The sequence below is a fragment of the Vitis vinifera genome, chromosome 11 (genome assembly GCF_030704535.1).
Source record: "Vitis vinifera cultivar Pinot Noir 40024 chromosome 11, ASM3070453v1".
Lineage (NCBI taxonomy): Eukaryota > Viridiplantae > Streptophyta > Magnoliopsida > Vitales > Vitaceae > Vitis > Vitis vinifera.
In genome coordinates, this window is record NC_081815.1 from 8,102,961 (window position 1) to 8,174,537 (window position 71,577).

At 35.1% G+C, this 71,577-nt stretch overlaps 2 protein-coding genes and 1 long non-coding RNA gene across 6 annotated transcripts; 2 read left to right on the forward strand and 1 right to left on the reverse strand.

Moving 5' to 3' along the window:
- Positions 1 to 1,774: 1,774 nt before the first annotated feature.
- Positions 1,775 to 6,509, forward strand: LOC100241540 (transmembrane 9 superfamily member 10). Its single transcript, XM_002278664.4, has 7 exons — positions 1,775 to 2,157; positions 3,864 to 4,028; positions 4,122 to 4,231; positions 4,347 to 4,455; positions 4,546 to 4,658; positions 4,778 to 4,928; positions 5,030 to 6,509. Exons 1-7 carry the CDS (start codon positions 2,023 to 2,025, stop codon positions 6,185 to 6,187), a joined length of 1,941 nt encoding a protein of 646 aa, XP_002278700.1. The 5' UTR covers positions 1,775 to 2,022; the 3' UTR covers positions 6,188 to 6,509.
- A 424-nt stretch (positions 6,510 to 6,933) lies between these two features.
- Positions 6,934 to 51,697, reverse strand: LOC100246671 (cyclic nucleotide gated channel-like). Of its 4 annotated transcripts, XM_010658309.3 has the most exons (9): positions 51,523 to 51,697; positions 39,674 to 39,725; positions 31,690 to 31,776; positions 29,071 to 29,653; positions 24,281 to 24,493; positions 23,596 to 23,900; positions 23,037 to 23,148; positions 8,583 to 8,819; positions 6,934 to 7,860 (listed from the first exon to the last, which is right to left on the reverse strand). In XM_010658309.3, exons 3-9 carry the CDS (start codon positions 31,746 to 31,748, stop codon positions 7,138 to 7,140), a joined length of 2,232 nt encoding a protein of 743 aa, XP_010656611.1. In that variant the 5' UTR covers positions 31,749 to 31,776; positions 39,674 to 39,725; positions 51,523 to 51,697; the 3' UTR covers positions 6,934 to 7,137. The 4 variants fall into 4 exon arrangements, with proteins under 4 accessions (XP_010656611.1, XP_002278464.1, XP_059596621.1 ...); XM_002278428.5 differs by lacking the exon at positions 39,674 to 39,725; XM_059740638.1 differs by lacking the exons at positions 39,674 to 39,725; positions 51,523 to 51,697 and adding an exon at positions 50,832 to 51,084.
- An 8,108-nt stretch (positions 51,698 to 59,805) lies between these two features.
- LOC104880707 (uncharacterized) lies at positions 59,806 to 60,479 on the forward strand. The gene is made up of 3 exons (XR_786892.3): positions 59,806 to 60,083; positions 60,186 to 60,278; positions 60,397 to 60,479. It is a non-coding gene; the product is annotated as an uncharacterized LOC104880707 (long non-coding RNA).
- Positions 60,480 to 71,577: the final 11,098 nt, after the last annotated feature.

The window sequence follows — 71,577 nt, forward strand, 5'->3', positions numbered from 1 at the left end:
CACATTTTTAAAACTACCTCACATTTGCTATGAGATGCTTGTTTATGGGGAAAAAAATTCTCAACTTTTAATACCAGGTGTTTGTTTCTAGAGAAAAAAAATCCAAATAATAATAATAATAAAACATATCTAAAAGGAATAATAAAGAACATATCTAAAAAGAATAATAAAGAAAATATTTAAAAAGAATAATAAAGAACATATCTAAAAAGAAAAATATTTATATGATGAGTCTAGTTTTGCAATACTAGGAATAAAGTAAATTCTCTTATCATGCTCATCTCTGATTCAGTATTTATCTCTTTGACAAAACTAAGGGCAATATGGTTTGAACTTAGGTTGTTCATGACATGACAAATCAAAGAGACATTTTAGGGAATAATTATATGACTCATTAAAAAGTGTATGTATTTAATTTTTTTTTTTAAATAGATGAAGATAATACTAATTAAAAAAATTGAGGTTCTTTTTTCTATATATTTTCATATTAATAAGTCAAAACCAACTTTTCCCATTTTTTTTAATATAGAAGTTATTTTAATCTATTGTCTAAATTTTTTAAAGTTTGTGACATACTTAATTTCTATACAAAGCACAAACTTACTTATAAAGTATTTATAAAGAAATAATTTAAATCATTCTCCATATTTTTTTTAAAAATGATTTTTTTAAAAGTTTATCAAATACTTAAGGCCTGTTTGATAACTGTTTTCGAGAATAATTTTCTGTTCTCTATAATAAAAAAACAAGAAAACATGTTTGATAATAAAAAATTGTTTTCTGTTTTTAAAAAACTTCTTTTAGTTGTTTTTATTTTTATTTTTTGAGAGATGTTTTAAAAATAATTATACAAACATGCAAAATGATTAAAAATAAAACACTAGATATAGAAAATATTTTTAAAACATATTTAAAATTGTTAAAAAATAGTTTAAAAACATTTTATGTTTCTAAACAAAGTTTTACAAAACATCATAAAACAATTTTCAAAAACTATTTTTTGGAACTATTTTCGAAAACAATTACCAAACAAACCCTTACTTTTTATAAGAAATTGCTCTAAGTCTTATGAAGTATTTTTAGTCTCTTTTAAACTTTTTTTTTATTAGTAATGCTTCAATTAGAAACACTTTTAAGGAGATCATTAAAAAAAGAAAAAAGTTTTGATACTGTTATTAATAATCTATAATTATTCACCTACATTTTTAAAATTAATTCTAAAAAATTTGACAAACCCTAAGAGCCTGTTTGGTAGTGATTATAGGAAGTATTTATAACATTTTTAATACTTGAAATTTTTTATTATTCAAGTGTTAATAATGGTAGAAGTGTTTTCTAGAATCATTATCAAACACACACTTTGAGTAAAAACGCATTCTTAGAATGCGTTTTTACTCAAAGTGTTTTCTCTAAAAATATTTTTAAAAGAATTACATATCTAGTGTTTCTTTAAAAAACACTACTTGAAATGTTTCCTAAATTTTGCCAAACACCTTATTTTAAATAATGCTAAATCAACTTTTATTTTATTTTTTTTAAAGAAAACATTTTCAATTATTAAAAAATAATTTTAACGTTTTTAAAATGACATATTTTTCAAAAACTTATTTTGTTTTTCTCTTAAACAATGATTATGAAATAGATTTTATCATTTTGGATGAATTTATTTATTTAGAGAAATAATTTATGAAGAAATAATTTTTAAAATCATAGCATGGCACATGTTTTCTTTATTTTAAAAACAAGAGTCCTACTTCCCCTGGAGTCTTGACTGCCAAGAGCCAATGAGAAATCATCAAGACGGAGGAGGGATGACCGTTGATTTAATTGGCGTGGTGGAATGTCCGCCGTAGATGAGACGAAAGTGGGTAATTGCAATTAACAGTAATCTCCAATCAGCGTTTTTGACTATCTCGGTCTCCTCGTCCCATTAAAAGAGAGGGGAATTGAAAAAATTGAGAGAAAAATCGGAAGGGTTTTGAGGAATCCAGAATTTGAGAGAGAGAGAGAGGGGTCAATTCCATGGCGGTTCAAGGTGGTGGTGGGAGAAGGTTAGGGCCGTTCGCCCTTCATCTATGGATCTTTCTCTCTCTCCTCCTCTTCCCCCACGTTCGTTCCTTCTATCTCCCTGGTGTCGCTCCTCAAGATTTCAATAAGGTATGTCTCTTTCTTTTTAGATCAAATTAGGGTTACATAGATCTCGGTATTTTTGGCTCGTTTTTCCACTGCTGGGTCGTGTTTCTTTCTGGTTTTTGCTGCTTTAGCGTTTGTTTCTATCCGATCTGTGTTTGTTTTGTTCTTTGAGCCTCATCTTGTTATTCACTTCATTGAGATCTAGCGTGTGGCTTTTGGATATTGGAATTGGCTTGGGAAATGATTTCTTCTCCGAGCAGACTCGGTCGCAGGACATGTAGTTTTGGGCAAACACAAGGGATTGATTTTCTTTGTTTACTGCTTCTGTTCCCATAAGCTAATCTGGCTGCGTACTATTGCTGGGATTGAATAGTTTTCTTTTTCTATTTTTGGGTGATTTCTGAATGTTCGATTTCATCGTTGCACGGTTTCTTTCTTTTGTGGTTCTAATTTCCCAAAGCTTGATTTTTTGGAGAGTTATGAGATAGATGTTATGTAGCGGGATTTTATTTCATATTTTTCTAGGTAAGGCTGCAAGTTTATATTTCCCAGTGAGAATAATTCTGTTTCAAAATGAGTCAGTTCATTTTGAATTTGTTACAAGGTGGAAGCTAATTTTGTTGATGTATGCCCTGCATAGCTGCTCTGGCTGAGAACTCTTGTATTAAGGGGTATTTGTTGGATCCAAAACATTTTCTGAGCTAACTAGGCTATTTGAATTTTTGGAGAGGGGATTCAACTTAGCGGGGGCCCAGATCCTAAGATTGTTTTCCAGATGATCTTTTGAACTTTAGTTACTTTTGTATTGTTTTGTGGTTCTCTCTCAGGTTGGGGCCTGGTAAGTGAGATACAGTTGAGTTTCATTCAAACTGGAAATAATATTGTAATTTTGAAAAATAGTTAAGAGGAAGAATGTCAGTGGTTGTTAGTTGGTCGGTGACTTGTCATCCTCTTCATCATCCAGGTTTGATTTATCTTTGTTGCATTGAAGATAATAATTGCATAATTTGTTTTAGCACATCTGCGCAAATTCAAAATTGTAGGAAGGATGGCATTGAGTGGGTGCTAAAAGTTAATATTGAGCAAAAACAATGAATAATAAATGAACAAATAAACATAGATAAAAAAAAAATGTTTGCCCTTTTTGCTTATTCTCCTTGTGTGGGTCAATATCTCCTCTCTCTCGCAATTTCTTCTTTTTCTTGAGCTTCATTCGATTATATCCAGGTTCCAGCCATTTTGAATTATGCTATTGATTTAAAGTATTTAATCTGTTGTTTGTTTAATACACTTCAGATTTGAAAAAACAAAAAAAGAAACTTCTCATGATTTTGATGGCTAAAAACTTGAAGAACATGCAATTAATTGAATCACAAATGTTTATTAAATCTAATAAATCAACTTTGAATACCGTTGTTTGGGATTGATCTCAATTGTTAAGGTCAGGAGATATGTAACACCATTGTTTTTCTTGGAGGTATATTTGGGAGTTATACTATTTTAGAGTAAATTGCACTTTTTGTTGTTTCTGCACCCTTGCTGATACAGTTTAGTTTACTCACTTCAGTGGTGCATGCCGAGGATGCATGAATGAAATCTTTAAATATTGATTTCATGATTCATATATATATATATATGTTATGATATTACTTGAGATACTAAAACCTTATTCTTATGTTTGTGATGGATCACGGTATTTGATTGCTAAATTTCACATCTCATTTTTGCAGGGGGATCCATTGAAGGTGAAGGTGAACAAACTAACCTCTACAAAGACACAACTTCCTTACTCCTACTATTCTCTTCCTTATTGCCGTCCAGAAACCATAGTTGACAGTGCAGAGAATCTTGGTGAAGTTCTTCGGGGTGATCGTATTGAAAACTCTCCTTATGTGGTCTGTTAGAGTTCTTAATACTTTAGTGATCCTCCTTTATATCCTTTTCCTGTATGCAGTTTATTAGTTTCTAACAGAAGCTGTTTGTTGCAGTTTAAAATGCGAGAACCACAGATGTGCAATGTTGTATGTCGTATGGAGCTGAATGCCAAAACTGCAAAGGAGTTCAAGGAAAAGATAGATGATGAGTATCGGGTTAACATGTGAGGAATCACTTGGAGAATTCTGAATATGAATTTCTATTCCCTCACAATTGCAAATACAATTTAACTCCAAAGTAGTGGAATTTATTAAGCATCTTTTTGCTGCATTTGGCAGGATTTTGGATAATCTTCCACTTATTGTTCCTGTACGAAGGCCAGATCAGGAACTTTCCACAGTGTATCAACATGGTTTCTATGTTGGTCTCAGGGGACAGTATGCTGGAGTAAGTAGCAGAGCTATTACCATATGCACAACTTTAGGTTTGTTTTATGAAAAGTGTAGTGATCATTTCTTCTTATCTAATCATTTGCAGAGCAAGGATGAAAAACATTTCATCAACAATCACTTAACATTCACAGTCAAGTTTCACAAAGATCCAGAAACTGACTCATCGAGGATAGTTGGATTTGAGGTTAAACCATTCAGGTCATATTTATGATTCCCTCGTCATTTGATTTACACACTTATTGGTGCTAATTTTTAGTGCTTTATGCCCTTGTAATAGCGTTTGATTTTTTCCCCCCTTAAATTACACATGAATTCAGTGTTAAACATGAGTACGAAGGAAAATGGAAGGAGAACAACCGTTTATTAACATGTGATCCCCATGCAAAACGTGCCGTTACCAACTCTGATTCTCCTCAAGAGGTTGAAGATAAGAAGGAAATTATATTCACATACGATGTTGAGTTCCAAGTAAGACCACATACTTTATAATAAATAATGATTTTGCCATTAACCTGTGTGTACTACAGGCAATGATATTCCTGTATTGCTGTCATGTGCTTGGTATGCAGGAGAGTGATGTGAAATGGGCCTCTCGATGGGATACCTACCTTCTGATGGCCGATGATCAAATTCACTGGTTTTCAATTGTCAATTCTTTGATGATTGTTCTTTTCCTCTCTGGCATGGTGGCCATGATCATGTTGCGGACACTGTACCGGGATATCTCTAAATATAACCAGTTAGAGACCCAAGAGGAAGCCCAAGAAGAGACAGGGTGGAAACTGGTTCATGGGGATGTTTTTAGACCTCCTACAAATTCAGATCTTCTGTGTGTTTATGCTGGAACGGGTGTTCAATTTTTTGGGATGATTCTTGTCACCATGATCTTTGCTGCCCTTGGATTCCTTTCACCCTCGAACCGAGGTGGGTTGATGACAGCCATGCTTCTGCTCTGGGTTGTCATGGGCCTGTTTGCTGGATACTCTGCAACCCGTCTGTACAAGATGTTCAAAGGAACAGACTGGAAGAAAATTGCTCTCAAGACAGCTTTCATGTTCCCTGGCACTGTTTTTGCCATTTTCTTTGTCTTGAATGCTCTAATTTGGGGTGAAAAATCCTCAGGGGCAGTGCCATTTGGAACCATGTTTGCGCTGGTGTTGTTATGGTTTGGCATCTCGGTCCCACTTGTTTTTGTGGGTGGTTATGTTGGGTTTAAGAAGCCAGCAATTGAGGATCCCGTAAAAACTAATAAGATTCCAAGGCAGATCCCAGAGCAGGCCTGGTATATGAATCCTGTCTTCTCCATCCTAATTGGAGGCATATTACCCTTTGGAGCTGTCTTTATCGAGCTCTTTTTCATCCTCACATCAATCTGGTTGCATCAATTCTATTACATATTTGGCTTCCTCTTCATTGTCTTCCTTATCCTACTTGTAACTTGTGCGGAGATTACAATCGTGCTGTGCTACTTCCAACTGTGCAGTGAGGACTACCTTTGGTGGTGGAGGTCATATCTGACTTCGGGTTCTTCAGCATTTTACCTCTTTCTCTATGCTGCTTTCTACTTCTTTACAAAGCTTGAGATCACAAAGCCAGTGTCAGGGGTATTATACTTCGGATACATGCTCATTGGCTCCTATGCATTCTTTGTGCTAACTGGTGCAGTTGGTTTCTATGCTTGCCTCTTGTTCACAAGGCTCATCTACTCATCAGTGAAGATCGATTAATTGATGAACAGGAAAGAAATGGCTGCTATATTTCTACTCAAGGAAGTAAACATCATCTCATGTGGGGTCCGTCCTTGCTACTTCCAGGGTTGCCATTTGGGTTCAGTTTTGAGTCTTAAATCACAGAAATTGTTATTTTAACCCTCCCAATTTAGTTTTGGGAGTTTTTATCCTTGTGTTTTGTCTTTTTATATTTACCCACACTTCATGGGGATTTGCCTCTTTTAGAAACGATAAAAGAAATTCTTGTATCAATGCTACTGCTTGTATGACTTCTGAAGGACGAACAATTCATTTTGTTATATGCTAAACTCTTTCCTCATGAATTGCTTTGATTAGGTTTTAGGAGGCTTGGCTGCTATCACCATAATGTGTCTCTTGTTTTAAATGAAGTGGGAGGAGCGCTCATGGATCTTCATTTGAACCCAGGAAAGTGAAAGTAGTTCCAGGGAGCTAATAAAAAAGCTTGGCAGTTTGTATGCAAGATATCCAAATTTCTCCATGTGGTTTCCCCAGGGAACTTCCGTACAGTATGATAATGCCTGGGAGATTGAGAGAAATTGGAGATAAAAAGGATGAGTGGAGGCTAATCATTGAACTTTGTGGGACCTTCTGGTTTTTGTTTGATGGGTCGGTGCCACAAGGAAATGGTACTTTTTCTGGGAATTCCGTACAATCAAATAATAACCCCAATTTTGACATGACAAAAGTGGTAAAAGTATAACGAAGAGGTTACGAGATACGACTGAAGTAAGAGACAATACATAAGATTCAACCATATAATTTTGCTAGTGCAAAGCCTTACAGTGACGCAATTAAAAAAAAAAAAGGCTGTACTGGGGTGTGTATTTATAATACATTTGTTCTTAGCCCTTCTGAAAGCAAAATGAAATCTAGAAACAGTCTCAATAAACAACCAGCTATTTCAGATGAGCATATTTATCATATTATTAATCTGCATCATCAGCAGAGAAATCTGGCTCTGGAGGCTTCTGTAGCTTCACCAGTTCCCTAGCACTCTTAGTGATACGGTTCCTATGAACCCCCCTTAGAGCATTTGCTGCAAACCTGGAAGCTAAGATAGTGGCTCCCAGACTATATGAGCCTCCTCGAACATTATTGTTGGTCCCGCTCAGCCCTTCTGCTGCCGCAGCTGCTGCTGCTTCTTCCTCTTCTTCTTCCTTCCGCCGAAGCTCCAGAATCTTCCTCTTGGAGTACCGGCGCCATGCTGCTTGGATAAAGCACGCAGCCCAAGTTCTCCATTGCTGTGAGTAAAAACGGAAGGTGTGTTGAACCTGTCTACTGTGCAGGCGCCTGAACTGGCTGGCCACAAATTTCAATTCCTCAGCTATTAGAGCAAAAGCCTCCACCTCTGTAAGGGCCTTCACTGTCCGTGTAGAAGATGGAAGGTTAGAACCCGATTTTGGATCCAGCGCCCAAGTTAGAAGTTCCTCCCCACAGAAATCCCCTTCTTTCAGCAAACTGCGGTTGAAAAATCCACTCCTCCCACCACCAGTGGTTACGCTCTCAAGGCGACCCCGTATAATAAACAGCATCTCATCAACTGGATCTCCTTCTCGCACAATGAAGGTATTTTCTGTGAATAAACTTGGTTTCAGTCGCTCACAAATAGCATCCAGCAACCTCTCATCCATATTCTCAAATAGAGGAACCTGTAATTGCAAAAGGTAATTTGATGAACAACAAGTGTCACAGCAATTAAAAATAGCCCCAGCAGTGGAAGGCAAATAAGTTGTGATATCAAGATATTATTTTACAGCAAGAGGATTAGCTGCTAACAAAAAAGGGAAAAATGGAAAAAGGAGGGAGAACATAAATCATATTGATCATTTAACCCGGTTATTCTTCAAATATCACCATACGGATACCAGAAAGAGTATAAAACTTTTAAATAACACATGGTCCTGCTCCACCATATGATTAATTTTTGGTCAGGTGCATCACCTTCGAGTGGCAAGTTTGAGAATAATGTGTGTTTTTTAGAAATTAATCCAGAACACTACTGAATAACTCAACTGAGTAAAGCCTTCTTCCAAGGTCCAACTACCTGGTTCATGCATGAAAAATTAAGAATGAAGGGCTGGGAAAACCACCAAGTGGTAGGAAAAGGAATATTTGTTAATAATTGAGATATTGATGAATAATCTACATAATTTTAATTGATTAAAAGCTTTGGGCTACAAATAATTATACCACAGGGTTCATTTTTTCTTTTCCCTTTTTATTTATTTATTTGGTCAATCCAAAGTAGGATCTACCAACAAATTCTAGATCATTACACTCAAAAGTAGACATACACATGATAGCAGTTCACCCAAATATGATTTGCATGGATCTGAAGCAAACAAGGGAGCAAAGAGTTGAAAGAACTTACCCTCCTCACCAAAGCCAGACAGAGGTGGCGTTTGATATCCCTTCTGAGATCCTTTGGTAGACTTTGAACCAAGTTTTCTTCATCTACTCCACGTGTTTCCAACCATTTGTATTGATCATATCGTCTAACCCGTTCCCTGAGTTCTTGTGGGAGTAAGCGATGATGCATCCACTGCTCTGAGTCGCGCCTTTTGACCCTCATCTCTTCAAGCCGTATGGTAAGAGACTGAAGATAGGTCTGTCAAAGAGCACAAAACCCAATATCTCAGCACATTCTGCTTTACAAACTACAATTTCTTCCTTTTTCAAAGCAAGAGATCAACAATTACCACCAAAGACATTTATGGCCATAATAAAAAGACTTGAATAGTTTATTTTACAATTTTTTCCCCTTTCTCTTTTCAAGTAAGTTTGTTACTAAAACTAGAATGGCAGGCAGCAGGACTACGTTAGCTGAAAAAACTGTAAGAGATCATCAAACAATGAAGGAGCAAAAACCTTTTATTCATCTGTTTTTAACTATAATTCATCAAAAATGCACCTATTCCTCTCCCAAATTGATTACATTATGATGATTGGGAAGATTTTCCACACAGAGTTCCCCCCTCTTATTTAATGCTTATTTTTTGTGTCTTGCATCCAAGTTGGCTGGATGTAGGATTCTGCATCCATCTGGTTGCTTGGATTGAAGCTTCTGTCTCTATCCAGTTGACCTGTAGGGCCAGAAGCCCCTGGCCTTGTTTTTCTTTGAACTGGTTGCTTGATGGAGGCCAGTACCTCAGTCCAGTTGACAGGCATCAAGCTGGGGCCAATAGCCCCAACATCCGTTCCCTTTTAACTCTGGTGCTAGCAAGGTCTTTTACCATTGGGATTCCACTCAACCATCAATTTTTTAAGTTGACCAAATGCCTGTCTGATAGTGCTTTTAGTACACTCAAATATAGCCATTAGATTGTTTTTTCCTTATTTAAATCACTTTATTGGAGCTTTACAACACTAAGAAACTGTAAGAAAAAAATTGGGCCGTACTTTCATTATCTTTAACAGCTCTAAACCCATAGCTAACTCCTTAAGCTTTGATTTGAGTTGCATTTCGTGACAGAACCTTCAAGCATTCACTAAACATAAAAAAGGAAGTTGTGGAGCTCAAGTTGGTTGAGGATATCTCCAACAACAAAAAGATTAGGGCATGGAGAGCACCTTTTGAAAACTAATAAAATAAGGGAAAAATATTTAAAAAGAATAGTTTAGTAATTAAGCATTTTATAAGTTTAGTTGGATCCTTCATTAAGTTTCTATTTTAGAATGTGGTTTATTTTTTTCTGAGTTTCATTTCTTTTAGACTTCTCATTATATTAGGAAGGTTTCTATTTCTTTTAATTTCTAAATAATATTCCTTTTCTATCTTTACCTGTCCTTATAAGGAAAGATAGTGAGTGAGGAAGAGAATCATAAGAGTCTATACATACCTTTGTAGTAGGAAAGTTATTGTATCAAGAGAATCATAAGAGTCTACATATACCTTTGTAGTCCCTGAAGAATTCTTAATAGAAGTTTTTAAAACCTATTATGCTTCCTTTGAGGGTGTGATTGCCTAGGAGCTCGGTGTAATTTCAAAATATCTATCATTTCTTTTCTTTTGTTTCGTTTTTATCTTTTTAATTTTCATTTTGTCCTATAACTCAAGGAATTTCTTAGGAGCTGGAAATCTAAAGATCCTGCATCACTTTGTAAGTTTGATTTACTTAAGCTTGTAAAAGGAGTTATCCTAGAACTCTTGCATGCTGTTCCTTTTTTTTCTTGGTGAAGATTAAGCTATAAGCTCTAGAGTTGTAATTGTAGGCCCCTTGTAGATTGACTTCATAAAGTCAATTTTTTCCCTCTTAAGTTCAATAAGAGGTTTTGTACCTGTTTGGGTGATATACATATATATATATATAACCCGCCAGGGTTAGGGCAGGCGTTTTCTTAATAGAGCCCTCGACCTGACATGCCAAATTTAGGAGTGACACTAGTGGAAACTCTCACCCATGACTTAGAGGTCATTGGAGCAAAGTGGGCCTCTTCGCCTACTAGTGACGGTAATTCCTCTAACGAGGGTTGCCTAGGGCTCTAATAGGTACCTAGATATGCTCTTGACGCACGTTAGCTCCCCCTCGGTGGTTGTATGGGCAGTCGGGTTTAGAGCCCAACTGAGGATGTGTATGTGATAGTCGTGGGTGTCTATGGTATCAGAGCCACAGGAAAGGAATTCGGGTTTGTTTTGAGTTTTTAATCTATCCTAGGAAGGTAGCAGTCTGCCTGAGGCGATCCCTTACCAAGTTGTGCCCGTTGTCAGCCAGTGTCAGGCGTTGTTAGGGTAGGAAAAGGGTATTAGGTGATTACTCCTTTAGGTTTGTCAATCTGCTATTAGGCTCTAGATTAAGACCTTAAAATGAGTTCAATTTTTAGAACCATGTCTAGGAAACCCACAAATTTTCAAGTTGTAGTAAACAGTGAAGAGATCAATTATCCTAAGACCTAAAATGATTTAGATGATTGGAAGTTATCCAAGGTATCTAATCAAGAAATTTATAAGAAAGGAACCTTTAAGTTCTTTACATACTACACCATTAAGACACTTGAACAGACCATAAGCTTGGAGCAGGAAGATCAAGTGATAAGACTCTTGGATAGTAGATCCATAGAGAGACATAAGAAAGACTTCAACTTCATACACTTTGGTATGATTCAAGTTGCAGCTAAGCCTTTGACAAGAATAGGTTTAAAAATCTCAATTGTCATGTGTTAGGGATAATGGACATCTTGATTACCGAGATTCTATTATTGGAGTGGTCCAAGCAGGATTGAATGGTGGTCCTGTTTACTTCCAGTGTTACCCTAACTTCACAGTTAGATTAAGAGATGTAGACATATTAGATTCGATTATCCTCCATGTTAAGACCCATGGATTTAAGTTTAAGAAAGGAAGCAGTCCTATTTCCATCATCACAAGATTTGTCTATAAGAGTATGACCACAAGTGTTGGATCTAGAGCATTGTGCACCAGTCTTAAGGGTGAAACTATACTCTTCCACTCAGATGTCCTAAACAAGTCAAACTTCATAATTCCAAAAAGGATCATGTGGAATGAGGTTGAGTTTCCAGATTCATGGTATTTCGCCAATGTCGTTCCAGCCTTAGAACAAAGATCTGAGAGGATTGAATAGATTGTTCAATACCCAGATGGAGGTGGAGATTTGATCTTCTCCAACTCATTCAGACATTCTAATAACCCTAGAATTTGAGATTATGAGCCTTCTAGAGCATCTAGTTCATCTATCCCAGTAAGAACCACTAGGATAGAAGAAGGATCCACTTCTACGAATCCTAAGAATAAGCTAACAAGTGTTAGGAGTCACACCAACCTTGCCAGAACCTTTTACACGGAGGAAAAGGAGTCTACCCAAGAAGATGAATCATCGGATATGTCTCCCACATATTCGCAAATGATTAACACCGTAAGTCAAGAGTTTAAGATTAATAAGGATCTCATAAGACAAGACTCTATTTAGAAGCCAACAAGGAAAAAGGAGATTAGTTCTTTAGAAAAGTCCCAAAAGACCTTAAAACCCTCTATCAAGAAGAATTTTACACATACTTAAGAAAAAAACAGAAAAATGTTAAGTATTGGATTTGGTTTGCACTCTTTAAACAAGAAGAATATCCAGAGTACCCAGGTAAGCGTATTAACAACACATCCACAAAAACTAAGATATGGAAAACTAGTGACGAAACTGTCATATAATCCATTCACTCTCCAAAAGCTAAGATAGATAAGAATATTTATGGTACAATAATAAGAGCTTCACCTTTTAAGACTAAAACAGAGGATAAAGGAATTGCTAGTGCAATAGATGTTAAGAAAATAATGGAACAAAACAACTACACTAACATGTTTCTTAAGACGTTAGGTGATCAACTCAATAGGGTTGAAAAGATCATTGAAACCCAAGATCATATTAAGACATCTTTTGTTAAGAAAGATACTAAGCATTTATTTAAGCCATTCGAGTTCTCTAAACAATTCCACGAAAATCCTTATGTTAATCAAGAATTAATAGAAAGGATTAGTAAAAAAGTAAAAGATAGCTCAATTGTCCCAGAGACACCTCAGCCGTCTCATAGGAGAATTATTGTTATTGATGAAGAAATTAGTTCCGTAGTAGAGGCTGATGAACTAATCAAGATTTTTAAGGAATCACAAGACCAAGGAGTTTTAAGAATTATCCATAACCAAGAAACCCCTAAGACTAGGAATTTCTACCTTAGGCCAACCTTTCCTGATATGCAGTATAAGGAAAGAAACCAATACACGCAAGCTTCTTACACTAGTGGAACCATTTATGAATGGAATATAGATGGTATAATTGAGTATAACATACTAAGCTTCAAGAGATGACTATGGTTAGCAAAACCTATAAGTTAAACAATAGCCTGTCAGATCATGTTGTAGCTCAGACACTTGTTAGGTTTACAGGTCAACTAAAAGGATGGTAGGATAACTATCTCACACTTGATGATAGGAATGGTATCCTAAAAGCCTATAGGATAAATGAGGGCAATGAAGTTGTTAAGGACGAAAGGATAAGATATAGAGGATGTAGTAGCTACTCTAATCTTTTCCATATCAAAACACTTCATTGGAGATCTTGCAAAAATTAAGGACAAGACTGCAAATCTCTTAACCAACCTTAAGTGTCCCAAGCTTCATGACTTCAGGTGGTATAGAGACATATTCCTAACCAAAGTCATGCTAAGATTAGACTGTAATCAATCTTTTTAAAAAGAAAAATTCATCTTAGGATTACCTAGACTTTTCTTTAAAAAGATTAGGATTAAGATAAAAGAACAATTTAATGGTCAAATCCCTTATGATAAGCTAACATATGGAGAAATTATAAGCATTGTTACAATAGAAGGAATAAGCCTATGCAATGACTTTAAGCTTAAGCAACAAATGAAATATGAACAAAAGATCTACAAGAATGAGTTTGGCACATTTTGTAGCTAATTTGGGTTTAATCAAAAGGAAACCAAGCCCCCTTCTAAGCAACGTAAGAAAAGACAAGTAGCAAGAAAGCCCAGTAAGGAAAACTTTTATCATAACAAGAGAGGTACTCATGGGAAGTACAGAATGAATGAAACCAAGAGATCAAGACACATCCAAAGGAGGATAAACAAGGAAGCACAAAAAAAGTTAGAAACCCCTTTACAATCTAACCCATTTTGTTTTAAGTGTGGTAAGGTAGGCCACTATACGAAAGATTGTAAGGTTAAGAAGAAAATTAATAACTTAAAACATTTTAGAAGATTTAAAAGATATGCTTTGCAAAGTAATGTTAAACTCCTCAGAATTTGGATCAAGAACTGATTCAGATAATGAAGATGGTATTAATCAACTAGATACTGATGAAGAGATTTTGAGCCAAACATCTAGTGATCAAGAAGATTACATTAAGGGCAATTGTGATTGCCATCCTAAGACTATAAATGTCATAAGCCAAAAACAAGAGTTAGTTTTAGATGTTTTAAGAAAAATAGAAGATGAAACTGTTAAGCAAGAACTTTTTGAAGTCTTTAAGAAATTCGTCCATAAGCCATAAATTAAGAAGACAGTAAGTCCTTACAACCTAAATGAAATTTTAACAAGAATTAATCAGAATTCCCCCAAAGACAACCATTAAGGATCTTTAAGAAGAAATAAGACAGTATAAGAAAGAAATTTAGGATTTAAGACAATTCACAAGCTTAGGTTTTATAGACCTCCAAGACCAGATCAACAAGATTGTTGTTAACCAAGGAAACCTTGAAGAGGTTCTAAAATCTTCCCAAGTCAATGAAGAAGAGACAGATTCATACTTGAATACGGTTAGTAGGGTTGTTTTCCAAAAGTGGGAAGTCTCCTTAACTATAGTCATTATCTGTTCTTCCACCGTAAGAGGGGCTGCTTGGGATTGTTTGAGCAATTCACGTAATCGTTGACCTCTTGCTAATTGATTCTGAGTAGCTTTATCAAGATCAGAAGAGAATTGCGCAAAGGCTTCTAATTTTGCGAATTGCGCCAGTTCCAATTTTGATTTGCCAGCTACCTGTTTCATGGCTTTAATTTGAGCCGTGGCTCTGGAGTAATCAAGGATAAGTATGTCCTTAATACAGTTGCTTTGATTGATTCAGGAGCAGCTTTGAATTGCCTACAAGAAGGTTTAGTACCAACCCAATTTTATGAGAAAACTAAGCAAACACTTTCAAGAGCCAATGGTAAAAGACTTACCATTGATTACAAGTTGTCAAATGCGCACATTTGTAACCAAGACATTTATAGTAAGCAAACCTTTATTCTAGTTAGAGACTTGAAGAGAAAGGTTCTTCTAGGAGTACCCTTTTTAAACCCTATCTACCCTATTAGAGTAGATAACCAAGGTTTAAGAACAACACTCTTAGATAAGGAAATTCTCTTTGAATTCACTGATCTCCTTGATGAAAAGAGTATAAATACTTTAAGGGATCAGGTGATCAAGAAATTAATCTTGTAAGAATTGAAGAACAATTAAAAGGTAAGAAAACTCAAGATGTAGTAGAAAGATTTAAGAATAAGATTGTTGGAGAAGTTTACTCTAACATTCTTAATGCGTTTTGGCACAGGAAGCAGCATGAGGTAGAGTTACCTTATGAACCAGATTTTAGTGAGAAAAATATTCCCACTAAAGCCAGACCTATCCAGATGAATAAAGAATTATTAAGCTATTGTGAAAAGGAGATCCAAAATCTTCTTGATAAGTAGTTGATAAGAAAGTCTAAGTCCCCTTGGAGTTGTTCAACCTTCTATGCCCAGAAACAAGCTGAATTAGAAAGAGAAACACCTAAGCTAGTAATCAACTAGAGGCCTCATAATTTTTTTTTGATAGGTAAGGAAAAATCTCATATAAATAGAGGCGCCAAAAAAGCGACTCAAGGTATACAATACCTATACACCCACCGCCAAAACAACCAAAAAAGAAGAAAAACACCCAGCTGGCCCAACAAACAACCTTAGTTAGAACCCAACCAATCAATAAAACTAACAATAGTTAGAGGGCAATCAACTATAAACAACTTGGCCTCTGACCAAAGGGGAAGAACAAAAGAGTATTTAAGTCTTTGGATTGACAACACATCATCCTTGAAGGCCAATCTATTTCTCGCCTTCCAAACCGTCCAAAAAATGTAGAAAGGAGCTGCTCGCCACACCTTCTTGCGCTTTTTGCCCACAAAAGAACCATGCCAACTAAGGAGTCTCTCTTAACTGATGAAGGCAACACCCATGACACCCCAAACAAATTAAAGAGTAAATCCCATAAGACCCTTGTTTTTGAACAATGTAGAAGACGATGGTCTATGGTTTCCTCTTTCTTAAGACACATAAAACATCTATTTGCCAAGGCCCATCCTCTTTTTTGAACAAGATCCAGGGTTAAGGCTTTACCCCACGTAGCCTCCCAAGCAAAAAAGCTAATCTTGGGCTGTACCCACACATTCCAAATGCAGCTAGAAGGAAACAAAGAAGGACAACCCGTTTCTAGAGCAAGGTAGAGGGGCTTTGACCGAGAACTTTTCACTATTTGTTTCGGTCCAAAACACCATATCATCCACATCTCCATGCACTCTCTTCCCATGAAGCCGCTTCAAGAATCTTTCCGCTTCCTCCACCTCCCAATCATTGAAGGCTCTTGAAAAACAGGGATTCCAACCCCTCTTAGCCAAGGGGTCCCAAATATCCGCCACCCACACTTCCTTATCAACAAACAAAGCAAACAAGGAAGGAAATGACACACACAAAGGGGAATCCCCGTACCATCTATCCCTCCAAAATCTCACCCTCCGCCCATTACCTACAAGGAATAAAATCCTAGAGCCCATAAAATCCCAGTCCATCCTTATTCCTTTCCAAAGCCCCACACCATGCGCCTCTCTCACTTCTCGAGAGCACCATCCCCATCTATCTTACTTCCCTCTAATCACTTGATTCCACAAGGCCTCTCTCTCATTTGCTTAACGCCAATTCCATTTACAAAGAACAACCTTATTGAGATTGGATAGACATTTGACCCCAAACCCCCTTTCTCCTTACTTAAGCACACCAACTCCCATTTTACTAAATGTGGCTTTCGCTCCAAATTACCACCTCCTCAAAGGAAATCCCTTTGAATTTGCTCTAGTCTCCATCTAACTGAGTTTGGCAAGTGCAACAAGGACAAAATAAATGGGTAAATTCGACAAAATGCTTCGGATTAGAGTCGCCCTCCCTCCCTTAGGCAAGTATTGTCTCTTCCACATGGCCAACCTTCTACGAAACTGCTCTTCCACTTCATCTCACACTGTCATTGACTTAAACGGAGCACCCAAAGGAAGGCCCAAATAAGTGGACGGGAGACTACCCACTCTATGAACAAATTCCAAAGCAAGATCATCAATATTCTCTACCCTCCCTACTAGAATTAGTTCACTCTTTTCCAAGTTTATTCTCAACCCCAACACAGCCTCAAACCACATAAGTAACCAATTATGGTAGGTCAGATGATCTTGAGAAGCTTGGCAGAACACCAAAGTATCATCAACAAACAACAAGTGGGAAATTTGAACCCCTTCTTCACTCCTCCCCTTCACCTTACAACCCGACAGAAAACCTCCATCCACAACCCTTTTAAGAAAAGAGCTAAAAACCTCCATAGCAATCACAAGTAAATAAGGCGAAAGTGGACCGCCCTGCCTCAATCCCCTTGAGCTATGAAAGAAACCCGTATATGTGCCATTAACCAACACAGAGAAGCTTGCAGTGGATATGCACCACTTGATCCACCCAATCCATTTCTCCCTAAAACCCATTTTTTGCATAACTGTGAGAATAAAAACCAGTCCACATTGCCGTATGCCTTCTCTCTGTCAAGTTTGCACAAAATACCATTCTCATTATTCTTTAGGACCGAATCAATGGCTTCATTAGCTATCAACACTGCATCTAGGATTTGTCTACCCTCCACAAAATCCCCTTGTGCCTTAGAGACCACCTTTCCAACCACCTTTTTTAGCCTATTGGCTAAAACCTTGGCCAACCACTTGTACAGACTTCCCAACAAACTTATAGGCCTAAAATCCCTTAAATCTTCAGCCCCTGCTTTTTTTGGGATTAAAACTAGAAAAGTTGCATTTAGACTTTTAACAAATTTACCGTGTTCATAGAATTCCTTGAAGAAACTCATCACATCATCTTTCACAAAGTCCCAAACAAACTGCCAAAATGCCATAGAGAAGCCATCAGGCCTTGGAGCTTTATCCCCACTACATCCCAACAGTGCACCAAACACCTCATCTTCCGTGAACGACACCTCCAAAGCACAAGCATCCAGATTCTCTAAAGTCTCACACTACAGCCTGGATAAAGGAGGACTCCAATCCCCCGAGTTGGACAACAAAGACCAAAAAGCATTGACAATCCCTTCCATGATTTCATTCTCCTCCGAAAGCTAAACACCATTAATCCTAATTCTGTCCACATTATTCCTTCTTCTGTGAGCATTGGCCATCTTGTCAAAGAAGCCCGTATTTCTGTCACCCTTTTTCAGCCACACTTCCCTAGATTTTTGCCTCCAAGTAATCTCTTCTAGCAAAACCCATTTTTTATATTCTTCCCTCGTATCTTTTCTAGCTTCCAACTCTTCCAAAGACAATCTGCTAGTCTTCTCCTTAGCATCCCAAAATTCCACTTGATCCAAAGCCAGATCCTTCCTGTATTCAACCCTGCCAAAAATATCTTTGTTCCACTCCTTCGATTTAGACTTCAAGACCTTTATTTTTTCTGCCAAAATAAAACTTGAAGAGCCACTAAAGCTATCCCCCTCCCACCAAGACTTCAAAAGATCCTTAAAACCCTTCACTTTTAGCCACATATTCTCAAATCTAAAAGGTGAGGGGTCTCTTCTTAGACCCCCTCCATCTAAAAGAATTGGGAAATGGTTAGATACAGGTCTCGGGAGGACACACTGCCTCGATCCACTAAAACGGCAGTCCCATTCCTCATTAACCAAAAAACGATCTAGCCTTGACAATGACTGATTATTCACCCCTCCACTCCAAGTAAAAAGACCCCCAAGCAACGGTAGGTCCTTTAACTCTAGGTCTTCTATTACTTTTGAGAACCTTCTCATGTCTGAATTCAAACTCCCTCCCCTGCTACGCTCTTTAGGGCTTAAAATGGAATTAAATCCCCAGCAACACACCAAGGCCCATTCCAAAGACCCTTTATGGCCCCCAACTCACCCTAGAAACACTCCCTATCCCTTCTCAGGGTCAGGCCATAAACCCATGTAAAAGTCCAAATGAAGTCATCCTCACAATTCTTAAAATGGCAAGAGATTGAGAACACTCCCTTTTCTAGTTCAACCAACTCTAAAACCCTATTATCCCAGAACACCACTATACCTCCAGCAGCACCCCTTGAATCCACAGCTCCCCATTCTAAAAATCTCCCTACTCCTAAACTACGAACAAGACTTCTTGACATTTCCTAGATCTTGGTTTCCTGTTAACAAACCAAATCCACCTTATTCTTCTTTATCAAGGCTTTGATCACCTTCCTCTTATCACAGTTATTAGCTCCTCTTACATTCCATGAAAGCAAACGAATCTTCATCTAGACTTGCAACAACTACACCCCATCCCCCTTCTCCTCCTCCTCGAAAATAATTCACAGTACATTTCAGCTTTTTCAACTCCCTTTCAATTTGACGACTCCAATTTTTTCCTTTTCCTACCATCCAATTTCCCCTTTTGAAGTTTCCTCTCTCTCATTATTTTCAGCAAAATCAAAATCTCCCCTTCGAAACCCTCCATCAGCATTCCTAAGCAGCGGATAAACTTAACCAAGCAACTGGAATACCAGCTCGGATCACCCGCTCCGTCCCTCTCCTCCACAACCTCTTGTATAGCCCTTTCTGAAATATCCTCTTATCACTTCCTCGATAGCCCCATTAGCCTTACCTGATAAACCAGAAACCTCCGCCTCCCTCCTATCCGCCAAAATCACCCTTAAAGGGCCCAAAACTGCTACCCCAACTGCTTCTGAAACACAACCCCATTCGGATCCCCCATCAGTGATGACGATTACCCCATCCCGCCCTGAAAGAGTAGAAGAAGGAGAAATCCTGCTTTCCCAAAGAGAACAGAGAACAAAAATTATAACCTATGTACCTGGAGGCCTCTTCCATCAAAGCTTCGTCGATAATCTTTGCATGATTTGGTGCCGGTGGAGACGACCCCATCTGAAAGCCAAAATCATCCCCGTCTGGCTTCCCGCAGTCAATGTCTGGAAGGCCCCTATGAGCCCTAGCCCCATTTAATGCTTTAGCAGAGGATCGGCCCACCAACGCTGGACCTTCTAAAACAGACATGGTTCGGTCCACTTCCAATGGGTCTTTTAAAACGCCACTGATTTGGCCTTCCTTAGACCCGTTGGGCCTCCTTTCCACATCCAACTCCATTACTTGGCCCAAAAAACTACCTTAGGCTACATGCCCTTCATCTGAGACCTCCTCCCAAACAGAATACACCCTTCCTCTGATCTCTTCGTCCTCTGCCCCTCTTGCCGACACAAAGTCAAAAGTAGCAACCTCCCTGTCTTTTTTGCAGCAAGCTTCTCCAACTTTGCATGTCATAACCACCTTTGCAGATTGCCAATGAGTCTGTACCTACTCCATGTTACAATCAGTGCATGAACCACCCCCTCCATCATCCCTAACTTCTTGCTCCTTTCCCATCCCACTTCTGAACATCGGAGCAACTTCCGACACCCTTGGTTGTACCTCCCACCACAATTGAATAACAAAACAAGAAGAGCCAACTACCACCTGCAAAGAGCTTGGCCACTCTAACCCCTCAGATTTCACTAATATTCTATAGCCCATTGAAGCTCCTTAAAAGAGCAGTGTCTTCATCCACTGTAACAAGCCCCCCATAGCCTTCCGCAATCTTTCTAAACACCTCTTGAATCCAAAAGTGCAACGGTAAACCCACTACTCACCCAAGCTTCCTTGACTCGCTCACAATTTTGAGAACACTCCACTTTGTGGTTTCACATGCAGGGAACAAACTTACTTTCGGTGCTAAACTATCTTAAAGTTGTTGGTGGAGAATCCCAATGAAAATGGCATGCTTAAACGACTATGTCTTAATGAAAATCAAGGGAGAAGATAATCCCTTCAATGTTCATCAAGTAACTTGATATCCTCAGTAATGGATTTGATGGGGAGATGATCAATTTTCTTGTTGCAGAAGATCTGATGAAAGGAGTCTGCAGCGATCAAGTAACCCATACTTTTAGGAAATGCCTCAAAGTCGCTGCTGATAATTCTAGCTCTCCAGTACTTAATCTGATTTTTAATAGGCTCAGGACAAGGATCAGTATGATCAAAAGGGTAGGATAACAGAGTTGACCTTCTGTTCTGATAATGGAGAGAGATATTATGTTGTGCGGGTAACAGGCTTCCATAAAAAATCCATTCTAGAGTTTTACTGATGATGATTGCATTGACAAACTTCTTATTCATCTTAAATCCTTATAGCAAACTTAAAGCCAACTTTCTTCCAAAATTTGTTGTCTGAATAGGATCTAAACAGACAATTTGATGAACCAATCCATAATCCAAGAGTAACTTTGGAGTTAGGATCAATTCATCATGTTTGAATGGAAAACAAATTGACTTGTAATAATGCAAATCTAGGTAGACACGACTAATCATAAAATTTTTGTTGCACTTGCAGAATAGGTGTTTAATACCTTGTTGGTAAAGGACGGGGTCTTCAACAATTCTACAAAACTTAGAATCGTCAAAATCAATGTCCTTGACCAATTTTAAACTTGGGATATGCAGGCCAGGGATGGCTAAGAGATAAAGATGAAGGTTTTGAAGATAAAAAGAAATAAAAACTTGTTTATCTTCCGCCATGACTTTAGCTTTTTCTTGGATCAATAGGCAGACATCCTGCTTAAGAGAATACAACATCTCTTTCTTATGAAAATACATTCACCCGACTTCCCTTCCTGTGGCTCTAATACCATAGACACCCACGACTATTACACACGATCCCTCAGTTGGGTTTTGAACTTAGCTACCCATACAACCACCGAGGGGGAGCTAACGTGCGTCAAGAGCATATCTATGTACCTATCAGAGTCCTAGGCAACCCTTGTCAGAGGAATTACAATCACCAATAGGCGGAGAGCCCCACTTCGCTCCAATGACCTCTAGGTCATGGGTAAGAGTTCTCATTGGTGTGTCACGCTTGAATTTGGCACGTTAGGTCTAGGACTGTGAGAATAAACAATCTGCCCCATTGGTGGATGAAGTAAAATTGAGCGAGGATGAGTGAAACAATTTTAATATATATATATATATATGTATGTATATCACCCATCAGGGTAGCCCAATTGGTTAGGGCGAACACTGGGAAGTGTGGTCCCAGTAAGTGGCACATGGTCCTGGGTTCAAATCCTGTCACTGTTGATACCCTGAATTTACCCAATGTTAGTTGTTGTAGAACGGTCAACACCCCAAAGTTTGGTGGAGAGTCCTAAGGGCTTGGCCATGGAAGGTTCCTCGGTTATCAAATATATATATAGCCTTAAAACATAGCTAAATATGGAAGCAAGGAAAATGTTTCTTATCAGATAAACTCTCTCTTTTGGCTTATGCTAAAAGCCATTTTATGCTGAAAATTTTAGCGTCTTTCTATAACACAATTCTTACACTTTGAAAAAAAAAAAATTATGTTTAATGAAACTTCTATAATACCAATTTTACCCCTCTAGCTGAAGTCAAAAGAAAAAAGGATATCCCAAATTGGGCCACAGCATCTCTTGTTTTTAACTTCTAATGGTTTTAGGTAAACTTAGGAAAATGTAGTTTAGTTATTGGATTGATACCAAAGAGGTTTCCAGGAGTGGATTTAGGCTTGAGGCTGAGGCATTATAAATTTGGTGTCTCTTCTTTATTTTCTTTGACCATTGAACTCTTAACATATTTATATGTCGCACTTATGAAGTCCTTAGTAATTGCCACTATTTTAAATTAAACATCCATTTAGATTGGCATGACTCCCTGTATTTGGTTGATTGAGTTTCTTGAGGAGTCCTGTTGAAAGGCATAATTGAAAAGAAGCTTTGAAAAAATCGTATTCACCTCCCACTAGGCAATCATAAATATCATTGTGGAACAAATTTATGGGTCAAAAACCCCTAAAAGATTATATTTACAAGGAATTATTGCTAACAAGAGCTTCGAGAGTTCCCAATAAAGGAAATAAATATTGATTATAAAAAAACTCTATAGATTATCCATGCATAAAAAAATAAAAAATGAAAGCAAAACAGGTCTTCATTTACCTGCATGTTGCCAATCAGAAGTGCAAAGAGTATGAGACCAAGTATGGCAAGAGCTATAGAGAATATTACTTCTCCAGGATAGATGCTGGTTTGAAGCCCCTGCCCGAGTGTGCTGTACACAGCAAGAGGAAACACTGGTCAGGCATCAACACTTGCAGAAATTCCAAGAGACTAAAACATTATCACAACTATGCCGGACTTCACACATACAAATCACAGGTGACAAGCATTGCCTGCACTAATCAATCACACTCCATAGCAGTAATAACTCATCAAGCTCATTGTGATTAAAGTTCCAAATTCATTAATTAATGCAAAAAGAAAAAATATAGCTTGTTTCTCCCACGGTCATCATTTTGTCCAATTTGATAAGCTTTTCCACTGTCTACTTTGAGATAAAAATTTTCTTGCATTATTACAGGTAGGCACAGAATAGAATGAAATGATATATTTAACTAAAGTATAGCAATCTAATCAAACCAGGAGACAAACCATTTGTTGTAAGGAATGGACGGAATCTATCAAGCAGTAATAATGAGAAAAAAATTATGTTATTTACCTTAAATTCTGTAGACCCCACCACAAACAGTAACAGTATTTAGATAAGAACTTCTTGGATGAAACAATGCCAGATGACAGAGCGTTGGTATAGATTCCATAATTAAATGGTGGATTGTCACCTTCTACAGAGCAATTTGAATTAAGAACATTGTCACTGTCTATGAGCCAGGCATCATAACCCTCCGTGTGCCTGTTACTGCAATACAAGAAATCTGTCTTGCAATTTCCGCTATGAGCACAAGCCCTCTGCCAGCATGAATCATTACGTTCTACAGCTAGTAAGTACCAGAAAGCCCCAACTATCTGCAAGGATTCATTCAGCAGACATAAATGTGTGCCTTTTTTTTTTTGATAGGCAAACACAAGATATATTTCAATGCCTAACAAAAAGGGGTAATATAGATAATGTTATTGGCATACTGTCACATGGTTCTAACAGAAGAGAAGATGACTTCATAAAATGTTAAATGTGAAAGCTTCCAAAATAAAATTACATTGCTAGAAGTTAGCTAAAGCATGACTATAGGCAAAGTTCATGCAACCTAAAATACTAAGCACTAAAGGTGAGATTAAATTGCATTGACAACATAAACAAGGCAAAGAACCAAAGCAGTGTGATCCTACAATTAGTGCAAATGAGAACCATCAATAAGACAAAGCTACTAAATCAATCAGGCACTTACATGACTAGCAAGCATGTACAGAAGCAAATAATATGCAGCACCAGCCCAAGCAGTTTCAGCAAAGACACCAGAAGTCCTTTTCAGTTCTGAAGATAAGGGTAGCATTCGAAACAGCCTAGGGATGTATTGAAGTAAGACTATGAAGAACAGAGCTTGTTTTGTAGACAATACATCTGAACCATCTGAACTATGAAGAAATCTCCAGACCACAATCTGCAGAAATAAATAAATAAAAATAAAAATAAAAATTGATGAAAATGCACTTTTACATCATTCTTGACTTTGTGGAAGTTTGCAACCTGGATATGGCAATGACATAAATGCATTGATCTCTTTTAATACGAATCACCATACTTCCCATAAAACAAGGCATGTGAATACGATATGAAAATTTATCAATGGATGTATCGATGTCAGGAATAACTGGATAGCAACATCAACTGATGTGGATTTGTGTATCCCAAGTCTCCAAGACAAGCAGAAAACATATTTTCCAGTCAGGAATAAGGCTGAGAATAATAAAAAATTAGTTCATACACCAAGATTGTACAACTAAATTAAATCAGCCATCTTCATCACCATGTGCACGTTTTTATCACGAGGATATTTCTTACGGAAAAGATTGAGGGAGAAAAATTTTATTCTGGACCAGGATTAGTCAAGTTTGATGTTCTAAGAGGAAACTAGTAACTGATCATGGAACTTCAAAGAACATAGAATTTTTGGTAAAAACAAATCTAGAGTGCAGTGAACAACATTTCCTTCCATATCGTAGTAAGAGACATCATCAATGAAATTCTCATTGACTGACTGAACCAAAGAAAAACCACATGGAAAATTTGGGGAGGAAGGAGGATGGGTCTTGAAAGAAGGAAAAGAGGGATATGGAGCAAGACCTTGGAAAGCAACCAGAAAAGGGTGGGATACCTTTCATTCATGCATGAGCATTGTGACTAGGCATGGCTCACGGCTTATATATGTTTTGATTTGATACTTGGTGTGGGGATTGTCCACTCAAAATCTCTTTTCTGACTCCGTTTGATATCGGTTCTAGTAGAAATGCATGGGTGGCTGGCCTCTGGGAGGGTGAAAGTGACCAGGGTGTTGCTTTCACAGAAACTTCCAGAATTGGGAGATAGGGATAATCCAAGAATTTCTTCAGTTAATTATTCCAAGGATGGTTGTGAAGGGCTGGAATCAAGGTCAACAAATAATGACAACTTCTTAGTTAAATCTTTCTGCAGCTTCTTGATTCTTGGGTTTGGGTATTTTTGGAGCAGCTTGGCTTCATAGTTTAGCCTTTTGTATTAGCTTGGGGTGTTTCTTCTGGTCTTTTTTATTTTCTTTTGATTAAAAAAAAAAAAAAAAAAATTCTGTTATTCATTTTCCATTTCTCTTTTTAGCGACCACATCCCCCTCTTTGTATCACTTTTTTCTTTCTTTCTAATAAATACCCAGTTTCATACATACATGTAGGTGTGTGTGAACATGACATTGATAGGTGCATAATCCTAACTTCCTAAAAATATATTGATTGAAATATCAATAAAGTATCTTTTATAAATAAATATCAACAAAATATCAACACTAGAGATGATTTGAAAAAAATATTTCTAGGATGGCAACTACATGTGATAACAGAATTTGTGGATTGGTTAGATTCCCCCGTAGGGAGCGGTTGTGTTATCGCCCTTATTGGTTTTTGTATATGTATACGTCGTGCATACCTTTTCTTTAATACAACACTCATTTTACTTTTTAAAAGAAAAGAAAAAAAAAGTGATAATAGATACTTAAAGACAAAACCTTTTTTTTATAGGCAAATAAAAGAGAATATATTAAATGCGCCAAAATAGCTAATGCACTAGAGTACAAAAGACGTATACAATAGGTGCCGAGAGGCAAATCACAAAAAAGGGAAAAAAAAAAAATACTCCCTCCCTCAACAACCACCTAACCAATCTACAAAATCAATTAAAGGTATAGAGTCTTCATCTTTGAACATCTTGAGTCATAAGTAGAGATTATTAGGAAAAGTACTTTTGAGACTTTGGTCCGACATTTCCTCACTTTCAAACGATTTTTTTTTTCCTAATAGGTAAATGAAGATTGTATTAATGGAAAAAGAAAGTATAAAAGATATATACAGAGAGCCTAACTAGTCCACAAAGTCTAACAATCACAAAGAACCATCCCCAACGAACATTCTAACCCAATCCCAAAAAAGATACAAAAAAGAACTTTTAATTGTTTAGTCCAAGCTTTCACAATTATCAAAGGCTCTCTTATTTCTCTCCCTCTAAATGGTCCAAAACAGGCATAGTGGAGCAACCTTCCAAGCCTTTTTTCTTTCTTTCTTTCTTTTTCAACAAAGAAGTCATGCTAACTCAAGAGCAACCTTCTCACTAAAGAGTGCATCACTCATTATTCACCAAATAGAGTAAAAATGTGTACTTTCATATAATGAAGGAGAATATGATCACCCGTTTCTTCTTCTATTTTGCACATATAGCATCTATTAGGAATCCTCCAACCCCTCCTTTTGAGTTGATCCTAAGTCAAAATCTTGGCCCAAGTTGCTTTCCAAGCAAAGAAACTAACACTTATAGGAACCCAAGAATTCCAAACTGGACCATAGGGCAACGACTTTGCTTTCCTGCTTGTTAGGAACTAAAAAGTTATTGTTCTTTGTATCTAACCACAACATCATATCATTAGTGCCTAAACAAATGGAGTGATCAAACAACCTCCCAAAAAAGACATCTACCCCCTCCAACTCCCAATCATGCAACTATCTTATAAACCAAGGTCTTCAGCTACCACCGTCCCAAACATCAAGCACCCAAGCATCTTTTGAAGAGGCAATAGAATAAAGATCCAAAAATGAATCCCTCAAAGTGTGTGTCCCCACACTACTCGTCCTTCCAAAACTTCACCGTGTTCTCAAAACCAACCTTAAAGCCTATTTTATCTATGAAAGCCTCCTAACAACTTTTGATTGCCTTCCATACCCCCACTCCATGCCTTTCTCACTTCTTTAGTGCATTACCCCTCTTCTTGCCCGTACTTACCCACAATTACCCATTTCCAAAGAGAATCTTTCACTCACAAATTTTCAAGACCATTTTCCCAAAAGAACCTTGTTAAAGATGGAAAGGTTTCTGAAGCCCAAACCCCTTTTTTGTTTTTCCAAAAAATGTTTGGATATTTTTATGAGAGATTGAAGTAAATAATTTAGCATTATATGTTTTTATAGAATTTTACTTTATTATCTTTACTTTTATCCAATGGTTTAAAAATTGGGCCAATCATTGGACCGAAAAAATTATCAATTCACAGTTCAATGGTCAAACCGTGATTGGATCGATAACATCATAAATACATAATTTATATATTATTAAAATTAAAAATATTTATTATTTGTTTTAATATATATATATATATATATATATAAAGAAATTAAAATTCAATAATATTTATTTTTTCATCCTTAATATTATTAAATGAAATATATAGAAGCATTAATATTTTAACATTTTATTAAATAAAAGATATATAATATTTAAATGTGAGAATATTTATCGGAAAATTATTTAATTTTACCTATATATATATATATATTAAAAGTTATATATCCTATTATTTTATAGTTATAAAATTTTTTACATTATTTTACTTATATTAATCACATTTTTATTATTATAAAATTTAAAAAAAAATGTTAGTGTTATTTAATTTATTGTTTTGTAAATTTAAGCATCAAGCATAAATGGTAAGAGTGGTTTTATCTTTATATACCGAGCTTTAGGTCATAGGTTCAAATCACCAAGGTGTAGTTGTTTTATGAACATTTCTCAGTAGTCATCCCTCCCATCAATCCCACATCGGAATAAGAAGAGAATAAAATAAACTTTATATATCTGATTCACCCCTAACTAATAACAAGACACAGTGTAAGAAGCCCAAGTGGTGACCCAATTTCCACCTAGAACATAGGCCCATTTTGCCAAAAAAATCCCTATAAAAGAAATGAATTTAGACCCAAACCAGACTAACCAGTTCACTGAGTCAGCGGTTCAACTGCTGATCTGTCTGGTTCAAAGGCGGTTCATTAGCCCCCCCGGCTCAAATGGCGACCCGGACTGGATTAGGCCTTGTCAAACCGGCTGGTCCAGTCCAGGTTTTAAAATATTACTTTTATCATATATCATACCAAAAACTTGGATATTTTAGTAGAGTGGGAGTTAAGGAATGAGAAAGAAAGGCATACAGTAGGGAATCCTTTTTTCCCTCTTTTTTCTGCAAAAGGAAACAAGGAAAAGGGTATTTCCCTTTTTATCACCCGATATTACATAAGAGGAGAGAGGTGTCAAACACACTGTACACACAAATTTTGTGAATTTTGATGTCTGCACACACAACAGGTGCACCAGCACCATTTGTTGAAATGAATGAAACATGAGTGAGATTTTTGCTGATGTCAGTGAGATATAGAAAAATAATATGTTGTTCACATACTGTTTTATTGATCATAGAAATCCTAAATAATCAAAGACATTTTGCTGATATTTTCAAACTCAGAATCTAATCACTGTTAATACCACATCAGATGTGGCAACAATACAAGTCATAAGGAAATCAAGCCCTCAAGTGCCTTATATAGCTCTAATAAAACAAAAAGAAACTGAAGATAAGAAACAAATAATAATCAATAAATTAGTAGCCCAGCATTGATAAAAGGGAGAAACATGGAGCAACAAATAAAGAAATGAACTTAAGGTCCTTCAAACCTGTGGTAGTGGCAGCACAGCAAGAAAATCAATGATGAAGTACGTTCGCAAATACCGTTTAGCTATTCTTGCAGGATCTATCACAAGTTCACCTCGCCCAAAAACCCGAGATGATGGGGCAATATAAGCTGTTCGGAATTGGAGAGCCATATGGATAAGATAGAAAGCATCAATAATTGTCCGCAATGTTGTCGCTGTGATTGCTAACTTACGATCTATACCAAGGCATTTTGATGAACTATCAATGACTGGAAGATAAAAGAACAGAGGGTCCACAGATACTGCAAGAATACATGATATGACAAAAAGTTTATTCCACAACTGAAGGAATTTGTGTTGAGGGTCAAATATCTTCTTTTCTGACACTTTAAGATCTTCTGGGAATACTGCTCGAGAAACCCCAAATCCAAGTGATCGGCCAATTGACTTTAGTCCTTCAGATCCTTTTCTCATTCCTTTCTTCAAAGATCTAGATGATGTACTTCTCGCAAGACCAACATGGCTTAACCCGTCAATACTGAATCCGCATCTATTAACTCCTGGATCAGAAGAAATCGATAGTTTGGAGTCCAAGTCATCCAACCTATAAAAGATAAAACAGTCCAAAAAACATAAATTAGATGCCTCTTACAGCATCCAAATGATAAATCCAACATTGTTGAGGACAATAAGCCTTCAAATCTAATCAGTGGCTGAGAAGAATTTTGCAATTTTTAATGTAGTATTTCCTTGATAAATGAAAAATGGACATACGATGCAATTTTGTTGTGTTAAATGCAATGTTATCAAAGACGATTAACTGGGTCGCCTAGGCCATCACACCAGGCAAGGTAGATAAAAGTCGCCTTTTGAAGACCCAAGCAAGGAGACTTCAAAGAGGCAACACCTAGTCAATCACCTTTGACCAGAGTTAAGATTAAACATACTTAGATTATAATTTCATTCAATCTAAAATAGAAGTAAACAAAGTATAAGATGAAATATTATATTACCAATCACAAAGATAATAAGATGGAGGGCTATCAATCTAGTTTTGGTGGAAGTTATGATAATTTTAATTTCAATGATAACTATGATGATGATGCCCAAAGCTTCTCTAGAATATTCAATCTCTTATTTTGTTTTTTATTTTGCTTTTCATATGTCTAAAAAATTACAATATGCATTTAGACATGATGAATATCTTTAAACAATATGATGTTTCTTATAATGTGGAGTACAATATTTAACACTTCGAATAATTATTACTATTTTGTTAATTTTATAAGATATCATGAGGGATGAAAAATTAACGGTGTTGATTGTTGAAGACAACACTTATACTGGTCAAGTATCAAATAGGTAAATATATGTATGGTTTTTATCGCCTTATTTTTTACCTTTTGCCTTAGGCTAAAAGGAGTCTCATTGCCTTGACATTGCCTTTCGCTTTTGACAATACTGGTTAAACTACAATTCCTTAGGCTATTTGGGCAACTTACTCACACTATCTATAGATTTCAACTAGCAGAGAATATTCTTCCCACAATTATACCACATAGAAAATGTGTTTTCCCTACTACTGCATCCCTATGTGACATTAAAAAAGCTATAAACCCTCAATCAGCATCAACATTCAATCCTCTGCATGGTCAAAAGAATATTGAAGGATGCTGAAAATGCATAGTAAGACCATGGGGATAGTCTTAACATCAGATCTCCACATAGTTACCTAAGTACTGCTGGAGAAAATCCAGAGCCATTAATCACAGAGATGTTTTGTAACACATGAACTTATACCTTTGCTTTTGAAACAAATGGGACAAGTACTACTTACCAAAATGTCTTCAGTGTCAAACCCAACAGACAGATGTATTGACCTTTACATGAAATTTAAAATAAAATAATAATAATAATAATAATAATAATAATGGAAGGGAACCACTCATCATGTCTCAACCTTGAATGATTAAGTGACAATTTGAGACTTCTAAGCAATTAATCCTTAAAATTGTGCTAAAAAGAATACCCTGAGAAAGAACCTTTTTCACAAGGATAATGGTGTTTGTGATAATATCTTGTAACATTCTTTATTATTACAGTTGCCCTAAAATTAGTGGGGAAGAAAAGAAGCAGAAGCCATTGCATTTTTAAGCACTCACAATGTCAGAATCCATTAAGAGCACACTTGATAGCAGTAATGATTTTTTTTCCTTAAACAATCTCATTTTTGAAAATGAAAGCAATGAAAATGGTCAAAAGCTTGTCTTTTACAATCAGTAGTTCTGAGAACATGAAAAGCACTATTTTTCATTCCTAAAAATGGCCTGGTAGGATATGTATTTGTGGGTGTGTGTGTTAGAACAGTTTTCAAAGACGTGTTCAGTGTCATTTTCATTTTTACATTTTCAGAATAGAAAACAGTTATTGTCTTTGTTACTAAATGCACATTAAACATCGTGATACGGTTCTCCTTGTCCCTCATGAATGGACAACCATGTCAATGCAAAATGTAAATCAATGCTAGCATTAATAATAGACATGTGGAACATGTAATATTTCCAATAACTAGAAACAGAAGTGGAAAGAAAAGCCTTTTCATTTAGAAAATAATGACAAAAAACACTGATTAATTGGTACCTTACAAACTTCTCTCGTTGGACCCCCATGTACTGTGACTTATGACCACAATCAAACATCTTTCACAATCAAAGACATAGACATCACCTGCAAACCAATGGAAGAATTTAAGTTCATCAATTGGCATATGGTTGGATTAATGCTGAAGTGATTCACATTATTTTTAAGGCTGGGAGATTGGGTGCCAGACCACCAAAACAATCCTATTCAAATGCTCCTTCGATTTTCTGGCCATGCACCAAAGTTCACTTTTCTATTTACAGGCACCAAAAATTCCTAAGTTTTTAGGCTAATCACTTGATACACAGCCAACATCTACTTATAGCTTATTATATGATTAAATTTAATCTTTAATATTGTTAATAACATCAACCCTATCATTAGAAAGAGTAGGTATACAAATAATTTAATACTATTAGTTGACATTTGTGAGCACTGACGTGCTTACTGTTCACATAATGTCATTGCCCTTTGACATTGATCAGTTTCCTCCTTATTTCACCCTTATGTGGAGCACTCTTCTAGAGCCCTTTCCAACCTTGATGCTGATAAAACTCCAGTCTTCAGGTTCAGTAGGGTTAAATACAGAGTTCTACAGGAAATTTTGCAGTATCATAGTGGATGATTTTATGGCTTTCACTCTTGAAGTTTTGGAGGAAAGCAAGATCAGAAGATGAGAACAGGAGCTTATTGTGCTTTACCCCTTGTTCCTAAGTTGTTTGGTCTGGAATCTTACAGAGCAATAAAATTCTCTTTAAGATGCTCTCCTGCTGCATTAAGGAGTTGATGTTGCTTTTGGTTTCTTCTACCCAGAATGCTTCTGTCAAGGGTTTCCAAATTTTGGATGGGATTCTTTTTTTTTTGATAGATAAACCCACAAAAGCTTTAATAGAAAAAAGGGAGCTTAAAAGGCAACCCGAAGCATACAGGGAGTACACACGAGATACCAAAAGACAAAAAACAAAAAGGCAAACACTCACCAGCCCTCAACTAGAACCCAACCAATCAACGAAGTTAATTAAAGAACAGGGTCCTCCATCTAAACAAGACTTAGCCCAAGAGAAGAGATTACAAACAAAAGAATTTTTCATTCTTAGAATCGACAAAACTTCATTATCAAAAACTATCATGTTTCTTTCCTTCCAAACCGTCCAAAATAAACAGAGAGGAGCTGTCCGCCAAGTCTTTCCAAGCTTCTTGTCCACAAAGGAAGCGGACCATCCTGAGAGAGTGTCTCTAACTGTAAACGAGAGGACCCAATTAACACCAAACAAAGAGAACACAAGATCCCACAAAACCCTCGCCTTGGGGCAATGAATAAGGATGTGATTTATCGTCTCCTCTTTAGCACAACACAAGAAGCACTTGTTTGCTAAAATACAGCCCCTCTTCTCGAGTTGATCTTGGGTTAGAACCTTTCCCCAAGAAGCTTCCCAAGCAAAAAAAACCCACCTTTGTAGGCACATAAGGGCTCCAAATGATGCTCCACAGAAACGAGACTGCACAACTAGATTCAAGAGTATTGTAAGGGATTTTACAGAAAAAATCCCATTCTTCGATGCTTTCCACAACACTCTATCCTCCAAACCAGCAACAAGCCTCTTTCCTTGAAGGGTCGAAAGGAGCCTTTCCACCGCCTCCACCTCCCAAATCATTAAAAGATCTAGAGAAACAGGGAATCCAACCCCCCTCATCTCCCACAGAATCCCAACAATCCACTACCCACACATCTTGAGAGACGACTAAGGCAAACAAAGATTGAAAAGCCTCACAAAGGGGAATATTCTCACACCAAGTGTCCTTCCAAAATCTCATCTCACCCTTCTACCATCCCCCACAGCAAAGGAAACATTTTTAAGCAACAGAGAGTCTTCCTTTCTAATTTCCTTCCAAAACCCCACCCCATAGCCCTCCCTAACCTCATAGGAATTCCACCCTCCACCTTCTTCCCCAAACTTCCTACTAATAATAAGCTTCCAAAAGGACTCCCTTTCAACCGCAAAGCGCCAACTCCATTTGCACAAAAGGGCCCTATTTAGAATAGAAAGATTTCTAATCCCCAAACCACCCTTTTTTTTATAAGAACATACAACAACCCACTTTACAAGATGGGGCCTCTTCTCCAACACTCCCCCACCCCAAAGGAAATCCCTTTGGATTTTCTCAAGCCTCATTCTAACAACTCTTGGCATATGCAACAAGGACATGAGATAAATAGGCATGCTAACCAAAGTGCTCCGAATGAGAGTGATTCTCCCTACCTTGGAAATCAACTGCCTCTTCCATAAGGTAAGTCTCTTCCACATCCTCTCTTCCACGCCATCCCTTAGAAAAGCCATTTGGTCTTGGGAATCCTCATAAAAAACCAACGTGTCATCAGCAAACAACAAATGAGATACTTGGATCCCACTACCACCCCTTCCCCTTATCCTGCAACCGGTAAGGAAAACCCTCCTAACTGCTCTGTTAATGAGGCAACTTAAGGCCTCCATCCCTAAAACAAATAAGTAAGGGGATAGGGGATCCCCTTGCCTTAACCCCTTAGTGTTCTGGAAAAAGCCCGAAGACGATCCATTAATCAAAACTGAAAAAGAAGCAATGGAGATGCACCACCTAATCCAACCAGCCCATTTCTCCCCAAAACCCATTTTTTGCGTCACTGTCAATAGAAAATCCCAATTAATATGATCGTAAGTCTTCGCTAAGTCCAATTTACACAACACACCAAATTCATCCCTTTTCAGCATCGAGTCTATAGCCTCATTAGCAATTAACGTAGCATCAAGGATTTGCCTTCCATCAACAAAAGCATTTTGGGTAGGAGACACCACCTTACTCACTACCTTCTTTAACCTATTAGCTAGGACCTTGGCGAGCAGCTTGTACAGACTTCCCACCAAACTGATGGGTCTAAAATCGCATAAATCATCAACCTCGCCTTTCTTAGGGACTAAAACTAGGAAAGTGGTTTTCAAACTTCTAACAAATTTACCCCTCTCAAAAAAATCCTTGAAAAATCCCATTAACTCATCTTTGACAAAGTCCTAGCAAAACTGCCAAAAGGCAAGGGGAAACCCATCCGGACCAGGAGCCTTGTCCCCATTCAACTCTGAAAGAGCCAAAAACACCTCTTCCACTGAAAACATCTCCTCCAGCCTAGCTGCCTCCTCAACTCCAATACTGTCAAACTCCAAACTGTTCATACTAGGGTGTCAGCCACCAAGATCCAATAACAGATTCTGATAGGCCCTCACCACACCCCTTTGAATTTCTTGATCTTCTGAAAGCTAGATTCTGTTAACTTTAATATTTTTCAAATAATTCCTCCTATTAGAATTTGCCATCTTATGAAAGAAACCTGTGTTCTTATCGCCTTCCTTCAACCACGTTTCTATTTATTTCTGTCTCCACAAGATTTCCTCCATAAGCGCCCACTTCTTGAAATCCTCCCTAGCCTTCTTTCTAGCCTCTAACTCTTACTCGTTTAAAACTCTTTGCCGCTCCTGATCATCCCAAAAAGACACTTTGTCTAGAGCCACCCTCATGTTCACCCCCACTTTACCAAAAACTTCCTTGTTCCAATTCTTCAACTTGATTTTTAAAGCCTTTAATTTTTCTATCAAGATAAAACTATAAAACCCACTGTAGTTGAAACCTTGCCACCAGCCCTTAAGCAGCTCCTTAAAGCCCTCCTCCTTCAACCACATATTCTCAAAACAAAACGGAATTGGACCTCTCCTCACATCATCCCCATCTAACAAAATTGGGAAGTGATCAAACACCGGCCTTGGGAGGGTACATTGAGACACCCCCCTAAAATGATTCTCCCTATCCTTTGAAATCAAAAAACGATCCAGTCTTGACCTGGATTGACCATTCAGCCCTCCACTCCACGTAAAAGGCCCTCCCTGAACAGGCAAATCTCTTAAAGCCAACTCATCAATCACCTCCGTAAACCTTCCCATGGATCCAGACAATCTTCCTTCTCTACTACGCTTGCTAGGAAATCTAATCACATTAAAGTCCCCACCAATACACCAAAGATCAGACCACAACCCTCGAATGACACCTAACTCTTCCCAAAAAGGTTCTCTATATCTTTTCAATGTAGGTCCGTAGACTCCCGTAAAGATCCACAAGAAACCATCCTCGCAGTTTTTAAAACGACACGAAATTGAGAAGAGACCCACTTCCATACCTACTAACTCCAAAACTCTATTATCCCAAAAGACTACCACCCCACCAGCTGCCCCCTTTGCACTCACTGCTCCCCAACCTAAGAATCTTCGCACACCAAGACTATGAACAACCCCCTGGGACATATCTTGAATTTTAGTCTCCTGCAAACACACCACATCCACTTTTTGAGACCTAATTAGGGCCTTAATTACATTCCTTTTATTTCTGTCATTGGCCCCTCTAACATTCCAGGATAAAATCTTTAGCTTCATCTAATGGTCGAGAATCTGGCCCCACCTTCTCTAACCAAAGAATTCTCCTTTCTCGCTCCATTATAATTAATGGACCACTCTAATTTTTCAATTCACAGTCAAACTTAGTGGACCCTGATGATCCCTTCTTAAGATTTTGCTCTCTTCTTCTCTTGGTCCTTAGAAGCGGATTCAAAATTTCACCTTCAAAGCTTTCCGTAGGAAAACCCAAAAACTTGCTAAACCTCGCCAGGCAGCTGTTGTCCCATCGACAGCCTTTACCCTCCGTATCCTGTAACAACCCCTCAAACTCACCCCCCACACCTTCTCCAACCACAGACTTCTCCCCCTTAGAGACCAACTCCCCATTGCTGCCATCAGCCAGGATGATTCTCAATGGGATCTGCTCCTCTCCGTTAACCACGGAAGCCAAACCATCGAGAGACCCCTCATTCAACACAACCTGACCGAAAACAGAAGGAGTAGAAGAAGAGAGCTCTCGACCCCCCATAGGAAAAGAACGAGGATCGACGTACCTGGATGCCTCTTCGTAGAGCACTTCGTCAGTTAAACGCCCCTTTTATGTCATCTAAGAGGTCACCAATGACAACGCCTCCCTCGACAACCCGACAAGGGGGTCGTCGCCTCCACTTGCGCCTCTAACTTTGGAGATCGATTGCTCACTTCGAGCCCTAGATAGAGAGACTGGAGCCTCGTCCCCATAAAAAGCCCCTTCTCCCTTTGCGTCGACTCCAACAGACCCAAAGCCCACACCTAACTCCCCCTCGCTGCATCTTTTAAGACCATTTAAGTGAATGGGCCTTGAGACACGACCCAAATCCACCTAGCGCTCATGACAAGGACCTTGGGCCTCCCCAATAACTAAAACATTAGGCCCACAACAAAGGCCTTCCGACCCAAAGCCAAGGACGTTCAGACTGTTGAACAAGGGCTCCCTGCCCCCTCCCACTAGATCAACTGAACCACCTACCCTAGCCCTCTCATCAGTCTCTTCGCCAGAGACCTCAACAGAAAGGGTGGATGGGTTACCTCCAGCATGCGACACGTCTTGTACCCCCATCTGTGACCTCAACTGCTCCACCTTCTCCCTTTGACTCCCACAACAGACAACGCATTGAGATCCACCATTTTCTTCTCCTACCCTTGGACGGCCCTTCCCGGAGAAGCTTCCCGCTGGCACCACCTGCGTGAACCAAGGTGGAGATTCCCACCATAGCTGGAGAGAATAGCAACCCGACCCCAAAACTATATGAGAAGAGTTAGGGACCTCCATTTCCGCACGCTTCACCAGAATCTAAGCCCACTGCAACTCAGACAAAGATTTGGTATCTTCATTCACTGCAACAAAACCTTCGCACCCATCTCCGATTCTTTTAAACACCTCAAGACTCCACAAGTGGAGTGGGAGCCCGACCAACCTTACCCAAGCCTCATCAGCATTGGATTTCTTGCAGAAGCACCCCACCTCTGGGTACCATCTATCCAAAATAATAAAATTTTCCTTAATGCTTCTTTTGCCTCTGGCCAAAACACGCTCAGCCTCGTAAGGCAACTCAAAATCAAACAACAGGAGACCCCTGCCTAACACAGCAACCCTCAGTTTCCCCTTTACCTCCCAGTTCTAACGAGTCCAACTCCTTATGTATTCCAACTCAGGTAATGGAGTTGAATTAATACCCCACCTCCCTACCAGACACTGTCTCATCTGATCTAACCTTCCACACACTTCTCTTTCCCCTACCTCTAACCAAATTGACCCACCTACTCTTCCCGGGGTCGACTTAACAGCATCTGCAAATGACTTCATCTCCACCCCCTTTTCCCTCCACAAAACCTTCAACAAACCTTTAAACCTCTGGCCCACTGGTAACCTTTAAACCTTCTGACGGGACCACTCCAAGACCTCTCAACCTCTCGGCCAGAGAATTCCAACCACTAGCCTGTCCCTTCCCTTCAGGAAAAATAATAATGTATTTTTTAGCTTCAAGATCTCGAACAGAACATAGAATGAACCTTCCTGCCTTATTCAAACAATGCTCCATTCTAAACTTCCTGTTCCCCTCCATCCAGCCAATGACCCAACTTTGGTTATCAACCTCTCTACAACAGGCTTCAACTCCTTCCAGTAAGCAACGTAGACTAACCTCCCCAAATCTAATCCAAGAGGAGATACCTCTGCTTCTCTCCCAAATACAACCTTTCAGCTTTCCTCCCAAATCCTCAACCAAAATCTCAAAGGATTTGGACTCCACCACAAACCGACTTCTTCCACCCCTAACAGCTCTAACTTTCCCCAAGGGAAATTCCTACTTGATACTTTGTTAGCATTTTGGATGGGATTCTTATTGCCTTTTTATGGCTTCCAAACATAGAGAGGAGCTTCCCAGGTACTTTCTTGGAAAAGGTTGTGATCATGTGTTAATATATTACTTTATGTTGGCAATTTCACTCTAAAGATCACTAATTGGAAACTATTTGTTCAAGTGATTTTCCATGTATATATGATGTCTTTGTGTTGCTTGAATATTTATTAATTTATCCAGACTGATATTAAATACTTGAAGGGCTAATTAAATCAATTTTTGGGCAAAAAATTGTGGACTGCCCCTTCCTTCCCTCCCGCACATCCTTGCCCCCAAAATAAACTTACTAGTGATATCAGAGTTGAAATTTTCAAAAACTTTTTTTTTATATCCGTGCTAATTGAATCATATTTTTAAAATGCAAGCCTAGGACCAGGGCAACGTGTCATGAAGTTGTTCCTCGCCTGAGGTCAGGCATAGCCCCTTTAAAGAGGCACAACTTAGGTGCAAAAGGCACCTCCCTTGAGCCAAGCGCAAGGCTCTCCAAAGGCATACCTCTGCCTTTTTTCTTCTCCTGGCCAAAACAATGTCATTTTGGAATGAGTTAAAAAAAATAAATAAAAAATAAATCACAGCAATGACGCTTTCAATCTTGTTCTTTTTCTTTTTTTAGAAGTCAACATCAAAACACATCATTTTGAATTAAAAGTGAAGAAACACAACCCAGATTAGGGCTTAATGCTCGCGAAAAGAGAAGACGGAAGAGGAGAAGAAAAGATGGAGAGAGAGGGGTGTGGCATATGGCATACCTGGTGGTTGTTACAGCTATTGGATTCCTTCACTTGACAGTGCACTCATGATCTACTACCACTGATATTTCGGGATTTATATTCATGTCATTTTGTATTTAATTTATTTTTATCATTTCATCATTTTATCATAAGCTGATAATTAGATAACTACACTTTAAAAGTTGAAAGCCTTGAATCATGGAACCATTGAGAGTAGGATCTTCAATAAATTGTGTTCTTTTCTTTGAGGGTAACAACTACCCCCATTGGAAAGTTCACATGCAATTTTGATTAAAATATTAGGTGAACAAGTATGGAATGGATTGGAAGTTAGGTGTTTACCACCAATGCTTGTGGAAAAAATTGGTAGGTCCACCCCTAAAATGAAACCCAAACAAGAATGAGATGAATTTGATAATGAGGAGTTCGGTTGGCATACCTTGGTATAGACCCTGCAAAAGTCCTTTACCATATTTTCAACAATGTGAGTCCTAATGAGTTTCACAAAAAAGCAACATATAAATATGTTAAAAAAGCCTGGGATATTCTTGATGTCACACATGAGGGCACTTTTATTGTGAAGATATCCAAAATTCAAATGTTGACCTCCAGGTTTGAGAGCATAAAGATGGTGGAGGATCAAACCTTCTTTGATTTTTATGCTGAATTTAGTGACATAATGGATTCCAATTATAACTTAGGTGAAAATATTCCAAAATCTAAAGTCATTCAAAAATCCTTGAGATCTCTCTCCCAAGGAGGATCAGATCCAAGGTTATTGTCATTGAAGAAAGCAAAGATGTTGAATCTCTTCATGTTGATAAATTGGTGAGATTCAAACTTTTAAGATGTTTCTTTCCTATTCTAAGAAGCGTAAGGATGTAGATGAAAGCTTCTAAGAAGGAATAAGTAGAATCTGAGGATGAAAATAAACTTGTGCTAACCAATGATGAAGTAGTCTTGTTTGCTATAAAATGCAAAAAAAAATTATTAAACTACAAAAGAAAAATTCCAAGGTTCTAAAAAGGAAAAAAGAAATACCAATGACATGCTACAATTGAGAAGGCCTTTCAAAGCCCTTAGCCTTGATTGGTGCATCCTATGTAAGAGTAATGAGACGGTTGATCATCTCTTCTTACATTGTCTAATTACTTTGAGATTGTGGCATAGGATTTTCTCACAAGCGGGGATGACCTGGGTTTAGCTACGCAGTATGCGTGATATGATGGTGATTTCCATCAAGTGTTTTGGGAACTCTATTAAAAGCAAAACTCTTTGGAGGATCACGTACCTTTCTTTCTTATGGATTGTGTGAAGAGAGAGGAACACTAGGATTTTTTAGGATACTTGGAAGACGTCGGAGATGATGTGGCATTTGCTTCATTTCCTTGTTTCTTTTTGGGTTTATTGTACAGACGTTTTTAAACCCTACCCTTTTGAGTATAATTCAACTTAGTTGGCTCTCGATTTGTACAACTTAGGGTTGGGTCTATAGGGTCAAGAATTGTTACACTTGAATATGTTTTTTGTATAGCCCCATTGTATAGTGGAGGTTTACTCGGATCTTTTTTATCAGGTTTGTATTCATGATGAGGATTTCTCATCCTTCTCATGTTCTGTTTATTCTCAATTAATGCATATATTTGTTTCTAATCAAAAAAAAAAAAAAAAATGTTAGTAAGGAAAATGGAAAAGATGGTTAAAAGTGGCTAAGTTGATTATTTTAATTGAGGTGGTAAAAGACACATTGTTACTAATTGTCCTATCCCCAAACAAGAGAAAAAAGTCATGCAAGTAACTTGCAGTGACTCTACGTCTGAGGGTGAAGAGTTAAATGACTCAAAAGGGCTCAAACATTGTCGCTCTTACAACTCCTTTTGGAAGTGTCAAACCCTAAGATTAATGAAAACAAGCATGATGATTGTTCTTGTGAAGATGTTGATGACTTCGACAATATTGAAATTGTATACTTTGCTATGTATGATGAAAGTCTGAAACTCACTCCTGAAAATGCTCATTTGAAAAAGTGTTAAAAGAATAAAGATTCTAGTATTATTGGCCTAAAATAAAACAAAAAAGAATCTTTGTAGGATAAGATAAGGCTTTTAGAAACTGAGCACTATAATTTGATTAACTTGAATAAAACTTTTATCTTTTGAACTTGAGACTCTTAGGAAAGATCTAGCTAGTCAGAATAAGATATTTCACCCTAGCACTAGAAAACTAGATGAACTACTTTCTTAGGGGAAATCATCTTATGACAAAAGAGGTTTAGGCAACATTAATTTAGTTTGTCACTCAAAGTAGTGGCAAGACAACTTCTTGTTTGGCCTACGGAGGCACCTCTTGTTGAGGAGACTCCTTCAAGAACTCCCAAATGTGCCCTAAGTAATAGGTATGGACATTATTAGAGTAAGTGTTATAGTAAGCTAATTTAATAGGTTTCAGACTCATATGAATAGGTTAATAAGTCCAACTCTTTTAGGAACGACACCTTGAATATTAAAAGGCATATGAAGTCTCATTCTAAGTCTAGGAAAGGTCAATCAAGTAGCCCTCATTAAACTTCTACAACCCCTAGTGATTTGTATTTTGATAACAGGTGTTCTATGTACATGGCAGGACATAGATCATTCTTCACCACCTTTGAGGACTTCAATTGTGGCATTGTTATCTTTGGTAATAAGATTGTAACTTGTGTGAAAGGTACGAGAACTATTACCTTGGTTGGTTGTCCTAAGCTAAAAGATGTTCTTTTGTTGAAGGGCTGAAACTTAATTTGATTACTATTAGTCAAATTTGTGACAAGTAATTAAGTGTTAGGTTTTCCCAAGTTAGATGTGAGGTTTTTAGATGAGGAAGGAGTACCCTCATAGGCTTTAAGATTTGCTATGCAATCAATCCTAGTTCTAATCGGTCCTTAGTATGCAATAGTGCCAAATTGGATGATGTAGAGCTTTGACATAGGAGATTAAGACACATCAATTATAGGGATCTCATCCAGGTTGTCAATAATAAATTAGTTAGACAAGTACGTAAACTTAATGAACCCAATGACCCAATTTGTGATGAATATCTTAAGAGAAAACAAGTTAAGAGTTTACATAAGAAGTTAGATGAAATCTCTACCTTAGGCCACTAGATTTACTGCATATAGACCTTATGGATCTTATGAGGATAGAAAGTATAGCTGGTAAAAAGCATGTCCTAGTGTTGGTAGATGACTTCTATAGATACACATTTGTGGCATTCCTCATAAAGAAGAATTGACCACTTTAAAGTCATCTAAACTGGAGTTCAAAATGAGAAGAGTTAATTGTTAAGACTAGGAGCAATTAGGGGAAAGAATATGACAATGTTGTGTTTGACTACAGTGAGTCTATGAGAACGTTGTTATTTTGCCCTAATTCCTAAACTTTCAAAATCAACTTTTTGATTAAAAAAATCTTGAAAGTCTTGGAAGTCAAATTTGAGTTGTCAAGCCTCAATATGGTTTTGAAGTGATCCATTAAAGGGCACGGAGGAGTGTTGCATCACAAACATGAAGAAGAAGTATTGTTGTTGGTTAGGATAAACTTCGTGGGGTAGTAACTTTTGAACTACACAAAACTTTGTATGCTTCTTTCATAATTAGTACATTTTATTGACTCATGGTTTTTGCATTTGCAAATGTTGAAGGTAATCTTTGTGAATAATTTTTCACATATATCTTTTTTTTTTTTTTTTGATTGAAAATTTATTAATTTATCTAGACTAATATTGAACATTCTCGGGGCTAATCAAAAGGGATAAAATATTTAAATGAATCAATCAAAATTGGACCTAAAGAAAATTGAATTTGGGATGCTAATTTTTAGGCATAAATTTGTGAACCACCTATTCACCCAACAAAACCTCTCCTCGTGCCTCAAACATGTGGTTTTGTGATCAAGAATAAACTAACATATTTTTAGATAGGCAAGAGACCAAGAATAAACTTGCAATGTGAATTGGAATTGTCCAGATCATTTTTCTCCTCAGAATAGCTTTTGATGATTGGTGGAGGATAGGTGCAAACCCACTATGCATTAGTGTTGTTCTCCAACCTTCTTAAAACAGGGCTTCATTTGGCCTTTTTTGGTAGTAATAGAGGATTGGCTAGCGGAATACACTTCCTCTTTCCCTGTTTCTTTTCATTATTGTCATGGAGGTTTCAAGTTGATTAATTAATTGTGCAACAAGAGGGGATTTCTTTTGTAAATATTCCATTCTGACTTATTCGTTCCTGGGTTCCATCCCATTCTCAACTTCACTGTATTAGATATGTTCCAAGATGCTTTCAACTTATTTTTCACCTTAGGATCAATATCAGGAAATGGTGGGCCATTCAGTTTGGAGTAACAATTTTGCCTTCTCTATGTGAGACTTCTTCTGGGAATGGTCATAACCTAGAGTTTATTGGGATCCAATAATGGAGAGGGTAGAATACATCTTTCTTCATGGAAAGGAAAACTTTATTTCTAGAAAAGGGAAAAATCACTTTAATTAATAGCACCTCAAATCTCTCAAAACATTTGTTTCCTTATTTCTATTTCCTGCAATTGTAGCTAAAACTTTGGAAAAGATGTGCACAATTTCCTATGGAATCGACAGTATTAGCATAAACTATGATCATGATATGTTAAATGACCATGTCATCCCAAGCGACTATAAACTACTCATACAACTTCTGAATGTCCTTCCACTAAGAACAAACCTCTTGAATTTGTGAAATTTTGCATTTGGGGAGTGGCAGTGTTAAAGTAGAAAAGGACAGATAACACCAAACATGAATAGCAATTGGGAGAACATCTACCAAATCTCAATTATCTTCTGATAGTTAAGGTTTTTCTCAAGAAATGCTACAAAATCAGAGATCTTTAGCAACCTAAGATTTTTTAATTTAACAGCTGTCATCTTAGGGTTGAGGATGGTAGAGGTTTTTCCGGATCAGGTACGTTTAAGAGTCTGCATTTGTTGGCACTTTACAACATCAACAATTAAACCAGTTTGTTACATCTGTCACATGTGCCCTTAACTTTCTGCCAAAGTAGCATCTATAAACAGGACTGCAACCTAGGCAGGTAGGGTCAAGTTGGAGATTTTCAGCCCAATATTGGGCTTTGACAGGCTAGTCATTGTGTACAGGTTAGATGAGATTTTTTTTTTTAATTCATATTTTTTCATAAATTTTTAAGATTGATTGCATATTCAGTTTGACTTCATTAATTCCTCAAGACATATTCAACCAATCAAATATAACTAGAAAACAAGTTCACAAATAATGTATTTATAAATATCTTATAACAAGATGAAATAAAGACTTGTAACACATCTGAAATCAATTACAATTTTGTAAAATAACCAAACAATTGCAATTTAAATTAATGTCTTCAATCATGTTTATAATTGTGGCAAAATCCCCTCTATGCTTTATGCTTTGAGTAATCTACTTTATTTATTTATTTATGTACATACTGAATGTGCCCCTGTAGACAGAGAATACAAAGGATGCCACAAGAGAAAAATAAAGAGAAAAACTACAACTGGCCGAAATGCTGCCTACCCCATACCTAAGCAATCAATGAAATCCAGAAAAGAGGAATAACACTCCTCCTTACCATCTCCCCTCGCCTAAAAGAAAAATGTTTTGAGGAAGTGATCCATGATACTATCTCCAACTCGTCAACACCTTTAGATGTCCTACTCTCTTTCCATATGTTGAATTGTACAATCGTTATAAACTAATTGACAAATCAGTGTGTATATATTTAGTTAAGAAAATAATCCCTTCAATCATGGGATTTATAGGTTTGACTTTTCTAAATTAGTTTTTTCCTGGAACGGTATATATATTGTTGTGTACCAATTATTTTGTTCAATGAGAAATCATCATTCTCTTATTTTTCTTGTCATGGTATCAAAGCCCTAGGCCTTTTCTGGGTTCTCGTTCTATGCAGCCTTCATTGCTGCATTGTATCAGCCTTCATAGCCGCGTGTTGACAATTTGATCGCAGCCTTCATTGCTGCGTTCTTCTTCATCGTGTGTTGACAATGTGTTTCTGCCCTCTATTACTATGTCCACATTTGAAATCACACCTTCAAAAATCTCTGTTCATTCAGATGAGGTTAACTCAAATCAAATGACAGGAGATCTGCAGAATGTTAGAGCCAATTACAGACTAAATGAGAAAAATTATCTCAAGTGGTCTCAATTTATTAAAACATATCTAAAGGGCAAAGGGACTCTCAGCCATATTCTCGGGAAAGGACCAAAAAAATGAGAGACCCAACGTTTGAAGAGTGGGCAAAAGATGATTCCATGATCATGTCATGGTTGTGGGACTCAATAAATCCTGCAATTAGTGATACCTGTATGTTTCTGACTACAGCAAAGGAGATTTGGGACTCCATTCACCGAACCTACTCAAAAGCTCGTGATGCAGCCCAAGTATATGAAATTAAGGTGAAGACAAGTGCCACCAAATAGGGGAGCAGAATAGTGATACAGTATGCCAATTTGCTGAAGAATTTGTGGCAAGAACTAGATCACTATCGGGTATTTGAGATGAAGTGCTCAGAAGACACTGCTATCTTGAAGAACTTCATTGAGAAGGACCAAGTTTATGATTTCTTGGTTGGACTCAACCCTGAATTTGATCAGGTTAGGGTTCAGATACTTGGCAGGGAGGAGACACCTTCACTAGAGGAGACAATATCTCTAATTAGGGCAGAAGAAAGCCGAAGGGGTTAATGCTTAAGCCTCAAACTTTAGAAGCTTTGGCCTTAGTGACTAAAAATGAACAAACCCAAACACAAGAAAGAAGGAAAACAGACCTGTTAAGAGTCTCAGGGAGACACGACAAGGATAATTTGTGGTGCACCTACTGTAAAAAACCGAGGCAGACCAAGGAGCGTTGCTAGAAATTGAATGATAAATCATCAACATCAAGCCAAGAATGGGGAAATCGAGGAGGCCAACAGAATTCTCAGGCTCATGAACAAACCAATCAAAGCGAGGGACAGGAGAAAGGAGGCCTTAATAGTGAAGGGATTGAAAGGCTTAGAGGCTTGTTAGGATCTCTTGAGAAGCCTTCTGGTGCATGTTCATTGGCGCTCTCAGGTAAGTCTCCATTTCCTTTTGGATTACATGTCTCAATAAAATGTTGGGCCAACTATTGGGTAATTGACTCAGGAGCCACCGATCACATGACTCACACTTCACAATATTTCAACAGTCATACTCCATGTCCTAGTAGTAGGAAAATTATTGTAGCAAATGGTTCTCTTGCTACAGTTGCAGGACTAGGAGATATCTATGTGACACCTCTCATTCTTAAAAATGTCCTTCATGTACCAAAATTGTCAACAAATCTTGTTTCAATTCAAAAACTCACAGAAGACCTAAAATGTCATGCAATTTTTCATCCTTCTTATTGTGTTTTTCAGGACCGGGGTTCAGGGAGGAAGATTGGACTTGCTAAGGAAAGGAATGGGCTTTACTATCTTGAAACATCGGGTTCTTCAAATAAAGTCATGAATAATTTGTCCTTATCATTTCTTAGTTCTTCAAATAGAGATGTCATTTGGCTTCATCATTTTCGTCTTGGTCATCCTTCTTTTAGAGTCTTAAATATCAAGTTTCCCTTTTTGTTTAAAGGATTGGATATGATAGAATTTCATTGTCATATTTGCGAACTTGCAAAGCATAAGCGTGTATCCTTTCCTACTAGCAATTAAAGAAGTTCTCATCCTTTTGAATTGATTCATAGTGACATTTGGGGACCATCCACAATTCCAAATATTTCCGGGTCTCGTTGCTTTGTTTCTCAAATTGATGATTGTACCAACGTTACTTGGATATTCTTAATTAAACAAAAAAATCTTATGTAAGCAGTATTGTCCCTAACTTTCACTCCATGATTCAAAACCAATTTGGAGCAAAAATTAAAATCTTTAGGTCTGACAATGCAAGGGATTACTTCAACCAAATTTTGACATCCTACTTTCAAAAATAAGGCATTATTCATGAATCATCCTGTGTAAACACACCACAACAAAACAAGGTTGCTGAAAGGAAAAATAGCCATTTACTCAACACTACTCGAGCATTGTTATTTCAAGGGGATGTTCCTAAATCTTATTGGGAAGAGGCTGTTCTTACTGGCACTTACATGATCAATAGACTACCCTCACAAATATTAGATTTCAAGATTCCCTTGGAAACCCTTGCAAAATTCTATCCACATGTTGGAACACCAAGTGGCCTCATACCTAGAGTATTTGGTTGTACTTCTCTTGTCCATGTTCATAGTCAAAATAGAGGAAAATTAGACCCCAAAGCAATCAAATATGTGTTTCTTGGCTATTCATCTACACAAAAGGGTATAAGTGTTATCATCCTCCCTCTAGAAAACTTCACATATCTATCAATGCCACCTTTGCTGAAAGCAAACCATACTTCACTCATGAAAGATAAAGATTGTGGTGATCTCGACTCTTTTAGGCCTCTTGACCTAGCCTCAATTCCATCTCCTTCTACTCAAAAACAGAATGTTCCAACCTTCATTGAGTCTATCTCAGTACCTGAATTTGTGCCAGCACCAGAATATGTGTCAACACTAGTAGTCACTCCAACTTCTGTCCGTATTTATGACTCTATGCTATTTCCTCAGGTGCATTCAAGAAAAACAGCTATTCCAGACCTGACACAAGTTCAAAATGACGTCCCAAGCCCTGCTAATGAAGACATGGTAAGTTCCAATCCATCTTTGCATATACAATCTGTTGAAACACCAACTAGAGATTTAGATCTTCCTATTGCTCTTCGAAAAGGTACCAGAGAATACACAAAGCGACCTTTATAACCAATATCCCATTATGTGTCACTCAAACGTTTGTCTCCACAACATAGAAATTTTATTGTGAGTCTAAACACTATTTTTGTTTCAAACACTTTATCTGAGGCATTATCACAAAGAGAGTGGAGGAATGCTATGAGAGAGGAAATGGATGCATTGGAAAAGAATAAAACATGGGAGATTGTGGATAAGCTAAAAGGGAATAACTTAGTGGGTTGCAAATGGGTTTTCACTTTGAAATACAAGGTTGATGGTTCTCTTGAAAGATATAAAGCAAGATTGGTTGCTAAGGGATACACTCAAACTCTTATTATCGGGAGACATTTGCTCCTGTGGAAAAAATGAACACTATGAGAATCTTGTTATATCTGGCAGCTCATTTTAATTGGCAACTTCAACAATATGATGTGAAGAATGCTTTCTTGCACGGCGACCTAGAATAAGAAATTTATATGAGCATTCCACCAAGATTTGAAGGAAATGAAACAGTTAATAAGATGTGTAGATTGAGATAGGCCCTATACGGGCTGAAACAATCGCCCAGAGCTTGGTTTGGGAGATTTGCACGAGTGATGAAAGCAACAGAGTATAGACAGAGCCAAGGAGATCATACTCTTTTCATCAAACAGTCGACCACAGGAGGAGTGACAGCCCTCCTAGTATATGTTAATGATATTATTGTTATGGGAAATGATGAGAAGGAGAAACAAGATCTGAAACAGTGTTTGATCAAAGAATTTGAAATTAAGGAACTTGAAAAATTGAAATATTTCCTTGGAATTGAAGTCTCATACTCAAGACAAGGAATTTTTGTCTCACAACAAAAGTATGTGACAAATCTCTTGAAAGAAACAGGAAAACTTGGTTGTAAACTGACAACTACACCAATTGAGGCAAACCAGAAATTAGGGGAAGCAAAAGAAGAACCAATTGTTGATAAAGAAATGTATCAGAGATTGGTAGGAAAACTCATTTATCTTGCTCATACACAGCCAAATATAGCATACTTAGTAAGCATGATTAGTTAGTTCATGCATGATCTAAGGGAGACGCATCTTCAAGTTGCCTATCATGTGTTACACTACCTAAAAGGTAGTCCAGGAAAGGGTGTTCTATTCAAAAGGAATAATGAACACACACTAGAAGCCTATACAGATGCAAATTATGTGGTTCATCTGTGGATAGGAGATCCACGTCTGGTTATTGCACATTTCTTGGTGGAAATTTGGTAACATGGAAATGTGGTGGCACGGTCTAGTGTTGAATCAGAGTTTAGGGCAATGGCCCAATGAGTGTGTGAATTATTGTGGCTGAAGATCATCCTAAATGATTTTAGAATCAAGTGGGAAGGTCCTATGAAGTTGTATTGTGATAATAAATCAACAATAAACATTGCTCATAATCCAATACAACACAAAAAAAACGAAGCATATCAAGATTGACAAACACTTTATCAAGGAAAAGCTTGAAGGAGGTTTGATCCGTATGCCTTATGTGCTCTCAGGGGGTCAACTAGTAGATGTTTTAACCAAAGGACTCAATGGTGCTACTTTTCATGGAATTATTCCCAAGCTGGGAATGGAAAATATCTATTCTCTAGCTTGAGGGGGAGTGTTGAATTGTACAATTGTTATAACCTAATTGACAAATCAGTGTGTATATATTTAGTTAGGAAAATAATCCCTTCAATCATGGGATTTATCGGTTTGACTTTTCTAAATTAGTTTTTTCCTGGAACGGTACATATATTGTTGTGTACCAATTATTTTGTTCAATGAGAAATCATCATTCTCTTATTTTTCTTGTCACCATACATACTAGAATAAGCATAAAGGAGTCATTCTCCCTTAGAAAAATTTTACATTTTTTTTCCAAAGAACTACCATACTTACCACCCAAGCAAGGGCTACTTGACCCCTTTAGGGATATCCACCTCACAACAAAAAGGAAAAACAATAAAGACCATGGTTTGCTAGCTCAGCATACAATGAATGAGGACATTAGAGTATGTATGACAAATGAGTAAGTCAGATTGGGTTCTGGTGAAGTTCAGGGTGCCAAGACCTCAATGCAAGCCAAACCTAGGCTCATGTTGGGTTGGGATTTCTCCATCAAAACTTTGTTCTTTTGGGTCACTTCAAGTTACTATAAATCATAACTTATGGCCATTTTTAAAAAAATATAATTGCAATTTTTTAATGTAAAATCTCTTTTTTTTCTTTTATAATGATCCATTTGGTTGCTAAGAAAGCAGATTCCAAGAAAATGACAATAAAGACGCTGCATTTTCTATTTCTATTGATTTTGAAACAGCAACAACTACTTTTTTTACAATGATCCATTTGGTTGCTAAGAAAGCAGATTCCAAGAAAATGACAATAAAAACACTGCATTTTCTATTTCTATTGATTCTGAAACAACAACAACAATTAATTGACAGACCTAAACTCTTTCTTTGCACAGTGGAAGTTCCAATTACTTGGCAGCCTCATATTAATTTAAGTTTCTTATTTCCTTAGGATGTAGATAGTAAAAAATAGAAAGTCAATTCTTTTATTTCCCCACCTTTCTTAGCAACCAGACAGACCTAAACTCTTTCTTTGCACAGTGGGGGTGCTTCAAGAGCATTGTCTATATCTTCTTCTTTTTTTCCTGATAAGTAAGAGCATTACCTATATCATTTTATTTATTTATTTATTTGATAAATAAGAGCATTACCTATATCTTAATTGTACCATCTGGGTTATGTGTCTTTCATGCATGGCTAGATGAGCCGAACCCCTCATAATCTACACTCACACCTTGTTCAAGGTTCCAATAGTCCATAAAATTCTATTTTAATTTCTACTGAAATATTGGCAATGATTCCACTGCTTCTCGCCATCAATTTTTCTTATTATTGGTGATCGCCATAACCGACTGTGTGCCAAAAACACCAACAAAGTGACCAGTTTAGGGCGAAGGGCTCAGCACAAACCAAAATCCAAAACCCCAAAAAAAAAAAAAAAAAAAAAAATGGTAGGGTGCGGGGGGGTTTGAAAATCCCATTCCCTGCAAAACCCCCAAAAAAGAAAGAAACCTGAATTCAACTCAAGAAATTAAGAACAAGTTGCTAAGGAATTGAACACAACACCCATTTGGTTCTACAGTCATGCAGATAAGCCCTAGTTCTCCATTTGGTTCCTGAGAAACGGTAGGAAAAGGAGAAAAATAGAAATCTAACAACCCCGTTTCAACCCACAACTAGAATCCAAAATTTCAACTGTTTCCTTCCGATTTCTCAGTAACCCAACATACTAGATATTTGAAAGTGAAATAAAGACGAAAAATTGAACAAATAGACATAACAAGACACAACAAATCTACTCCTCTAAGATATGATATCGAACAGAAGAAAAATCCGACTTACGCTGTAATCCGGCAGTTCATTTCATGAAGTCGAGTCCAGAGGAGTGAGGTTTGGATATAGAGAGAGAGACACAGAGAGACAGAGGGAGAGATTTGTGGTTTTAAGTCCACATAGGAAAAGGGGGGAGGGAGAGAGAGAGAGACGAAGGGGAGATTCAGAAAAACTTTTACCAAAAACAGAAAGGGAAAAGGTCTTATCCTACATCAACTTGGTGAATTTCACCGTCACGCTCTCTGCCACGTCCCCACCAAGTCAAATCAGCCACCCCCTACTCCTACAAATATCCTTATTTTATTTTCTCCTTCTCATTTTTCCTTTTGGACAGCTCCAATGTTTGTGCTTCGTACCATCATCCTATGCTACCAACCAAAATTTATGGTACTATTTGGTTTTTTTTTGGGTACTTTTTTGTTATTTCTTGATATTTAATGTTAATCATGGAGGTAGAATAATTTTTGAATGTGTGTATATATATATATATATATATATATGAAAAATAAAAATTTATTTTTGAATAAATTTTTATTTACACATGAAGTTAAAAATCCAAATATGCATATGGGGTTTAAAAACTTTTCATGGCAAAGAGAATTGGATCTCAAATTGTGGATCAAAAAAGAATCCACAGTCTCATGGTTATCAAAATGTTTATTTATCCTTTTTTTTGTTTTTTATTAAGTCCCTGTATATTGATTAGTATATTGTCTCCCTTATTTTAAATGTTACTACCAATTTGGTTGTATAAATTCGTTATTGCTATTGTCTAAATATTAAATTTATAAAGTATTTAATTAATTATTGGATATATATATATATATAATGAGTTCATCTTAACAATATCGAAGACTTTTCAGAGTTGGATCCAAATTCAAATTTGATGGGCATTTGTTAAAACTTAATACTTATTATTTAATTATTTAAATTAATTTTAAGTTAAATGTTATTAAGTGAATGTTTAGTAAAGTGACTTAATAACTTAATTTAAGTTATTAAGTATATTTGATAAAATAGTTTAATGGTATGACTTAAAATTAAAAACAATTTTAAATTATAAGTGAGAATGATTAATTTATTCTTAAGTTCACATTTTTATTTTGTCTTTTTGCCCTCATTTGCCCTAATTACTTCTATAATTTTTATTATTATTCCACAACCTTCACTTTTACTCAACCACTTTTGTCATAGTTATAATTTATAAGGATAAATATATCAATTTGACGATTTGAAATATGTTTTAAGCCAATTTTATCAAATAACCTTATTACCTAATATAAAAATTAAGTAATAAGTTTTAAGTTAAAAATCTAAGTATAATTTAACTTAAAGTCAGTTTCTAATTTGTTTATTACTTATTAGTTGATGACTTAAATTGACTTTAACTTAAGTTATACTTAAGTTATTAACTTCAAGCTTATTACTTGTTTTTTACTTTAAATGTTAAGGTTTTTTATTAAAATTTATTTTAAATTATCAAATTGACATACTTCCCCTCAATTTAAAATTTATCATCATTAATTTTAGTTAATATTATTAATCTTAAACAATAAATTTGTTTATTAAATATCCTTACTTAAAGTATTGTAAAAATATAAGATAATCTTAAAATATTTATTATAAAAAACGAGTGTGGAGTCATGATTATTAAATATACTCTCATTGGATATGGGTAAATAAGACAAAAAAAATTGAGATTAAGAATAAGTTCACTATTTTAACTTTATTTAAAATCATTTTTAACTTTAAATTATGATATTAAGTTATTTTATCAAGCATACTTAATCAGTTTAATATCTTAAATTAAGTTATAAAGTAATTTTAAGTGATTAAGTTAATTTACCAAACATGCTTAATCCATTTAATAACTTAAATTAAGTTATTAAGTAACTTTGAGTGATTAAGTTAATTTAGCAAATGGCCTCCTAATTATGTACAAGAAATTTCCTTTCTATATTAGTTGTAAAGGTTTATCATCATCATCATCATCATCATCATCATTATTATATATAAATTATATTAGAGTCTTTCCTCAATTCTTAGTTGGTATGATTTGTCTAGCAGTTAAAACAAAATATTAAAAAATAACAAATAAAAAACCCTATTTGCTAGTTAAACAAAAAAAAGGAGGAGAAAAGCAAAGGCAAAGAGTTGATTACTAGACTAATGTAGGTTTAAAAGATAGAATTAGTTTTTCAATCACATGATTATTCAAGTTAGGGATTGATTCTATTTTGAATTTATTTGTCTCTATTTATTATTTTTCAACTTGTAATTTGGTTAATTTTCTATTTCCCGTTTGTATACAATCCCTATGAATACTTTGTATATACCAAAATAACCAATAAGAATTAAATTATTTATCGAAAATGTTTTCATGGTATCGAAGTTTGGTTCTCAACTAAAAATAAAATAAAATAAAATAAAAACTAATTGTTTTTTATGGCCTAAATCATCTAAAGAATTCAAGAGAGTTTAACAACCTTAATAGTTAGAGTTCGAATGCGACTTGTGACTTGACTTGGATTTATTTTTTGAGTTCGAATGCGGATGTGTAGCTAATGGTGTGTTTGAATTTTTGACATGCTTGAACAAAGAACTTGATGAAGTAAAGAGGACGAATACTAAAAAAAGAACCACTCCAATCCGTGTGTGAAGTTTTTCCATAAAGTTTGAGAGAAGTCAAAGGTTGATAATGATGCGAACCTGACTACTTTTGCAACATATGATATTGGCGTGGTTGATAGTAAAAGGAAATAAAAAAAAACGGCTAAAATATGGTATGATTTTTGTAACAAGCCTCGACGTTCCAAAGAGACACGTTAGAAATTATATGGGAACCAATAAATTGAAAAAAGAATCAAGTTTTTTCAAGATGAAACAATCATGGATGGTAAGCTATTGTAGAAAACCTGCCAAAAGCAAATGTTTCTTCACACGATCGACCACTATTGATCATTGTACAATTGATCATATGATGAGTCTTCATATACTCATTATTTTTATTACAAGAATCCATTAGACAATCTATCACTAAAAAAAATTTTTTGCCGATGAAAAATTCCATTGATAAATTTTTATCAAGACACATTTCTCCAATACCATATATTAGGAGGTAAATGTTTTATTCTAACAGTGTATATCAGTTAGGAAGTGTAAATTTTTTTTATAGTGTTTGAAAACTCAAAATAAAGATTGCTATTACAAGAATCCATTAGACAATCTATCACTAAAAAAAATTTTTTGCCGATGAAAAATTCCATTGATAAATTTTTATCAAGACACATTTCTCCAATACCATATATTAGGAGGTAAATGTTTTATTCTAACAGTGTATATCAGTTAGGAAGTGTAAATTTTTTTTATAGTGTTTGAAAACTCAAAATAAAGATTGCTAATGGTTCTAGTTTTTTTTGGGGGGGAATTTATGTAACCATATACCAAGGGGCAAAATTTTGCCTTTTGGAAATTTTACTTTTTACTTTTCAAATTCAATGGATTTTGTGGAAAATAAACCACTTTTTATACACTGTAATAGTGATATTGAGGGCCTTTCCAAAAATACCCTCATGCACTTTGACATAATCAATTGCTCAGAAAAGTCATGTTATACTTAAGCCAATGACATGACTCATATGACATGTAGACACTCCACATGGCAATATTTAAAAAAAAATATTTATTAAAATATAATAGTGAGATTTACCTGAAATCCTTTCTTCTGTGTTGAATCAAAACCCTAAATCTCTTCTTCTCTCTTTGAACCAAACCCCCCAAATCCCTTTTTTCTCTCTTGAATTGAACCAAAACCCCCAAATCTCTTCTTCTCTCTTGAACCAAACCCCAAATCCCTTCTTCTCTCTTTGAACCAAACCCCCCAAATCCTTTTTTCTCTCTTGAACCAAACCCTAACTCTAAAAACCCATATTTTTTCACCTTCTTTCACAGCCACAATTCGCGAGGGGAGCTTGCAGTGAAAACAAAGAGAGGTGGTCCAAGCTGAGAGGAGCTTTCCCATGTATGAATGTAATGGATTTATGAGTTAATTTGGGTTGTTATCGTTTTTTGTTGAGATCTTTGACAGAAAATTGGGTAATTTTTTAAAAATATCATCGGGATTTCGGTATTAATGGGTATTTTTATCCATTTTTCAGAAAAAAAAATAAATACGGGAAATCTCACTGAAAGCTAGTGAGGTTGTAAGTTTGTAACTGTTAAAAAATAAAAATAAAATTTTAGGCTTTAAGCTGTAGGTCTTAAAAAAAAGGCTTTGATGAAAATAAAAGGAAAAGTTGATTAATTAAAGAAAGAGTTTAGAGGTCCACTGCCATTTCCAGTAATTGTAGCACAACCCAGCTCCGTAATGTCACGCGCTTTGAAGTTTAGGTGTGGTTCAGTGGTTGGCAAAGGTATCCTCATTACCCGCACTCCACTTACTAGTCTAGCCCGCACACAGATCTAGAATTTGCAGGCAAAGGTTGTGTTTTTCAGCCTGACTAAAAAATCGTGGATTTAGGGTTTGTAAAATTTAAATCCAATGGCACAAAAGAAAATAGAACCCTAGAATAGATCCAGAAAACACAGGGAGCAACAAAAATGAAAGCAATTTTTTTTTTTTTGGTTTTTCTTGGGAGTTTTGCATGGATTTCTCTCAGAAATCAAATGATGATGAATTTTCTCGGAAATCGAATGGGGGATGGATTTTCTTGGGAAGCAAACGGGGGTTGAAAAGAAATAATAATAACATGATTAGATTAGTACTTGCGAGGATTGAGAGTGGCAGAGGAAAATAGGGCATGATGCTCGCCTGGAGAGGAAATTCAGCAAAAGGGCTTCTTAATGCCTTACTCGAGTGGCTGTTTTGTTTTTTAGATCTAGTAGAGAAATAAAAAGGAAACAAATCATAAGAACAATATTATAAATCAAAATTATTAATTATTAATTATTAATTATCCATCTTTATCTTGGTTAAATCAAAATTTCAGTTTTTATCAGTAATATTTTATAAATTAAAATTAATTTGATAAGATAAATTATTAATAATATTAATTATTTAAATAAATTAATGTTAATAGAAAATTTTGTTACCACATTTTTTTAATACAAAAGTAGAAATTTTTTAAACATTTAAAACAATATGGCTTTTATTTATCAATATAAAAAACATTATATTTTAATTTACAAAAAAATCAAAATTTACATGAACTGTTATATATATACATTATATATATATATATACAAAAACTAACCTCCTCAATTTTGGAGCTTATTCGTTACAATAACTTTTTTTCTCAAAACTGATTGGTTGACAAAGAAAATTCCAATATTATCTTCATTTATTTAAAAATAATTTAAAATGCATGCGCTTTTTAATTTATGATTTAATTATTCCCAAAAATAGCCCTTTACTTGTCATGTCATCCTAATCCATTGACAATTAGAATCCTTCGTATAAATATTACCATTCTTTTTAGATATTTTATTATTATTATTATTATTATTATTATTATTACTTTATTAATTTATTATTTGGGAATTTGGGAATTTTTTTCTCTAGAAACATTATAAAGTAAGAATTTGAAAAAAAAAACAGAATTTATTATAGTATTAATAAGTTAAAAATAGATTCATATTCTTGATAATAAATAAACCAAAAATAATTTTCTATTTATTATATAATATTAATAATTGTTTAATATAATAATGAATAAAGTTTGTTATTTGAGTTTTTCAATAATAAATTTGTTATAATATTAAAATAATTATATATTACGAAGTTTATTATTTATTATTTAATAAACAATCTTATTACTTTTTGAATTGGTAATTATGATTAAATATGATTTATTTGACAATATTTCCTAAACTTTTAGAAAACTAAAATAAGAATCCTATAAGGTGTTTGTTTTTTGAGGAAAAAAAATCTTAAATAATAAAATAATAAAATAAAAAAAATCTAAAATAATAAGGAAACATTTATATGGAGGAGTGTAGTTGTCAATGATTTGAATAACATGACAAATAAAATGACATTTTTTGGAATAATTGGATAACTCGGTGCATGTATTTCAAATTATTTTTAAATAGATGAAGATAATACTAATTTAAAATATTTGGGATTCTTTTTACCATATATTTTCTTATTAGTGAATCAAATCTCACTTTTCCCTAAACTATATTGATTTGGTTAGATGAGTATGTAAATTTGAGGCATACCATTTGTTTAATTGGCTGACCCACTGAAATGCACATTGTCTGTTTTTTTTTTTGGGCAGTGGGTATCATAGTGGGTGACCCTATATATAACAATTTCACCCTTATTGATAACCATATTATTGAAATGCATGGGGAAACTGATCTCAATGATTTTCATTTACATGATGTAACAAAATGTTTCCCATTTCTTTGTTAATATATGTTATATTTGTGTAATAATTAGGATGAATGTATATAGGAACACTATATTCACGTTCACATGTCTTTAACATTTGATTAATTTATTAATGAATTATGGTTATTTAATGCAGTGATAATATGAACATACGATGTCGTTGTTCAAGTCGTAGATTCCTCTCTGGAATCCATTTGCTCTCAGAAGTGAAGAAGGATGTAATAATAAGAGAACTTGGTTTTGGTGGGCTATTGCAATTAGGTTGTAAGGAGGTTAATTTAGATTTATGTTTTTGGTTGATAAAAAACGCAAACATTGCTTATTCCCAACTCGAGTTATTTGGGGGTAAGAAGGTCTCTTTGACATGTCATGATGTTGGGATGACGATGGGCATTCCATATAGTGGAAGAAAGTTAATTGTTGAGAAGGGAAGCGTTAAAGCTAGTCAAATGCCGAGTTTGCAAGATATAGAGTCAATGATGGTTGGCATCGATGATATGGAGGAATTTAAGCGGGTCTTCTTGATTTTCGCTTGTGCAACCTTATTGGCACCCACATCTCGTTTGGAAGGTAGTCACTCCTTATGGTATACACCCTGAGAGCAGTTACTTGGGAACATAAATTGGGGAGAATATGTCCTAGAATTTTTTATTCAAGCTATACATGAACATAGGAGGAAGGAAAGTGTTTGATGTTTCTACAGGTAACTTTTTGTCTTATTTACAAGTATATGTTCATGTATTAGATATTTAATAATGGTTATACACTATGTTGGTCATGATGTTACCACTAATTATGTCTTATATAATGGAATAGATATTCTACTTTTTAATATCTAATTTTCCAGCCATGTATGTGAAACTTACCACTCCTCGCATTGCTGCATGGAGCAATTTTTTGGTCAAGCAACGCATCAAGTTGGAGTTGGAAATGCTTGGAGGATTTGACAAAGTTGAGGTATAATTAGATTTTAGTTATATTAAGATAGTTGATTACCATTGTAATTAGATTATTGGGATGACAATTTACATGTTTTGCAATGATAGTTGGTTAGCACATCGGCGGAGCAAGATGAAACAGAAAAAAATAAGGCTCCTGCAGTTGATGACCCAGTTAACCCAGATGAGAATGAAGACTTTGATGTAATCCTTCATACCTAATGACTATGAATAGTAACTTATATTAAGGCTTAGTTTAAATATATGTCATTTAATGTTCCTTCATTATGTTTGACTTAGGTTATTTGTGCTCGCATAGAGGCAACACAACGTCAAATCACCTATGCACAAAGTCATCTTAATAGTCTTATTGCATCATACAATCGTGACGTGAAAGTGTTGAGGACTCATTTCACCTTTTCACACTATTGCACAAATAAAGGCCAACCGTCAAATTGTCATGAACATGTTAATGAAAGTGGTGCACCATTTTATACAAATAATCCACAACATTCACCTGTTCATTCTGGTGGTCGAAGAAGATCTTCTGAAGATGACTTTGGATGTACAAATGAAGGGGTGTCAGAAAGACCTAACGTAGAAGATGGTGTGTTCTTTGTAAACGAGGATCTCTTTCACCTAGGGCCACACAATATGTTGGTGTTAGTGCAATCGTGCATGGACAACAATATGGATGTAGCACCACAAGCCTCAGAAGAAATACGACCACGAAGAGTAAAAATTAAAGTACGTCGTCATAGGCAACGAGCAGCTATGTGCAAGTCACCTTTTGTACAATTATGTGTATCAAAATACAAAAGGTTGACGAAGGAAGAGACACATGTTGCCGACTATGTGTTTGACAAGTCAAAAGATCATAGATTAGTCCCAAATCACACGTTTAGCAAGTATTGTTCTTAAAAGACTATGCTTATGGATTTTTCTAGAAAAACAAAAAAAATTACTCACGTCTTGTGTTTCATGTGATTAATAGTGAGATGTTTTGTGCATATGGTGGCTATGGCGTGACACGGGAACAACTTCAATGCTTAGTAGGGGAGAACTTCATTGATATTCCAGTAAGGTTTATGATAAATAAGAAAAAATACCTTCATCTTTCCATTGATCATTTTAACTAATGAAGAGGCATTATGTAGGTGATTTCCATGTCCTGCTGATACATGAATGCAAAAGAAGAGAATCCTTCTCGCAGACACTTTTTTAATCCATACTTTGGGGTGAGGTTTTTTCCTCGAGTACACCAAATCTTGTCCCTAATATAAGATGCATGTATAGTTTTAGTCATACATTGTTACTATGATCTCAACAACTTTTTACAGGAAATATGTGGTTCAATGAGCAAGTCTACCTCAAAATCAACACTCAAGAAAAGATTAGGTAGCTATTGTGTTAATCTTGAATGTTGCAACCAGGTAATGCTTGACTATTGTATTAATTACATAGATTGATGACAATTTTTTTAGTAATTTTGAATTTATATTTCAAATATTTAAGCCTTCATTGTTGTTATGATGATTGTTTGTTTTGTAGTTTTATATCCCCTTATTCCAATTTAATGAATAGGTCATCATGGTAATCAATTTGGACGCTAAAATGGTGGATCTACTTTCATCATATCATAGCATTCAACGGATTCACTTTGTTAATGAAGCTTCCAAATTAGTTGGATTTATGTCGCAGTTATTAAAAAATTCCTTCAAATGGAATGATGTGAATATAAATAATTTACATCCATAGTGTGCAGATATCGTTGGTGATCCAAAATTGTCAGTTACATTTTTTTTTTCATGTATTCATTTTCAATCCTAATTGGGTCCTATGTTAATAACATGTCACAAATCATACTTGTTATTACAGATGTCATACTGGGATGTATGATATTCTCTATATGCAACATTGGGATGGAAGTGGTCTTAATAGAACCATTAATTCTATAAGTTGTTAAATATGATGTTATGTTTTTATTTTCAAATGTACATGTTAAATGTTACCGGGATGTCGGGTTTAACATAAGTTTAATGTGTAGGAACGCATGAGCCTTGAAAGATTGAAATTTGCAACTCATATGGTTCTTGATAGCGAAAATGAAATTGGTGAAATGGTTACAGCTAATATTTGGTCAACCAATGATGCAGAATAGTATTGGGTAACCTTCACAATAATTTCTTTTGTTTTATTTCATTCAATTTTTTAACTATACATTCTAATTTAAACTCTAACTTGGTCATTGATAGTGAATAATAGATTTTGAGGTTATGTCATATCTTCTTTATGGTACAATAGAAGGGATAAGTTATCAATACTGTTTTCAATGCATGCATGGTTCATTTGACTACCAGGTTAGGTGCTATCTCCTCCCTATATATATAAAACTATAGTAAATGACATTTTTATTTTTTAAGGTTATATTATTGACAATTTCTTTATGCTTCCTTAAATCGTTTGTGTTCTTCCATATAACCTGTTTAAATCAGTTGATAATATTGTAATGACATGGTCTGGTTGCTTAAACTTATCCCCAATTTTCTATGTTTATGTATAATCATGAGCCAATTATTAGATAATTCAACAACCCTGTAAACCAATTTGGTCAAATGGCTGTATTTTCTATTTAGCTGAAAGAATCCTTGTTACCATCTGATTGTAGGTTTGGTTGTCTCGCATCTATATAGCAATTAATACTAAACTTAGTTTAGAGTGATTTTTTATGGTTAGACATTTAATAAGACAAAAGATGACTTGTTCCTACATTAATATTTCCTAGGGGAGTGTTGTGGAAGGAACCCTTTAAAGGAATAAGTTCCTTCATTACTCATAAGCTTTATAGGTTTTTATTATGTTTTATTTACATCTTGTGGTTAACTGTACTTCTCTTATCTTTAGGAGTTCACTGATAAGCTGATTGAGGAGGATGAATTTGATGCAGATCAAAAGGATGCATTTAAGGTGATCTGTAATTGATGATATGCATGTAACTGATTGCTCTTTCATGTAATTAACCATACCATGAACTTAAATTGTTTTGGTTGCTCAGAATTTTGTCAAAGACAATGTTCGAGAGACAAAAAAATCCAATAGACAGGTATTTTATAGCAAATACCAATCGTTGCAATAGTTTTGGTATTGCACATAAATTTCAAATATGTTGAGTACTTGTCAATTCCTTTTCTTGTAGGCTAGAAAGCCCGAAAAAAGGCCTTGCAAAAATGAGTTAGTTGACTAAAGCAGCATTTGAAAACATGAAGTTTAACAAGTTCTACTTAGTCCAGACCGATGATACTCCTAACATATCAAATGTTAAGGTACAATTTTTTTTTTTTTTTTTTGCAAAAGCTAATATTATTAACACCGCCTAATTAAAAGAAGGTGCACAAATGTACACAAGAAGTTTAGAAATAAGACATAAAGGCAATTAGATTGAGAGATTAACAAAAACACCTCTCTATAATCATCAAGAGCCTAACCAATCAACACAATCTAATATGGACAGTCATGTTAAAAGCCAAAGAGAGCATAAGAAAGAATTTGTTAGAGTTTGTTCCGATTATTCTTCATTGACAAAAACTCTAAAATGTTAAGGTACAATTTTGAACATCCCTTCTATTGAAAGAACATAATATCTTTGACACCACTATTTTTGTTTCTCCATATGAGACTATTGATAGCTTATGAATCTTGTGCATTTTGAAGCTAGCCTTGATGCGATATTCAAGATCATGGTGTATTGCTATAAGTCGTTCCCTACATAAATAGTCAAAAATTAATCTCTTGATGGAATATATGTTTAATTTATTTATCTGTTCCATGCTAACATAACCTGTCTGCTATTTTGAATATCAACTAACTGATTGCCCAAAAGCTTTGTCATTATGTGGCCATTTTTTTTCCTTGATATCAAAATGGATCAATATGACACTATTTCTAAATGGTTTGACTTTTACTTAGCTAATTAAGTTGAGTTTTTTCTATTGAGTCACCTTGTTTTCACTTGGCCACAGTTTATTGAGGGTATGTTTTGCCATCCATTCTGTGAATAAGTACAAAAAATAGTTGATTGGTTGTAGCATATCAATGAATTTGGCCTCTTCTGTTAGAGCAGACACTTGCTAATGAATGCTAATTGCATTATCTTATTTGTGCCCTCTCTACATATTTTTCAGGAAATAACTATGACTCATTAATCTTTAAATAGTAATTATTGTTGTTTGGAATGCCTTTTAGGCACCGTTTATAAACAGGTATTATGGGAAAGCTCATGAAGTTCTGTGATTGGGCTCATCAACCACCAGTATTTCTACTACAAAAGATGCCAATTGGTTTGCATTAGGGACTATAGCTAGCTATTGATTCTAGGATATGTTTCATGATGAAAGTTCATAATGGAACCCTAAATGTGTGCTAAATCTGGTGGTTTTTTCTCGGTTTCTCAAGTTTGTCTTAGCTTTCCAATTTATTTACTTTGTTAGAAGTTCTAATTTTGTCCCATCAACATTATTTCTTGTATTCCCAAAAGGTTCGATTTTGCCAATGCCATGAAATACAAATAGTTAAACTTATATCTAAAATGGCCTCCTACTGACATGAGATATATTGCATCCCGAAATTCATTTGCAGTTGAGAAGGTATGCCCACTACCCAATATTACACTCTCAAAACGACTTGACTCTAGTGGACCAACATGTGATTCAACACATCTTTGATGAAATTCTCGTGATTGCATTCTAATATTAACATCTCTTGTTGAATATGGGACCGGTGAGTTAGACCCTACAATTGTTTCGTTCAAGCTGCATTATAACATCTAATGAATAAACATAAATATTACAAAATAAATAAATACATGGAATCATTTAAGATTATATATTTTTTTGATATAACTTACCCTTGTCCTCCATTCTCAATTGTTTCATCGTCTTCAACTGTTGATGCTAAACATATATATACACGTGCACATTGGTCACTAAATTGAAACATGTTTGTCAAGTCTTCATCATTTTTCAATGGTTGAAGTGCATATAAATCAAACGGGAGAGTATATTAAAATGTTGGTCCCACTATATTGATGTTCATTTTCCCACAAATCCTTGAAACAAAATCATTATATGTCATTGATCGTTCTAAACTTAGACCCTCTCATCTCCTACCCATATATTCCACATTGCCATGTTCATCCCTTACTAGCTCTCCTCCAATGTGCAGATAACAATAAATTGTATTACTTGGATCCATTTAAATGCTACTCGATCATGTCAGCCCCTATTTAGAAGCATGAACCTTTAGTCAAGCTGAAACAATTAACTAATTTCTTAATAACACTGCATAAACCAACTTACTTATAACAAAATTGATTATCACGCCTATGACCATCATATATTAATACATCGTTTATCTTTGAAACTTTACAAACGAACTTCATTTACATTTCATAGTCTACAATTAATGGTGTAAATATAGACATGCATAGTGTATACTTAACATTAAGCAATGCAATTATTCTATTTTACTTCATAGTAATTTTCTATGTTATATAAGTTAGGGAGTGAACCTCTCAATTCATGGGCCAACCATTGTTTTGGTAACTCTTCAAGCCAAATTGTGCTAATGTCACTCTCTTCGGGCCACCCCCTTAAACAATGGGTCGACCTTTATTTTGCCCACTGCCCAAATTAAACCACAACAATGTTACAACCAAGGGCTGACTTCCAAACAATTGGGCCAACCTTTATTTTGCTCACTGCTCAGATTAAACTACAACAATGTTTACAACCAATGGCTGACCTCCAAAAAAATGGGTCAACCTTTATTTTGCCCACTGCCCAAATTAAACCACAACAATGTTTACAACTAAGGGCCGACCTCCAAACAAATGGGTTAGCCTTTATTTTGCCCACTGTCCAGATTAAACCACAACAATGTTTACAACTAAGGGTCTACCTCCAAACAAATGAGTCAGCCTTTAATTCATTTATTGGAACCTCTTACGAAAACAATAATTTCATCCAAATGTCATTAACTGAATTACGGCCAACCCCTTCATCCAAGGGTAGACCTTTATTATGACCACTACACACATAAACAAAACAAATTTCATATTTGTGGTTGTGACCATCAATTTTGAACCTAAGGCTCCACTACTATTTTCCCTAATTCCCACATAAATTCATGCTCGCTTTACTAAATTTGTTTTATTTTCTTCTTCAATTCAACCCTTATTCATTACATATTCAAAACTTTTATTAAGTAATTTATTCAAACTTTAATCCCAATCATTTTTAAAATTTATACTCATCTACTCATGACTAAACATGAATTCTTTTCCCATGCATTAGATTCACCAATTAACAACAATAAAAAATCACTCAAATTACTCATTTTGGAATCCCATATAAACAACATTAAACAACAAAACATCTCGAATCCCATATAAACAACATTAAACAACAAATTGTTTGAACATTCCTAAAAATTGTATTCCCTTCACATGCAATAGTCATATTTTTCTTCTCTTTTCCGTATTCTTCCCAACAACCACATACAACACAAACACAACAATTTAGAAAATAAAACAAAATCAATATAGCTTACCACCATCTCATTTTCCCATCATTTATAAAATTTTAAGCCATATTTCATTTCAAATAAACCCTAAATAAATTAAAATATAAATTTAGATACAATATTAATGGACATTGAACATGTAGAAATATGCAATGTAATCAAGTTTAAATCACAAAATTGCACAAATCACATAATTATGACAGTATTCAAATATCAAAGAATCAAAATGACAAATCAAAATATAAAGTTATTACAAAATTTAATAACATATATATATCACTTGGAAAAACCCTTGCTTTAAAAGTTAAATGCAACTACAATATTTTTATTCTTCGTTCTCTCGTTCTCTCAATTGCTTTCTTTCTCCTTCTTCGATGTAAAAGCAAAATAAAAAGTACAACCAGGAGAAAAATGACTGTCACTCTTGAAATAAGAAGAAGGAAATGGGTTTTTTTGTCTACCTGGCCTTTGTTAAGGGGTTTGCACTTGTACTTTTGTTTTCAGATTGATGTTTGGTGGGAAAATAAAGATGTCATCTTCCTTATGGTGATGGAGGAGAAACAAAATAAGAAATCAAGTTGGGAGGTTCGTTTGGGGTTGATGGGTTATCGCGATTTGAGAACCTACTAGATTTTTTATGGATCCTTTCGCCTTGTGATGGGTTGTGTCTGTGAATGAACAAGAAAGAACATGGGTTTTTGGTGTTAGGATTTGGTTGAGAAAGAAGAAGACATTTGGGGGTAAATATTTTTTAAAACATCAATCCATGTGGAGTGTCTAGCTGACCGATGACATGTAACTGAGCCATGTCATTGGCTTAAGTGGACAACAAGCAACTTATCCAACTAGGAGAAATATCAAACTATAGGAGGGTATTTTTGGAAGGGTCTCAACATCACTATTACAGTATATGAAAGGTTGTTTGTTTTCCACAAAATCCACTGAATTTGAAAAGTAAAAAGTAAAGTTTCCAAAAGGCAAATTTTGCCCTTTGGTGTATGGTTACATAAATTCCTTTTTTTTTTCAATAGTAGGACAAGGTACAATCATTTTTTCAAAACATTTAACACTAAATGCCATTCCTCTTGTTCCTAGCCTTTCATGCAATATTTTATCTATCAATAAACTAACAAAAGATTTGAATTGTGTTCAAGGATGAAAATATCAGTAATCACGGATATATCAGTACTCCGATTTTACGGATATATCGAAAATATATCGGCATATATTTTGACACAAAATATCGGTGAGCCTAAAATTAATCAAAATTCATGAAAATATTAAGAAAAATTCTAAAAATGATATAATAAATAATAAGAAACATTTTAAAGTTGTTTTTTATATATAAAAAAAATGATATATGCAAATTATGTAATTAATTATATTTGATAATAATATCATATATATTGATAAAAAAATATATAAATTTTATAAGTTTATATTTATTATTAAATTACATCAAATGTTATTTGATAATAATATTGTGATATTTGATTATGATATATTTAATTTTAAAATATATTTAATATTAAAATTATAAGTCATTTTAATTCAGTTGTATTAAATAATATAAAATAAATAATGATATATGAATAAATTTTTTAATATTTATAATTTTTTACATTTAATTAATATATAAATTATATAAAAAAATTGTTAAGAAAATTGTCACAATAATTTTTTATGATTTTAGTGATCAATTAAATGAAATTTAAAAATAAAATAATTAGAATTAATTTGTTTATTAAAATATTCTTTTAATATTTTGTTTATATGAATGTTTTAGTATATGTTTATTATGGTGCATATAATATATTAAGGGTGGTGAGCCAAAGCTGAGCTTGCTTGTTTTGGCCTTGGTTCAAGTCTCAACGCCTGCAACAAGCCATGCTGAATTTTTTAGCGTTTCACTGTGCTTTGATTGAGCCAGCCAAAATCGGTAAAATATTGTTGAATTCATGGAAATATTGCCGTACCATATATCTTCCCAATATTTCTATCGGTGGCTACTAACATACCAATATTTCTTGAGATTTTCAACCATGATTGTGTTGCTAAATTCTTACCTTATGAATTTCAAGACTTATGTTTGGGAAAGACGATTGACAGTACTAGAGAAGTTGATGAATTGTACTACTTTGAGTTTGAAACTATTATGAGTATCAAACAAGCTCAATAGTAAGTAGTGAGATTTCTTTTTTTTTGTTGAAGATGAAATATATGGCACCATCCTAGTTTTCCATATTTAAAAACTTTGTTCCCTTTATTGCTCAAAAATCCTAATCCTTCATTGCTAATTGAAATTTACTAATTGTCTAAGCATCATGTATTTTTGTCGATCATAGTCTTATAAGGAATCTATTCTTTTTTTTCTTATACATAGTAACATATGAGAACCTTCCCTAGCGACCAATTTTACAAAGACCAATTGGTTTATTACCTTTATAGATGACCACACATGTGTTTGTTAAATGTATTTATTGAAAGGACAAAAAATATAAACTAAAAAAAATTATAAAATTTTCAACCTGTAGTTAAGATCCAATTCCAAGCTCAAATAAAAATTCTTAGAATTGACAATAAGAAAAAAATATTTTAACACTACTCTTGGAATTTTTTTGGTAGAGCAAGGTATTATTCATTAGTCCTCTCATGTTTACACTTCTTAATAGAATGAGATTGTAGAAGGAAAAAATGTGCATTTTTCAAAGGTTGCCAGAGAGCACTAATGTTTATCACAAGGGGTTCCTAAACCTTTCTAAGGTGAAATAGTTCTTACCGTTTCCTATGTAATTGAATGCCTACTTGGGTCCTTAAGTTTCGAGCCCCACTAAACACTTTTTCACATGTCTATCCCTACACAAACATATCTTTACATCCCTTCCTCTTTAAGTGTTTTAAGTGTATGACATTGTCCATGTTCATAATCATAACAAAAATAAACTTGATCCCTAAAGCCTTGAAATGTGTCTTAGTTATTTTTCTAACTCAAAAAGGGTATAAGTATTATGATTCTATATCTAAGCATTTTTTTTTGTTAGCATGGATGCTATCTTTTTCAAAAATAAACTATATTTTCCTAAACCTTCTTATAAACGCAAGAACTCTAATATAGAAGATCATTTTTGGGAAATATCTTATCCTATGACATTACCTCTTATCCTCGCCTTATCTAATTAAGTAGGAAACTCCTAGCTTGAGTCCTAAATATAAGGTGTCATACAAGGAAAAACAAGGGAAGGTTCATTGCTTGCTAAACAACAATATGAGTTATGTGTTTACTCAAGACAATGAAACATACGAATGTTGGAAAACCAACCTTCTAATATTTGCTAAGAGTATCAAACATGGGTGCTTTGGAATTTCTAGGTATTCCTATTATTTCTCTTATTTCTCTTCTTGTTCTTTTTGTTGGGATAAAGTTCTTAAAAGTAAGACATAATGTAACAAAGTTAAACTTGAGTTTCCATTATTCTATCCATCAATTGTACCAAGTTTTATTTGAACATCCTCGTTTGCATCACTTATATTATACATTGATTGGGTGCATTAAGAGTTACACAGAATATCTAAGTCATGTCCTACAAATTAGTAAGTAGCTCACATTTAATTCATGAAGTTAAACTATCTATTTAAAAAGTAAGACATAATATAACAAAGTTAGACTTGAGTTTCCACTATTCTATACATTAATTGCATCAAGTATTATTTGAACATTTTGGCTTGTATCACTTATATTGTACATTGCTTGGGTGTAATAAGAGTTTCACAAAATATCCAAGTCATGTCCTACAAATTAGTAAGTAGTTCACATTTAATTCATGGAGTTAGACTATCCATTTAAGGTTCAAATACACCACCTCCTAATTAGAGGGATGGTTAATCTTGATTATTGAGATGAATTTCCTATGGTAAGTGCACTAGTGTGTATATTATACATTGGATAGGACCTATAGTTGAATCATGACATTGACTATTAGATTATCATGATTTCACTAAGCTACCAGACTTCATGGATTCTCAACTTTGAGAGCATATTAAGTTAGGTGGTGTTTTTTTTTTTACTTAATTCTAAATAGAACTTTAATACTTAATAGTGTTAAGTATGAGGTTGTTTGCTTTTTTAATATTTTATTTGTATTAAGTATTAAAAAGTAAAGAAAAACCAACATGTTACTTTTTCCATTTAGAAAAAGTCAAATATTTTGACTTTTTTTATTCAACAAAAAAACTTATGATAAGTCATGAAAAAAATAAAAAATTAAACAACTTATAGTTTGAAAACAAATTGCTTTCAACAAAAAACTGAAAAAACAAGCGCCTTCTTAGTGTTAAGGCTTTTAGTGGATTTGACCTATGAGTGAAACCCTAATGTGGTTATATATTCCTTATGGATTAAGTCACTAGTGATTAAATCAGGTAATAATAAATATTTTCAAGATATGCACCATGATATCTCATAGGATTGAGATGGTGTAATTGATTAGAACTAAAATATGTGCTCTAATTGTACATATATGATATGATTTTTGTTATATAAAAGATTAAAATCAATCAACTTAACTCAAAATAATTGAAAGACCCTACTTATGGATCTAACATATATTTTGAGCTTAACTTTAGGTTGAAGAGAAGAAATGGATGCAAGTTATAAAGGTTATTTTCAACGAAAGTAGAGTAATGGGTCAACTACACCTAAAGAGAGATTTAGTACATGTGAGGCATGAGAAGGGTCTATGCAGGGGAAAATAAGGAATTTATGAGCATTAAAGATGAGAAATTAATGTTAAGGAAAGAGGTAGAGGCAAAGTTACCATGACGAAGAAGGTTTGAAGCAAATCCAATTGAGCTTACAATGAAATTTAGAACTTAATATAAGTGGTTTTAACCTATAAGTGAGATCCTAAAGTGATCGTACATTTATCTTCCATCTATTTATTTATTTATGAGTCATGGGCTATGTATGATCCCAAAAAAAGTGAATGACTTTAGAAAAAGAAGTAATGAATATAAGAAAAAAATAATAAACAATATGGAAGAGGATAAATTAGAGTGAAGGTAAAAGTTCAAGAAAGTTGATAAAAAGGTTGGCTCAAAATTCGGTTAAGTACTTAAAAATATGAGATTTGTGTATGAAAAATTAAAGGATTGAAGTAGCAGGAGAAACTCGAGAAATACACAAAATATCAATATTGTACAAGAAAATTAAATAATATTTAAGAGAAAAGTAAAGTAAATAGTGTATAATGGGTACACCACAAAAATTAGTTGTATATGATATGATATAATTGCGTAAGAGTTCTTCCCTTGATATAGTTTTCTCTCACATTTTAAAAACAATTCCTTGTCTGGATTACATGTGTTCCACACCTTTTTTTCTCTATGCTTATTATCATGTGCCTCTTTGCATACATATCTAATTCCTCATATAGATATTATCAAATGTATAGGATAAAATAGAGATTGTTAGATAATGATACAAACAAATAAGATTAAGATATAAGAGTACAAATGATTAACACTCCAATACTAAGTTATAAGACTAAAAGTGTACATATCTGGTGCTTCTTCTTCTTCTTCTTCTTCTATTTTTTATAAGTTTATGAAATTGTCAATTTTTTAGGTAAAGAGTATAATTATTATATTTTTCATAAAAAATGAATAAAAATATTTGAAAATTTTTTTGACAATGAACCCTAGTATTTTAAAAATTCACACAAAATTTTATCTACTTTAAGTTAAATCTTAAATTATAAGGAATAAATGAATGAATAATAACTTATTAATCAATAATGCATTGACAAATTTCATACATAATAAAAAAAAATTATGTATTTTTAAAATAGGATAATATTTCACTAAAAATTATAAAGGATAGATATTAATATTTTAATAAATCTATATATTTTAATTATTTGTTAAAAATAAATAATAAAGTTTTAATAATATTTTATTTAAAGTAATTACAAAATTAATTTAATTCACTTTTTAAATATGCAAATAAATCAACTTTCTTCATTACATATATACGTTTACTCTTCGACTAGTCCGATATTATCATGATATTCTAGACCAATTTGGTCTAGATTCACGTATAATTTATATAATTGTTTAGTTCCAAATTATTTTTACAACATATTTGAATCATTAAAT

Excerpts from the sequence above, each read along its gene's own strand:
- LOC100246671 (XM_002278428.5), bottom strand. The coding sequence starts at position 31,748 with ATGTTTGATTGTGGTCATAAGTCACAGTACATGGGGGTCCAACGAGAG. Across the intron at positions 23,901-24,280 it reads TGTACATGCTTGCTAGTCAT|ATAGTTGGGGCTTTCTGGTA; the intron begins GTAAGTGCCTGA and ends GAATCCTTGCAG. Across the intron at positions 8,820-23,036 it reads TTCTGATTGGCAACATGCAG|ACCTATCTTCAGTCTCTTAC; the intron begins GTAAATGAAGAC and ends GCTCTTTGACAG.
- LOC100241540 (XM_002278664.4), top strand. The coding sequence starts at position 2,023 with ATGGCGGTTCAAGGTGGTGGTGGGAGAAGGTTAGGGCCGTTCGCCCTT. Across the intron at positions 4,029-4,121 it reads TTGAAAACTCTCCTTATGTG|TTTAAAATGCGAGAACCACA; the intron begins GTCTGTTAGAGT and ends TGTTTGTTGCAG. Across the intron at positions 4,929-5,029 it reads CATACGATGTTGAGTTCCAA|GAGAGTGATGTGAAATGGGC; the intron begins GTAAGACCACAT and ends CTTGGTATGCAG.